Genomic DNA, 62,255 nt, shown 5'->3' with positions numbered 1-62,255 from the left:
TACACCTTGTTATTGTCATTCCGGCGTGAGTATGTATCAACGGTATTTGGAGGTCTTTTGTGTTAATGATGGTGATACCAGCGTTCATGACCAAGATGTCGTCTCGTGCCATTCTACCATCGTTTATCTTGCTTATATTAATATCACATCTTTTCTTTTATATAAATGTTATGTAATCTCGATGTATGGCTTTGTAGTGCTAGATCTTGTTAAGTGTCTGGTGCTATCTAGTCGAATAGCTTACTCTGTATTGTTTACAATAATGTAAGTTATTCAACCTTCTGTCAAAAAAAAAAAAAAAAAAAGTTAATAACATTTTCGTTTAGCCGACTAGATTGTGAATGGTAACATTTATATTCCTTTTGAGTCAGCAGATTATTTTCATTTGATTAAAATTCTCCTCACAATTCACAAAAGAATAAAAGTGTAAATAAATTACTTAATGGGAGGAAGCAAATACTAATATGAAGGTTGCCCATGACAAAGTAAACAGTGGCGGGCGCGGGATTTTAGTATAAGGGGGCAAAAAACTATTATTTTTTAATAAATTGTCTCATATTGCCGGAATTCGAAAATCGGGTCAATTTACAGAGAAGGGGTGGTGGTGGTGGTGGTGGTGGTTGTGGTAAGACCTTAATTTTCTTAACTTAATTTCAGCTCTGCTTTATTCAGTTCAGCTTCATAGAGTTAAGTTCATCCCTTTATAAATTAACTCTTATTTAAGTTTCATTCAGTTCAGATCAGCTCCATTCAGTTCAGTTCAGACTAAAAAAACAGCATCTTACCTCAATTTCATTCAATTCAATTCAGTTCAACTCAGCTCCATTTAATTTAGTTATTCTCAACCGAAAAACAACAAAATTTTATTACACGTAAAACGTCAGACGGTAAATCCACCCAAACCCAAACGTTTTGGGACACTCTGCTAGTTCCTCGGAATGAGAATTCTAATACTAACTATCAAGTGTCATGCGACGCCGTGAATACGTGAAGACGGCTACGTAGAATAAAAGTCCAGTACGGAGTATAATTTATCTGACATCCTTCCCACCAACATATAAACATCCACATTTCCTGAGCTTAACCTTAAAACCCCCAATTTCACGATCATCTTCCACCATTTTCAAATTTCTCAACCTTCAATCAATCTTAAAATTACTGTAACATTCGTTGACATTCATCAATTTTCGTCATTTTCTACATTGTCAATTCTAAGAACCACGAAGAATTGAAGACAGACAAAAACCCTAGAATTGAAACTCAACAATGGCGTATAGAGCAGATGATGATTATGATTATTTTAACACAAGTAACTCAAAGATTCAATCTTTGAGAGCAACCAACAATGGAAAACAAAGAAAAGATGAACAAGAGAGAGAATAACATCAATTAAACAATAAGAAGTAGTATTCAAACATAAACAATTAAACAAAACTTAAAAGAAGGCAAATGTAAACAATTGAAATTAAAGAGTGAAATAAGAGTAAAGAATTATACCAATAACATGGAAACTTGAATTGATCGAATGAAGACCTTGGATAAACAAGAGAACAATTGTATTAATTTTTGAGTAAAGATTACAATTTGGGTAAGAGGAAAATAAATTTAGGGTTCTACAATATTGAGAGAGAATAATAATCTAGTCTAATTTCTAAGTTATACCCGCCCGGGTATAACTTCACCCGACCGGGCATCATTATGCAACTCGGCTGCAATATTAATTTCATCCATGGTTTCGTTGACTCCCCTGCTTGCTTCTTGCTTCTTGCTTCCTTCTTCCTTAAAAGACATCGACACCATGAAAACTATGATGGGTCGGGTTTTAGTGCCGAGTTTGAATCGTTGTGATGCTGCTTGGTTGATGTGGTGGTTAGCGGTGTTGCAGGTGGGTGCTCGACTGACTGTGGTGGCAGAGCACGGTGGGTCATAGTGGTTGATTCCGCACTCGGTTTCGATTCCGAGTCAAGGTGAGCAATTAAATTGAACTGGGTATGGTGTGGTGGTGGATGTATGGTGATGGCGGATTGATGATGTATAATTGTAAAAGACGGGTGAACAAATGCGTGGCAATTATTTTGATGAATTAATCTTGGCAATTTGGTATTGAATTCAACGCAGTAGCAGTAAGGGAAATTTTCAAGATGCACTTTGAGTACAACTTTTGAGGATGAACAAAAATGCTAGGAACTTGCCACTTCAATTAATTGGGAATACCACGAAAGACTTAGATCAACCGTGAGGGTTGTTTTGTTTAACTGCAGGAAGTCCGTGTTCGTTCTTAACGCAGGAGCATGTTAAAACTCATGAGGGAGAGCTTTACCGCCCTAGTGGTCCTACCCGGCTCGAATCCGGATTAAACCGGATGGTTTACACCAAAAAAAAATTAATTGGGAATGGGAATGGTCAACTGTTTGACCTCAATCTTCTTTTACTATCGTTTGACACCGTCTTATTCACCCCGTTCTCACTTGTTCGGTACCAAGGGTCTTCTCCGATGATTCATGTGTTGCCTATCAAAATGGTTAGGACAAATGCAATATATATAATATAAATAATGCAATATTTTTGAAATTTTTGAAATTTTTCAATTTTTAGGCATTTTTGTGATTTTCTCAAATTAACAAGCAAATATATACAAATATAAACAATATGCACAAAGTGGATATTTCCCTCCCCACACTTGAAATTTACATTGTCCTCAATGGAACAAAGTATAGGGAGAGAATGGAAAATTAAAGAACATATTTTTGTTGGTTTTTGAATTTTCCAAAATTAAAGAACATGTTTTTGGGTTTTAGAAAATTTTATCAAAAAGAAAAAAAATGCATAAAAAGCTTGGGTTGCCTCCCAAGAAGCGCGGTTTTAAGGAAACCGCCAAACCTACAAGTGACCCCAACAACTAACCGGGATCCCACAATCTATGAGCAAGGCCACTCATTGCCTTCACTTTATCAAAAGAGTTTAAATCTTTAAGAATCTTCCATTTTTCTCCAATTTGATCATTCTCCTCATCAAGCTCAAATTCAACAATATAAAACATTCCCTCCTTTATAGGAGGAGGATGATCAAAAGGGACAATCATGGGACAATTAACAATATAGGAGACTTGGTAAGCCTCCTTGCACTCCACTTCATCTTTCCACCCTTCTATTTCAAAAACAAATTTCTCAAAAATGGAAGGAAGGAAGACATCACAATCATCAAATTTATCAAGGAGGGGGGTTTCAACCGACTCACTCATGCAAGCATAATCAAATAAAGGAGCATTATACTCCTCATCAACATATATGATTTCAAGTAAGGGAGCATAAGAAATGAGGTCAAGATCATCGGTGGGCATAATGAACTCATCTCCGCCGCAAAAAAGTGCCTCAAATTTCTCATAGATAGGCTCATCAAGTAGATGCACCTCACAATCCCTCTCACTATCAAAGCTTACACTCTCCTCCTCAACATACATCACCTCCAATAAGGGGTCAAGAGAAATCAAGTCTATGAAATCAATGGGTTTAAGGTGTTCATCAATAACAAGAATGGGAGCATCAAATCTCTTAAAGATAGGGTCCTCAATCAAATCAACCTCAAAATCCCCTCCTTCCAATAAGACTTCTTCACCAAGAGGCTCATCATCCCATTTAACCTCCAATTCTTCAAACATGATGCTCTCTTCATCACTCTTACTCTCATAATCCTCAAAGAGAGCATCCTCATTATCGGCGGATGTGGCTAAGGGAGTCGGGGAGGTAGTGTGTATATCCTCGAAAATGGTATAGGGCTCATCCTCAAAAAAGGGGGTCTCAACCTCAACTTGCTCAAAAGGTCTCTTCACCTCAATCCCAAGCCTCTCCTCCAAGATATCCTCACATTCCTCTATCTCCACAACACCCTCACTAACACCCACAAACTCCTCACCAACATCCTCAATAGTATTCTCCTCAATACTCGACAAAGAAAAATTAGGCTTTCGGCTTTCACGGTTCAACCAATCAAAAAGATTATATGCTTCATCATCCGATTTGGAAGATAAATCACCATCACATAAGGAATCAAGAAAAGATTTAACTTGACTGTTCATGCCCTTCTCAATTGTAAGACGCAATTCTTCCTCACTAAAATCATGATCATCTAGTGAGTCAAGAAATTGCACAAGTCTATCAATATAAGCCCAAAACTCTTCATTTTCATATTGTGGAAAACCAAGATAGAACAACATTTTCAAAAATAACAACAAAAAACGTAGTCTAACAAATCTAAAACTAAAGTAATATCAATCCGTTGATCTCCCCGGCAACGGCGCCATCCATCTCGGATTGCATGGCTTCGAGCCATAGCTTTGAGTCGGAACAGGCCATAGCACCTTTATAGGTAGCCGGTTCATTACTCTCTAGGAGCAAAACGTCATTCTCCTCGACCATACCAATGTATCTGTCCGAAGGATTAGAGACTCTACCCGACCTCCTAGGTTCCTCAGAAATATTAACCGTATCATCAGTTGGAGGAACAACTTCCTCCATCCGTTCCTCGGTTGTTGGTTCTGGAATCTCCGATAGCTCGAAGGTTCTATTACTTGTCTTATTCTCGAGAAATTCTTTCTCTAAGAACGTCGCACTAGCCGCAACAAAAACTCGATGTTCGGTAGGCGAATAGAAGTAATGACCAAATGTTCCTTTTGGATAACCTATAAAGTATGTCTTGACCGATCGCGGGCCGAGCTTATCCTCGTGTCTCCACTTGACATAAGCCTCGCAGCCCCAAACCCGAATAAAGGACAAGTTAGGGACCGTTCCCTTCCACATTTCATATGGAGTCTTGTCGACAGCTTTAGTCGGACTTCGGTTAAGTATAAGAGCAGCTGACAAAAGAGCAAAACCCCATAATGAATCAGGCACTACCGTGTGACTCATCATGGATCGAACCATATCAAGTAAGGTTCGATTTCTCCGTTCGGACACACCATTTAATTGAGGTGTTCCGGTGGAGTTAATCGCAAAACGATTCCACAGTCTTTAAGGTGTTGATCAAACTCATTTGAAAGATATTCGCCACCCCGATCCGAACGGAGTGCTTTAACCTTTCTACCCAGTTGGTTCTCAACCCTTCGGTATTCCTTGAATTTCTCAAAGGACTCACTTTTATGCTTCATTAAGTAGACATATCCGTATCTACTCAAATCGTCCGTGAAAGTGATAAAATATCTATAGCCATCTCTAGCGGTAATTGACATAGGTCCACAAATATCAGTATGTATGAGTCCTAATAGGTCACCGGCGCATTCCAACACCTTTGAAGGAAATTCGAGTCATTTTGCCAATGAGACATGATTCACACGTGCCATATGTAGAAAATTCGAATGCGGGAATAGTCCCATTATCGACGAGTTTCTTTACGCGTTTCTCATTTATGTGTCCCATTCGACAATGCCATAGATAGGTTTGATCTTTGTCACCAACCTTTAATTTCTTATTATTCACGTGTCATACTTCCGTGGTTTGATCTAAGATGTAAATTCCATTCATGGAAACTGCTTTGCCATAAATCATTTCATTGAAGGAGAAAATACAGCTATTATCCTTTATTAAAAATGAAAATCCGTCTTTATCAAGTACGGAAACTGAAATAATGTTCTTAGACAAACTGGGTACATAGTAACAGTTATTTAAAAATAACTCAAAACCACTAGGGAGTTGGATTACATATGTTCCCTTCGAGACAGCAGCAACTCTGGCTTCATTCCCGACTCGCAGGTCCACATCACCCTTTCCGAGAGGTGTGATGTTTCTTAGGCCCTACAAATGATTACACAGATAAGAACCACAACCAGTATCAAGTACCCAAGTTCCGAAACTTGCATGGTTAATCTCAATCATATGAATATAAGATGACATACCAACAGGAACGACGCGGCCTGCTTTGATGTCCTCACGGTAGACGGGACAGTTCCTCCTCCAATGTCCAGTCTTGTGACAATGGTGGCACTCAATGTCACCGCCCTTGCTCTTTGCCTTGCCTTGTAAGCCACTAGTCTCACCAGGCCCACTCTTACCGTTTCCTGACTTCTTGAATTTTGGCTTACCTACAGTTAGGTCGCCTGGAGCTTTGCCCTTACCTTTACCCTTGTTGGAAATCGTGAGAACATCCTGCTTCGTGCTCCCACTCAATTTCATATCCTTCTCGGTCTGTACGAGAAGGGAGTGTAGCTCATGAGGACTCTTTTTCAAGTCATTCATGTAGTAGTTCGCCCTGAAAAGGGCAAAACCATCATGAAGAGAATGAAGCATTCGGTCAATGACAATGCTCTCACTGATTTTGCAATCAAGTGCCTCCAATTTCTCGACATTCTCAATCATGTTAAGAATGTGTGGGCTAACCGGTTGGCCCTTTTGGAGTTTCGCATCAAAGAAGCGACATGTATGCTCATAAGTAACGATCCTCGGTGCTTTTGAGAACTCGTTAGTGAGCGTGGTGAAAATCTTGTTCGCACCTTGGGCAATCAAGCGTCTCTGCAAATTGGTTTCCATTGCAAAGATGAGTACGTTCTTTATCGCTTTTTGCTTCCATAACGAAATCACTATAAGCAAGTGACTCGTTAACTCCCGCATTGGGGCCTGGGTTTACCGGTATTGGCTCGGTTAAGTACTTGAGCTTACCGTCGCAATGGCAAGCATTCCGTAGTGTCGCCTCTCGATCCGCAAAGTTGGACCCATCATTCTTGATCGCGTGTCTTGATTCATGTTGTCCATAAAAACTTTCAACCAGGACTCGCGTCCAAGTGTGGCACTTGGCATTGGGATTTCGTTATTTCCAGCCATTTGTTGTAACAGTAAAATAAACGTGTTCTACACTGCGAAAAGAAGAATAAATAATAAGCATGTGCATCGATTTTAATTTAAGTCTAATGCAATCTTTGTTATAACGCGAAGACTCATGCATTTATACAATTGACCTTCCTCAAGAATTATATAAATGATCCCAAGACTCAATTATCTGTAAATTGATAAGCCAACCTTTTAGCTAATTCTACCGTTAGAATTCTTGGTCGATAAATTTCTGTAAATTCTATCTTTAGTCCATCATAATCACGAGAAACTCTTCGGACTATGATGTTGAGGTAAACTAAGTCAACACAAACTACTTACCCAACGTAGAAGGGGTCATATTATGCCTACCGACGAAGAAGGGATTCATAGTTGTTTGCCCTTATAAAAACTAGTCTCAATTTCCGTTTTAGAGGAAGATCCCATCAACTTTATTTTAATTCATTTTAAGTGAACTAATATCTAGCATGCGAGAATGAATAAACTAAGGTGATGGCTTAATAAGTATGTGACATCTGTATGTCCATGAAAACTAACATACAATCTATATGAGTCAATTTTCATACATTTTAGTAGTAGGTGGTTTGGTTCTAGGCGGAAAATGATGCATAAACTATCATGTGAATGAAAAGCAATAGGAATGAAAAACGTAAAAACAATAATAAAGTCCTAGTGTGGCCTATCCTATCAAAATGAACATTAAATACAAATTTGGAATCCATCCTTGGACCCGAGAAGCTTGTCTCGATGTTCCATCTTGATCCATGTAGCGGGAGTGAGCTCCAATCTCCATCTTTAGTCTTCTTTGAAATTACAATAAATAAATTACAAAATAAACATATTTACATTCTAATTTCAAAACCCAAAAACTAAAGAAAAATAAAGGAGATTCGAGATCTCATAATTACATAAAAATTATGTTTCCTTCATTACGAAAACATAATTAACTAAGGCCACACTAAGTATTACAAATTACAACCGATTGCAAAAATACGTAAATAAATTCATTCAACGATTCATTCAACAAAAGAAAAGCATCAACTAAAAAAAATTAAACATGCAAGACATAATTCTTTAATTATGTTGATTAATTTTATCCAAACCACCTATTTAAATTATCAAATTAAGTGACAATTCCTCAATTAATCACATTAATTTCAACTTAATTCATATTAAACTTGTAATATGAATTTAATCCATCAATATTTTAAACTGCTTTAAAATAATTAGGTATCTTAAAATTTGTGAACCGTTTCACAACAATTAATCATACATTGTAAATGTAATGTATAATTAATATTGGCCAAAACAAACAAAAAACAACCCCCTTTTTTTAATAGTCTCGGCATATTGAAAAAAAAAAACAGTTTTTTTTTTCTTGTTGCTCACGGTTTTAGCCCCGAAAAAAAACAGAATATTTTTTTTCTTTTTGGCTCGGCAAACCCTAAAAAAAACAGCAAATCGTTTTTTTTTTCTTTTTCGGCTGGAACAAAAAAAACAGTAGCAGCCTTTTTTTTTTCTCTTTCACGGCATTCTTAAAAAAAACAGAAACCTATTTCCTTTTTGATGCATACGGCCTAAAAAATTTGAAAACAGCCCTAAAACAAAAATCCGATGAAGAAAATCGTTTATAGTTGCTATTAGAACATGATTAGCATATGAATTAATGAAATATGATTAACGTATATGCCAAAAACTATATAGCAAAACAATTTTTATATCATCAACATGACGATTCCATTTACATTTTAACTTAATCTGCATTAAATCAAACATCTACCAATTCTTCATATAATCATTCTAACTGATTAAAACAACAATATGAAAAATCAAAATGGAAATCAAAGCAACAAAAACGAAAACAACTCGGCTGAAAAAAATTTCAAATCGGCAAAAATTTTTTTTAACCGAAACCCTAATTTTTTTTTCGAAACCCTTATATCGTTTACATCCAATTTTTATGAAAATCATCAAAATAAATTCGTGGTCTTGGCTCTGATACCACTTGTGGGATTTATCTGTATGCATCCCTTTAATTTTAAGGATTATAACGAATTATAATGATGAATGCTAGTTATAAAATAAAATACATAAACGAAAAGGGAGAGAATTGAGAAACAACCTTCGGTCCTAGCTTTTATGGCCTATGAACAATATCGCAATGATATTCTCCTATCAGTTGCACCTAAGACGATATGAGATATGCCCTTGCTTCTTGCTAGAATCGATCCCCAAATTTTCTGTAAAATTAATTAGGGTTTTTGTGTTTTTGTGTTTTGATGAGAGAGGCAAGAATGAGTTAGAAAAATTAGGTTAGAAAAATTACTCCTCTAAACTCCCTATAAACCGTGTATGTGGAGATTAGGGTAGATTTTTCTTTTTTTAATTTTCCGGCCCATATCCGAAAATAAGAGAATTATTTCTCTTTTTTTCGGTTTTTTTCTACCTACCCAAAATAAGGAGATTAAATCTTCTTATTTTGGTAGTATGCAAAATGTATAAAATGTATTAAATATAAATTGTCATTTATATTATTCCGCATTAACAAGTCTACACACAACAGCTTGCGGTTGATTTATTAATATGGGTTAACAATAATATATTATGACAATATCGTATAATTATCATTTGCTGATTAAATATAACCGATTACATTTAATTATGAATTAACATATTAATTCGTCCAAGCTAACATTATATACATTAATTAAATATAACTTATTATATTCAATTTACGAATTGACAGTTAATTCGTTTCAACTAATATTATTTAATCGACATTAAATAATTGTCTCATCAACACATTGACTAACTGTTTAGTCATATAAGGCATCAATGTGATTATATTTTCATACAATCACATCTCTCAAACACATCCTTTAGGTGTGACTTTTAGGGACCAGTTGATCATCGCCATCTGTATGATAATAACGTCAAACTTTCTAGCAAGCTAACCGTCATTAGGTAATCGTTAATCAACTGATAAAATACGAAGTATACCCTTGTGAACTTATAAGAGATTTATAAATGTTATCACACTAATTTGTGGAGGACACAAGCTCCAACAATTATAATATGCTAGTCAAACCTTCTGTTACAATCTACCATTTATAATCTGTCGTTACAATCTGCTTATTCCGAAATTAATCCGCTGTTTACCAAACAGGGCCATAATTCTAGCAAGAAAATAAATTTAGAAGAGGATGACATGTACACTACTAATGCTGTAATGCACGATAGGAAATGAGTTCTAATATAGAAAGTATTTCCTCGAAAGTATGTCCGCGGGTCTGGTTAATTAGTCTTTGTGCTTTGTAAGGCAACATAGATATAAATTGGCCTAAGTAAAGAAAACATTGAATGTTTGCTATTTTTCCTTATTATATTTAGAAAAAAGACTCGTAAATTTTTGTCCCGACCGTAAATATGACTAGACCTCACTAGGGGTGTTCGTTCAGTGGTCCGACCAAAGACCGGATCGGATCGGACCATTTGGTCCGGACCGAATTTTATTTGGTCCGGTCCACAGTCCACCTATTTACTCTACTTTGGTCTTCGGTCCGGTCCTGAACCAAACCGAATGGACCGCGGATCGAACCATGGACCGAACGTATATAAGAAAAGACTCTTTAAAATTGCAATATTATTGATTTTATTTTCTTATTTGTTTACACGTATTATAAGATGTGTAATTATGTAGTTAAATCCAGTAAGAAGATAATGTTGCTTATTTTGATCTTTACGAACTTCTCGAGTTCTAATTTTATATGCTAAACCATGTCAATGACAATCATATTTGGTCCACTTTGGTCCATTTGGTCCGGTCCGGTCCATGCATTTTTATGGTCCAGACCAAACCGGACCAATATTAATATGGTTCGGTCCTCGGTCCACCTTTTAGCCCTTATTTGGTCTTCGGTCCAGAGAGTTTGGTCTGGTCCGGTCCAGTCCCGGACCAATGAACACCCCTAGACCTCACTCACTTTTTCAGGGTCAACTACCGGTCAAGGCAAGTAAATCGAAACCTAAAATAATATGTTAATTTGGTCGAAATCCAGCTCTATAAGCAGTGGTAGAGCTAGGATTCCCCGTAAGAGAGGGGGGTGGGGGGGGGGATTACAACACGTACGAATTGGTAATATTATAAAGTAAATCTCGAAAAAAATCAAAAATTTTGACTAAAATATTCAAAATTCCCAATTGTCAGCGAAGACGAGCGCCCCTACTAACCCCCTAAATCCATCACTATCCATAAGTGTGAGGAGTATCCAACCCGGCCGACTATTTAACAAGTTTACTCCCAAGCAACTAAAATTAAACGTGATCAATAATCTAAAAATAGAGGGACTGAACAAACCAATCACAAACAAGCAACAATAGATGAATAGGATATAATTTTGGACACTTTCTCTTCTTCTAACAACAAACATACATAATTCGATACTACTCTAACTTCACAATTCACACTTGGCACTCATCCTCATTCCTCACTACTATCCCCACGAGTTTGGGCATATACCCTTTACTCATTTTATCCTTCCCGCATCTTCTTCTTTACACTCCCTCGTCCCTATTTTATCCCCCACTCCCCTCCTTCACTCCCTCCACAATTCCCACCTTAATTCCCGACTTTAAACCATTGATCGAGTCTCAACCATCACCCGCATTCTAATATTCCCGACTCTCCGCATTGAATTAGTAAAATGGCGCCAAGCGCGCCCACATTACAACACCACAATCACCGCATAACCTTCCTACCTTCCCAAATTAGTAATTCATTCACCTCCCTCACCTTCCCTACCCTCCTCCGACCTTCCAAATATGGAAACTTCCACCGCACCTCACATTTACCACAATCTCTCTCCTCCGCCACCTCCGCCGCTCTCACGTCAGCGCCGTCGAAGTCTCCGTCGTCTCCGCCGCCCTCGCTCGATTTCCCGGCGGAAATCTCGCGGCTCCGGAGCCTAATTTCGAGGCTCTCCGCCGCCGCGAGCTTGGAGCAGAAACACCGAGTCATCGACGGCGACGAGCGAGTCCGACGATTCTTCAATTCGACTCGGAGTGAATTCGCTAGGGTTTTGGAATCGCTCCGGTTGGACTCGTTCGAGTTGTACCTGGTGAAATGTGTGGTGGCCGCGGGGCAGGAGCACGTAATTGATAGCTACAGCGGTGGTGCTGACGTGGAGGAGAGAGAATATGAGTCCTCGTCGGCGAGGGGGTCGTTGAAGAGTGCGTTGTATGCGTTGGTGGAGATGATTGAGAGTTGGGATATGGTGGGAGAGGTGAATTTGGGGGTGAGCAAAGGTTTGGTTGATCATGAGATTGTTGCTTTTGAAAAGTTGTTGAGGATTTTGAAGGATTTGGAGAGTTTTTATGATTGCATTGGTGGTATTCTTGGGTGAGTTCTTTTCCATTGTTTTTTCGGTTTTTCTAACGTGTGTCTTTTAGGCACACGTTAGAAAAACCGTTGGTATTTTTCTTTTGTAATTCTTGTTTTTGTTAATGCTAGTTAGTTTTTGTCTACTGTAGCCGTGCAGGTGTAGTTAATTAGCTTTATTATACCCGCTCCATCGAAGTTTATTGTTAATTTATTCGGCATGAATGGTATTTTAATAAAAAAAATAAACAAATGATTGGATGGGACGAGGAGGGAGTAAGATGTTTGGACCAGTATATTTGACCAATTATGTGAGGCGGAATTTGAAAGATATTGTTTTCATTAGATGATGAGGTATAGAAGCTATCACACAAAGGAATTAGCTAACTACTTCCCACTTAGTAATTTAATGTTAATGTGTGTGCTCAGTTCAGAAGAATTTGGATGACAGAAGTTATCGCAATGTAAATTCAGTTTTTAGTGGAATTTTCAATTATATCAAGTTATCAATTAATCGAATGATTAAAATTGCTAGATTTAGCTAATGTTGCAATATTGACAAGCTTGGGTCTTGACGGAATAATGCATAGAAGCTCAAGTTGTGGTCATGGAGTTGTAAGAACAATGTAGTCGTTGTGGTACTAGCTAGCTTAACCAGTAGGACAGGCCGACGGGATCAATGGGGGAAGGGTGGCTCTGGTAATTTGGTACCCATTTTTCATTATTCTTCGTGGCTTCTTTGAGCCAGTAGGACAGTATATTTCAGTGACTTGTGTGTTTCGAGACTTGTTTACTTGTGATTGTCCTTTGTCATTGAATGAGAAACGGATCGCAATACCTATATCATAGATGAGCCAATGAATGGTGATTTAGACATTGATTTGTGGAATTGTGGTCTGGTCTGTTCTCTGTTATGTTATTGGACATGTATAGACCTCGTAGTGTGTGAGTCTAGCACGGTGAAGTTTATTTCCAGGGTCCTTTGCTGACAAAATTGAAGGATAAATATGGACATAACTGGATTATGTGACGCAATTACATAGGCCACTGCACTAGTTTATGTAATCTAAATATATGAACGGCTTAATAGCGATTGACTAGTTAAAGGGCTGTCATGTCTTTATCCCTTACCCCTAGTTTGCATGGAGGGATTTGGATGAAGGAAGGGGATGAAAATGGAGGAGTGTAACTTCAATTGCTGGTCAGTAAATTGGATTGGAGGGAAACTGAAAGATGCCACAAGCCAAATTAAAAACCTTCTAACCTAGAAAAGGCTTGTAAGTAAACAACATAGCTCCATATTTCGTACCCCTTCTTCACCTTCCCTCTTTCGATTGTATCCAAACAAATCCTTATGATTCACTACACAAATCCATGTTCTAACGTCATTCTAGTTTATCACAATGCATTTTTCCCATAGGTAGTGGAACACTGAAGAAAGGATTTGTTAGCAATGCTTGGGTAACATTGACGTGATAGACATACAGAAACTGTGCCCAGATACTATTTCCCAAAACTTTGAATAACTGACTCTATAGTTTGTTGTTTTCCTGTATTTATGGCATGTAACTAATAATTGGATTACAGTGTGGTGATGTCACCTGTTCTCTGAACTACTGTAATGTCTGTTAATGAAACAGTAGTACCCACAAATGTATATAAAAAACAAAGTTCAGAACTAAATACTTTGGTGACTGCTTAATGCTGATTACGTTATATAATGCTCAGAGGTAACTAAGTTAAAAAAGCGTCATCAAACTTGAAATGGTGAAACTTACATCAGAAATTGCGGTTCGTTCCTGGTACTCTTAATAGATCTGTGAACACACCAGTTTTCACAATATAGTGGAAACATACCATATAACTTGCTTCTCGTTGGTCGACTAGCTGTACATCTTTTTATCTTTCTGATCATTTACCGCATTCGTTTGAACAGAATAACTTTATGTCTTAGTGGTCGAAATAAGAAAATAGATTTTACCTCTTCAGAAGTTTTTGCCATTTTTCTGCTGAATCTCTGGAGTAATATCAAGCACACCTGGCTGACAGATATCAGATAACCGTGCTAGAGCTTTTAGCCGAGACAGCATATGGGCAGACTAGAGATAGGTCCCAGCACATGAAGGACTCATTGAAATGCCAATTTGTGGAAGTACATTCTCCCAAAGGCCTTGAGCTCTCTAAAAATATAGAGTATGCATCACAAGCAGCTTTGTGGGGAATTGAGGTCTGTATTGTAGTATAAATTGCATTTTCTTTGAAATTTTGAAATTTGTTTTGGGGTATTTATGGTGCAACTATATCAGGGTTTACCGCTCCTAGGTGAAATATATCCATTGGGTGGCTCTGCAGACAGGCTTGGTTTGGTTGATCCTGATACTGGTGAATGTCTTCCTGCCGCTATGCTTCCTTACTGTGGGCGGACTTTGTTGGAAGGTCTTATCAGGGATCTTCAGGTTTACAGTTTACACTACTTCTGCTAGGACTTCATAAATTCTCTTTATCTCTCATTTTTCTTTCTTTCTTTCTTTTTTTTTTTCCCCGCTCAGTTTACCTTCAAGCGACTTCTTAGTTATCTCTTTGCATTTTAACTTATGGTTATGTCTCTTCTTTTTCAATGATTCAAGGCAAGAGAATATTTATACTTCAAGCTGTATGGGAAACAATGCATCACTCCTGTTGGAATAATGACAAGTGCTGCAAAAAACAACCATGATCGCATCAGTACACTCTTAGACAAGCTTAAATGGTTTGGAAGAGGTCGATCAAAATTTAATCTTTTTGAACAGGTTTAATTTGCAAGCATATTCCACTTTGACATTTTTTTTAGTCGTTCTTATTATGTCGATTGATTGTAACTGTACAAGGATATTGCTGGTATTGCTTGCAGCCTCTTGTTCCAGCAATCAGTGCCCAAGATGGTGAATGGCTGATTTCTGAACCATTTACACCAGTTTGCAAACCTGGTGGTCATGGGGTCATTTGGAAACTTGCATATGACAAGGGTGTCTTCCAGTGGTTTTACAATCATGGAAGGAAAGGTGCAACCATGCGTCAAGTCAGGTAGGCTCAAACTCTCAACTTTTTTATCTGAATTTGTTTTCCCGTTTTCTCTTATTTTTCTCTCTGCATATCTCATTGAGCACCAATTGATGTCAATGACCTTGCAGTAATGTTGTGGCTGCCACAGATTTAACTCTGTTAGCGTTGGCAGGAATTGGCTTACACCATGGAAAGGTTTGTTTGGATTCTCTCTTATAATTCATCCATCAAAATACTGGTAAAGCCATCAATATTTGGCTGTGGATAGGATAATTCCTCGTCTTTCCCTTGGTCCATGATCTCTTTAGCACTTGAGTATATTACTGTTTGCTCTCCATTTGTGTCAGTATTACCAAGGAGTTTTCGTATGAGTGATGGACTTGCGTCTTCCGACTCCGATTGTTTAAAATGATCTATATTATCCTAATGGCTTCTGTGTTTTTTTAAAAATTATCTTATAATATATGATATATTCGACCTGCGGGTATTTAGGTGCTAAACATATAGCATTTTAGGGTTGCAAATGGAGACATACATATGCATTCATATGTCAGTGCTGTCCAACTTCAATGGCTCTGCTTCTTGCTTTTGCAGAAACTAGGATTTGCATCATGCAAGAGGAACCCCGAGGCTACGGAAGGGATTAATGTTTTGATTGAAAAGAAGGAAAAAAGCGGGAAGTGGGCTTATGGCCTTTCATGCATCGAGTACACCGAGTTTGATAAGTTTGGGATCCCTAATGCATTTTCACATAAGAGGTATTGTCATCTATGAAACCTATCTAAGGCTTCTCGTTCACTTTGAAGAAGAAAAAAACGCCACGTGACCTTTATTTATTGTACATGGGAGGCAAAATCAATTAGTGTACTAAGCACTGAGGCCTCTCAGCCTGGTGATCTGCATTTACCGAATACTTATGCTACATTGCTACTTAGTGTGCAATTCTGTATTTTGATTAAACCAAATGCTTGTTTGCATTTCTGATTTTATTTTGCCTCTGCATTGATAAATAAATGTTAATGATTCCCCAGCTTGCTATCTGAGTTTCCAGCCAACACAAACATTTTATATGTTGATTTACATTCCGCCGAGCAAGTTGCATCACGAAATGATGACACCAGTTTACCTGGATTGGTTCTAAATATTAAGAAGCAAATTGAATTTATCGATCAGTATGGCATCACGCGCAGGTAAAACTACAGCTTTCGACTTTTGTGCATCCCCTTTCCTTGTCTTTGGGGCAAAAAACATTAAGGAATGCCGGAAGTTCCCCTCATGCATAGTTGCTTACTTGTATATCAATGAAAAAGTGAATTCTGTAGTATATGGACGGATATAAAAGCTTTTTTTGGAAGGACTTTTAACATTAGTCTGGCTTGTTGCAGAGTGTCTGGTGGCAGGTTGGAATGCACAATGCAAAATATTGCAGATAATTTTTGCAACACCTATGGATCTCGATATTATGGAGTAAAAGAAGGTTTGAACTTCTGCACGATTCAGACACTGTATTTTATTTTATTTTTTTATTTTTTTGTTTTTTTCTCCCGAGACTCTGTATTTTATTTAGTTTGCGACTTGCCTTATTATATCTATGCTGATTTATTCATCTTCCTGATTTGACAATAATAGCAGATCATCTTGATACGTATATGGTATATAATGAGCGAAGAAGGGTCACATCATCCGCCAAGAAGAAAAGAAAGCATGGCAACAACTCTCTTCACCAGGTATTCAACTGTGACTTCCAACCTTGTTTTTGAGCACATCACCTTTGGAATTCCTACTCGTAGTAGCGTGCCACCTTAACTTTATATGGGTATGATAGCCGTTTACCTCGTTGCTGGCTTTTCTCATATATGCTTATTTATGTGTGGTAAATTTAAATGCAAAACCTATTAGTGTTATCTTGTGTGAGACTTGGCATGATAATCTGGAGGTTGTTCTCTTGATTTATATCATAAAGAGTGCAGAGAAAGTGCGTTTAGCTAAATGTCAGTCATTGAGGATTTGAGGTTCAACATTTTAGTTTCATTGACATCAAAAGGATGTAGTATAAGTGCGATTTTACGCTAGAGTACTGCATAAATCTATCGTTTCGTAAAGGAAGTGTGGCTTACTGACTATACTATATGAAGGCTGGCATGTGATTAGAGTCTTAGAGAAGCTAGTGAACGATTGTGTTCTTTGCTATTTGCAGACTCCAGATGGAGCATTGTTGGACATCACGAGGAATGCTTATGATCTCCTTTCCAATTGCAGTATAAAGCTTCCAGAAGTATGCAATTTCTTATCACATAAAACTTCTATCTTCTTTAGACATTTTATAATCTATTGTGCCTTCATGGCAATCTATCATCCCAAATAATTAGTATTCATGGGAAAGATGCTCTAATTAGAAGGCAGATGGCCACTTTCTCATGAATGCTCTAATTTAATAGCCTTTGAGGCGAGTCCCTGGTAACAGTTATTGGGCATGGTTACTATGCTAGAAAGAGATGGTGCATTAATCTACTTTTGGTATGGAAGAAGCTGGTGGAAATAATAATTTTGAGGCAAGCTAAACATGATATGTGTCGAGCAATTGATATTCCAACTTTATATTCTGCAGGTTGGAGGTAATGAGAACTACATTGAGTCTGGTCCTCCATACCTCATATTTCTACATCCTGCTTTAGGTCCCTTATGGGAGGTTTCGAGACAAAAGGTGAGCTTAATACCTTTCATAACTTTTGCTAGTCAGATCCTCTGATCTCAACCTCCCTTCTCTTTTAGAAGTGGGGAGAGGTTTTTATTTTATCCTATCTGGTAAAGGAAGCCATTAGCCCGTTTTCTACGTTAATGGGTTTGAGCTCAAGTCATGAGTACCACTTATTAATGACTTCAGCTGGCAGTAGCAGAGAGAATGTCTATTTTAATGTAAAAGCATGTAAGCTTTTGATTTCTTTGGGATTGTTGGTCCTACCATCCTCCCAAAAGTAAAGAAAAAGGGGCTTGAGAGTTTTTTGCAATCTTGTACTCTTTGGTTTCTACTACTGAACTATTTATTGTTTGCCTTTCTAGTTTCATGGAGGTTCCATATCCAAGGGCTCAGAGTTGCAAATTGAGGTTGCTGAGTTCTTCTGGAAGGATGTTGAGGTGGTAGCTGTTTGAACTAGTATATATTGAAGTTGAGGGAATTGAAATTCTGTAGCTGACTTGGTTCTGTTTCAGCTTGTTGGCAGCATGGTCATTTTGGCAGAAAATGTGATGGGCTCTATAAGGCCTGAGGCAACTGGGGAACCTTTACTAGAATATGGTCACAGGTAATTTCTGCAACCATCTTCCCCTTCCCTGTGGTATGAAACGCAGGAGAAGAGAACTCATAAAATTTGGTGGTTTGTGTAGGTGTGCTAGGTGTAGGCTGCAGAACGTCAAGGTGTTGAACAAAGGGATTGACTGGGACTGTGGAAGCAACATATACTGGAAGCATGAGGTGCATCGGGTTGAGGGTTTGAAGATTATACTGCATGGAAATGCTGAATTTGATGCGACTGATGTCACTTTTGAGGTAAAATTTTGTGATATAGTATTTGATTATTTGGCATGAGATGGTCTTGCTAGATTGTTATGAGAAGAAGTGCTGAATTGTTCTATGTACAACAACAATATTACGTAAGTGTCTACAGAGCTCCCACAGCCTTACAACACTACGAGGGACTAAAAATTGGGTCGGTATTGCATCAAATGATTGGTGCTTCACAATAAAATGAAAAACAATCAACTTAGTGAGCAGTTTTGCTTTATTCCATTGTAATGAATTATTTTAAGGAGTCTTCTGTCCTTTTCAGCCATCAATATGTTTGCTGAAAGATATATGCATGTAGCAAAATTCGGATCCGGTATTTCAGGTTGTAAGCTATATATACTATATAGTCAATGTGGACTCGATCTCGGAGTAGGTCATCCTGACTTGATCTCAGTCATTGCACTATAAATTTGGTCGAGGCTACCTCAAAATGTTATAGTAACCTTTAAAGTCTTGATAGCTCGGCTGTGATGCAGTGTTTATCAAGATTTAAGGTCACCCTCCATTTGTAGATGAATGACTGCAAAGAGTATTTTGCTGAAGGGTATTTAGTCACTTGTACGTCTAATTTATACTCCGTATTAAACAATCAAGAGTTTATAGAAGCCAGAATCTGTAGTTCCATGGACCATAATGTACAACCACTGATGTTGATATACTGACGCATAATTTTATCCTCAGTGAAGCATTTAACAAATTGTTTGCAATGCAGGGGAATCATGTATTTGAGGTTCCTGATGGTCACAAGTTGAAAATTACATCTGCTAATCCAGGTTTGTGACTAGAATTTTAATCATTGATTGTTGCGCCTTCATCTGTATTGCCACTAATTTCCTGTCAAAGAAGAGAATCTAAATATAAATGGACATATGTTTAGGGCGAAGGGTGGAAAAAATCGATCTGTTACCTGTTTCACCCAGTCTTTCACCCATTTATTCTTGGTTGTGTCGAAATTTCAGCAGGTGAAATTGACAGGCATACAACACAAGACACTGTTAATTTTTACTAAGGACATATTTGCCTGAAAAATGTTTAAATCTAGACTGCTGGGCCTGCAACCTATGTTAATATTGGAATATAAAAGGCCTTGTATGAATAATAGATTTTTCTTCACTTTATTCAAACAGAGAACTAATTTCTGCAACACCATGAAAACACAGAATTCTTATGAGGATCTAAACAAGTAGAGAAACCAGTTAACAAGGTTACTTGTTAAATTTCAGGTTTGTCACTGCAATTAGATCCCATTGAAGGTTCAAAGAAAGATAATGGAAGCTGGTTTTGGAAGTACAAAATAGATGGAACCCACATAAAGCTGGAGATGGTAGAGACCTAGAATACTAATTGCATTTTTTCCGTTCCATTGCTGTGAATCATGGTTCACAATGGAGCTCTCGGTGAATGGCGCACTTCCTCTGATTGGTTGAACACAAGTTGAACCTATACAAGCTATTCTTTAGGTACGAGTCTTGTTGTAGTTCCTTTCCCGGAATGTAACTTCAGTTTGTAAATGTTATGTAACACCATGAGTACATGAACAGTACCCATACCTGATGCCGCCTTCATATTACTAGGTTGGGTTAAGTGTCTTAATTTCATTATTTCACATAGGCTATTTCATTTTATATCATTCATTTAGAGTATATAATGTATAATTGTGTAGAGAATATTGTAATTACTCAGTTGCGAAAAATATGTGATGTAAATTGTAAACAGTTGAAGTTTGCACTTTCTGTTGTTCTATATCCAGTCTTATTTATGCAAGTCATAATATTAACTCGTAACCATACAAAGATTCAAGTATTGAGAGTTGCAACGGCTATGGCAATGTCGATGACTATTACAATCCGGTTAATTTCGTAACAGTCTAGATTAAATTACAATGATCTAACAGACCAAATTTTTCATTACAAAAAGCAATGTACTGATAAATGAAAAGGAGAAAATATATTAAATTAATCTTTTGAGAAAAGAAATGCACCTCTGGGATGATGAGGTCACAAAGGCAGTTTTGTTTTATTATTGATAGGTTTTGACCGGCTACCACCAGTCAAATGACTAAAAATAAACTAGGGGACGTTTGTTGACCAATTGTACTACTATGCTTCTTTACAGAGTGTAGATCAACTTCAATATCCAAGCCAACTAACATCTAATGTACCATGTTTCAATGACTTGATCACTTAGATCTCGGTCCTTTGCCTAGAATAGAAACATTCAAAAAACTTCCACAAAACTTGGAAGTCGGAAGAAGCTCATCCTAGTACCTTAACAAATTGACTCTTGAATGTCATTGACAGTAAATTATACATAAGTCATCAACAAAGTTGCCAAAAAATGAAGATAGGTGGAAAACGGTCTCGTATAACTTGCAAGGGCTTAAGTTTGCTGTGCAGTTTCCTTTCTGTAAGCCTGTAGTGTCTCTTTCAGTTTTTTGCTCTCTTCAAAGTTAATCTTCCGCTTTACAGCTTTCTGAGAATTAACGACATTTCTCACTACTAATGATTTATGTACAGAAAAGTTAAAAGAATTACATACATACATACATAAATAGAAGTCGACATCAAAAGGAACCAATAATTACCTCCTGCCTAAAGCAACGGTCAAGTTTAATCTTAAGTTGTGTACAGTTGCCAAAAAACTTGCCATAAGGGTGTTCCGCATGACATTTCTGGAATTCCTCGATTATCTGTACAATATATCAGTTAGTATGACGGCTATCACTGCTATAATAACACAAGGAGTCAAGGATCGCAAAAGCGGCATGCAAAAAGTACAAATCGAGGTAAAACAGAAACCGTTTATAATATCTCATTGATAGTTACAGCAATCTATTTGCAAAAGAAAAAGGTATTGTAAGATAAAATACTTTTAAACGTGAACTTTTGCTCAACTTACTTCAGCGCACATTGGATGTCGGTGTAATGTCAGTGGAGGATGCATCTTCTATAAAGCTAGCAAAAATTCGTTAAGGAAAATTTTTAGAGTTGGATAAAGATATAAAGTAAATTAATCATAGTTTCCTGTCTGGATGAATTAAGGAAACAAAGAACATAGCAGAAGAAATGAACACACCCGATATTAGGCGGGTTTAATCAACAGATAAGTGAGACTGTATATGTCCTCTTTCTAGGAAACTTGACAACCTGGAAAAACAAAAAGGAAGTCACAAAAGCATCATATGAAAGAGTCATATTAGTATAACACTAATCTTCTTACACTTGACCTTAATTGCCACCTGCTTCATTACCTAAACCTAAGCTCTAAATATTGCTATGAGTTTATCTGACAACCTCAATCCATTTTGACAGTCGTCTATGATCGTCTCAAAAAGCCAAACTTCAAATTTATAATACACGCTCTGACATCTTCACCAGTTCTGATTCTAAAATTAACTGAAAACTATTGGGAAGGATTCTATAGGTAAACATTAATGTGTTATATGGGAGGTGGCGCTAAACACCGCTAAATAGTAACTGGGACATTCATGTGGCACAAAAATGACACTGGTGCCTATGAGTTGATTTTGGGCAACATCAATTCATTTTGACATATTGTCCGAAACGATCTCAAAGCATCAATACTGAAGGTTACAATACACGCTAGAGACGACTTCAAAAGCATGGGCTCAATATTGATTCAAAAAATTGAAATGTATCCAAGCAATTCATAATTGCTCACATCAATAGTTCCAATATCAATTTTTTTGAATGTTCTACATATCAAAGTGTTCTACATCCATCTTCAACATGCTCCTTAGTAGAGACGGGGCAGGTGCAAACGCTATGCCACTAATCAGGTCACTCCTTTCGCACAAAAGTGATCCTAGAGTGTGACTGTGAATAACACATTTTCATGAAGTCCTGTGGGAGAGTATAGGAAGGTTGGATTTCAAGGTTACCATACAAACTCCCATATCAGAATATTTTAAAAACTACTGGGAAACATCCTACAAGTGCACACTAGTTGTGGTAATGATATATTGTCTAATATCATACGATAAAGGGTGTAAAGCCATTACAAGATACATGCACGGTAGGGTTTAACAAAGCTCAGCGGCTAAACCCGATTCATATGTAAGCATAAAAGTGGTCTTGGGCGGTAATATGAAAATGAGACAACTTCAACTTGTTTGAACAAAGTCGCTTGGGAATTGGGATGGCCTCGAAATGCAGAATTCAAAAGTTACAAAATACAACTAGGAAGAAATGCCAGTACAGGATAAATTACATTCGAAAATTGGCAAAGAGCTTCCTAGGGGTATACAATTAATTATACGTAATTGTACTAATATCAATTTAACTAATCTGAAATAGTAAAGTTGTATACCAAATTCTTTTTAACATCACTCTAGACAGGAAAATAACATCCAAACAACTAAACCATACACACATGTGGAACAAAAGTGGACCTATGGTTTATGCACTTTGACGCTCACAAATTGCTTAATGTGCATTAAAAGGCAACCTAGTGATACCTATTGACCATGGTAATACCAGTTAATTAACTATCAAACTTATATTGGTGTATCATCATCCTCGCGAATGAAAAGAGTCAACATAAAATACTACTCTGTACTAAGCAGCTAAGAAGGACACAACGTTGCACAAACGTGGCTCCTAAATACTTCTGAGTTAGACTTGCCAACCTTAACTCATGTCATAGAAGTTACCAAGATAGCTCCAAAGGCTCAATTAGAAGGTTATAATGCATGCAGCATGCCCTTGATGACATTTTCCTCTTTATTGTGGAAATCCCCCGTTAACCGGCTCTAGAGCCTGTTTTTCTTAAGCTAGAGCCTGCTTTGATTAAGAAAGTTTGCCCCATGAGGTACTGTTGTGAACATTGACCAAAAAAAACACATCCTACGGAGTGCATGAACTCGGACTTCGGATATAGATTGATCTGACAAAATAATAAAGTACCATATCACATTATCACACGAGCTCTAGTGACACCAATTGTCCCAATACCAGTTTTTTTTTTTTTTTTTTTTTTTTAAACAGAAGTCTTTCATCAAGCCATTATTGATATTACATGTGGTGGCCATACAATAGATAAATATGCTAGGCGGCCAAACTGGACTCCCACAAGAAATCACTTTGACAACGTTAGCCGACATATCAGAAGGCTAAATTAGAAGGTAACAATACAAATTGCTACATATATAATTATATATTACTGTGATAAGAACTTGTTGAACAAGAATTCGTCCAATATATCCAATAATAAAGAGGACTGACAACCATTTTCAAGATATGTCCAATTCCACCTCATTAAACATGTTCCTTTAGTGAACCTCTCTTAATTACTACTCCCTTCATCCAAATTATCACAAAGACTTCTAGAAAACCCTTTTACACAAGTCTATGTGAAACCCACATTACTCACACTCTGAGGGCCTAGAGTCTTAGTTAACATTTTTTGATAGCTCATGGCCATTTTATTAGCAATTAGTTATCGTTGCTTTCTAATAACCCGTTTTCTGCCATTGCCGATCACTTTATCACGTCAAGTTAACCCTTTATCTGTAATCATCCCGAGGCTTCACAATAAGTAATAGTGAACCCATTTCCCAGGAGATTGACTTCCAATTTATATGGCCCTCCTTTGATGTTGTTGGTATAACAACAACAAATGACAGCAAAATCGACTTTGTATAGAAAATATAATGGTACACTGTTACTCCCAAACAATTGTTGTTCACACTGTCGTGCTAAAAAACTCTGTAGAAAATTTTAACGGCAAATGAAGTTGTTCTACCAAGTACCAACATCAATTTTGCCATTATAATCTCTAAACGTTTTTTAGCACGACCGTGAGAAAACGATTGTTTAATGAATCAAACTAGACAAGCTACACAATATCCCGGCATAATATTCCAATAAATCAATGATCAGAATTGATTACATTGACGATGTAAAGGATATATTGTACATTTGTACATAGTATAAAATGATCAAATTACATCCCACACAAGCGAGTCAATCCTGCATCTCTAACTCAAATTCGAAACCCTAATTCAACTAAGATTTGTAATTGGGAACAATTCGAAACCATAAAATACAGAACCTAAGAGTATAAATGGCTGGTAATAATCACAAGTTTCGCATCCAAATTTGGGGAAAATATATCGAAAATCAATTGAAACATTGAAGATCAACAGAAACCCTAATTCGATTATAGAGAGAAAGAGAATTCATGATATAGTAAGAAAACAAGAGCGAGAGAGTAGCTTACCAGAGAAGCGGTTAACGGTGGCGGGGAATTCTGGACAGGAGAATTGAGCGTGTGACGAGCCTCCGGTTTAATTTAACGAGACTAATTTGCGTAACCGAGTGTCTAACCACTCAAAGACGGTGTGGAATGTGGAAGGCCGAGGAAACGTGATTAGGTGAGATTATCATACACTAAAGTTAGATTCTGTTTTTCACTAATTTTTATTATTTTTATATTATTTAAACTTATCTCAAACTCATCTAAGAATGTCTTAGTCAGATTCACAACTCTACTTATTCATTTCACTTAGGCTGGCTGTTCACTCAGTGGTCCAGACCAAAGACCAGACTGGACCGGACCATTTGGTCCGGACTAGACCGGACCGAATTTTGTTTGGTCCGGTCCACGGTCCACCTATTTACTCTACTTTGGTCTTTGGTCCGGTCCTGGACCAATCCGAATGGACCGCGGACCGGACCATGGACCGAAGTTATGTAATAAAATAATTTTTAAATTTGTAATATTATTGATTTTATTTTCTACTTTGTTTACACGTATTATAGGATGTGTAATTATGTAATTAAATCTCGTAAGAAAATAATGTTGTTTATTTTGATCATTACGAACTTCTCGAGTGCTAGTTTTATATGGTAAAACATGTCAATGACAATAATATTTGGTCCACTTTGGTCCATTTGGTCCGGTCCGGTCCACGTGTTTTTGTGGTCCAGACCGGACTGGACCAATATTAATAAGGTCCGGTCCTCGGTCCACCTCTTAACCCTTATTTGGTCTTCGGTCCAGAGAGTTTGGTCCGGTCCGGTCTGGTCCCGGACCAATAAACACCCAAAGTCTTAAGTTAAGTTTTACAAACTTATTCTTTTTACAAACTTAAAAAAAAACAAACAAAAAAATGACACATGATCCTCTCATTGAATAATTTTCTTTGAAAGTGGGGTCGAGACTTACCCAAAGTCTTAAGTTAAGTTTTGTATTTCCAAGACTCAACTTAAGACTTTGTTAAAACTTATCAAAACATTGTCTCAAAACTACCAATAATCTTACCCTTAGTTCATTTCAAAAATAAGTTAGCTTAGCTGGTAATGATGTAGGGGGTGATCACAAGCCTATTTCAACACGAGTTTGATTTTGTTCTGCTTGTATTTAGGAAGCAAAATGCGAGCCGATCTCAAGATAACTCGAATTTGAAAAAATGTGCTCATTATCAAGTTTGCGTGTATTAATCCGAGCCAAACTTGAGCTCAGGTCGAGCATGTATATAATTATTAAATAAATTTTCGTTGTTTTCTTTCATTATTTTCAATAATAGGTTTCGAAAGTTATATACTCCGTGTAAAAATATTTGCCAAATCAATAAAACATTTTATATGTGTAATATAAAATATATAATTAAGAAAAATTATAAAAAAACACCACGTATTTACGTACTTTTACAAATAAACACATGTATTTGCACTTTTACAAATAACTCCCAAACTTTCATCTAAACTCCTAGACACGGCTGTCGCAACCCTATCAAAAATAAAACCAGCCGATCTCTATAAAATGTAGTAGAGGCAGACGGGTATCGAATCCACAGGGAGATGGGAATTCTGTATGCTGACTAAGTCTGTCTAAGTAACCGTTTCTCGTGGGTTTAATTGTTTTGATTCTAAACTACGGAGACAAAGAGAAAGAGAGCAAAAAGAGAACAACAACTAAACTTTAAAGAGATTAACAGATAGAGAGAAACAGTTAGGACAATCGGTTCACCATGATTTCCTAGGAATTCAATCTAGGGTCAAAGGTCAGCATAAACTCGGTCTGTAGGGTAGTGAAAAGGTCCTTCCGCTCCGCTATTCGCCCTAGAACGTTACTAACTTAGCTTCCGCCCTCATTAGAATGCCCTAATGTTCACTGCAGGTCTTACCCCTTCCAATCTTCCGATCTAGGTCAAGATGTACCGAATCAGCTAGCTGAATGCGTCGACTCAAGTAACTAATCGCTATTAAATGCAGTGATTAACAACACAAACATAATCTTAACCAAGCCTAATCACTTAATCATTTCTACCTAATTGCCATGGCTCCCCTTATATCCTATCAAAGAAAAATTAGCTATTCATAATAGAATTTAAGGAAAACATAATAACAACCAAAACAAGTAAATTGAACATGATGATAGATTTCTAAGCAAAATGAGAGAAAGAGCAATAGAGAGAAGATGAATAAAACAAGAATAATAATTGCAATAATAATTAATCAAAATTAAAGATAAGAAATACCGAATACAAAGGGTTCCAAGCAATGAAGGATTTAGGTTTTAGGAGTAAAAGTTCCAAGAGAAGAGATAGATGTGCCGTCATTCCCCCCCCCCCCCCTCCTTATTTATTCTAAAGTACAAAATAAAATATCCGAAAGATAACTAAAAGATTGCGTAATTGTCAAAAGCTCTCGATCGAGTAGATTCAAACCGCTCGATCGAGTAAAATAATGGGAAAACATCTCGATCGAGGACAATAAGTACTCGATCGAGGAACACAGAAAACACCTATCTCGATCGAGCTAAACAAATGCTCGATCGAAGGTCTTCAGCAGCAAAGTTACTCGATCGACCAATTTAAGCTACCAATTCTAGTCGATCGAGCATAATGGCAATGTATCATCGTGGGTGAACTCAAAACGCCTTCCTAAACCACTTCACGCATCCTTCGGTGACGATTTCCAGGCTCGATTCTTCCATTTTCAAAACGCATGCAAATAGGACAGGTTCATGCTTGATTATGCTCCGTTCCAGTTCACTCCTGCAATTAATACAAGACAAACCAAAATAGACTATTCGAGGGCATTTGTAGCTAGTCACCACATAAATAACACAGAAATGCGTGTAAATATAGGATAAAAACCATATATAAACTGCATGCATCAACTCCCCAATCACCGTCGTATATCTGCTCAACACGACCACACTTTTTTTTCTTATTCCCGACTTATTAAGTAACATTTTACGTAAAGTACCCATAATATCCTTCTCTCTATTACTCCCAAACAATTCCAATGTCATTCGCTACTTTGTAAAAATCATTAACAATACTCCCAAACTTATAAAACCCTAAATCCCCAAATTGTTAATCCATCAATCAATTCAAGCTAAGTTACCCAATACTCAGAAAAATAACGGACCTAATAAAGCATATCAAAGCATGATGATGACTAAAGTAAATGAAACTAAAGTTTTTCCCTATGTCTTCGTCATGTAATTATTTTTGCTTTTGACACAACGACCTAGGAGAGAGTAGGAGGACTGTGGCTCTAGTTAATGGATGGTTTTTAACAATAATGCAATTGGATTATCAAGCTAAGTTATCCAATACTCGTAAAAACTTTACCAATATAGAAAAATAAACAAATAAATGTGTCACCTATAATAAAATAACTAAATAAATGATCGAAATGATCTAAATGAAGACATGTTTTGGTATTTTTGTACCGAATTAGACTAAATTAGGTCAAAGTGCTCTTATGCGTTACATGAAGATTTAGTTATGATTGAATGATTATTATTTAGGTGAATTGTGGCATAAATAAAGATTAACACGAGATCTTTGGTGACACGGAAAACTCAATGTGGGAAACGACCGCGGGAAGGGGCGGTACTCTTCCAATGATTGCACTAGCTTTCAATATGGGGATGAATACAAAGGAGGTGGCGTGACAATCTAGCTAGTACAATGTGTTATGTCTAAGTGTAGGTTTCTGAATGAATCTTTCTCCTCCTTCTCTTTGTCTATATATAGGACATAAACCCTAATTGGATTTAGGTTGCTTGCCTGGCAAGTAAAGCCGTGTCCGAATCTTATTGGACTTCTTCCCATGATTTACTACCTGAAACCCTATTCTCCCTATTCTCCCCGAGATCTCCCTGAAATCTCCCTGGCCGCTTTTAGCTCGCGGGCTCCTCATGGCCATTAGTTTGCTTGGCCAGTTCATTATACAAGTCTTGATGGACCTGTCTCTCTATTGGCCCGATGCGCAGAATTTGGCCCAAATAACACTAGAGAGCAGTTTCAAATGATTTTTCTCCTTGTAAAATGCGGTAAGATTTATTCATCAAAATGTTATGATCAAATACACTCCAATCACAATCAATAATCATCTGCCTCTGTTCCAATCATTTTTGTCTTTTTTATTTTGAAGTATCTCAGTCAATTATCATCTATTCTATTTTAAGAATGAATTTGATGAGTAATTTAATAATTCACACTCAATCTGGTTCACTTGTTATTTATTAATTGATCTTCTCGTCTTTAGTTGGTTTTATGCCAAAAACAAAAAAACAACAATTGATTGGAGTAATTAGGAAGCCTACACCCCGTAAGTAAGAAAGATTGCTTTAACAATTCAATCTAAATAATCAAAGCAAATAAAAAGGTCAACGAATTTAGCACTTTATTTTAACGTAGCCTCAATTCAATGTTCATCTTAAACACAAATCAACGAGTTAAAGGAAATTGATCGATGCTTTGTATTGATTATGCTCAAAGCTTAAATATAATTTACAAAGGCTAGAATATAGGAACTGAATACTGTAAGCTAGGTAACAAATTACACTAAACTAGGAAATACAATATTCTAATTAGGTAAATGAATAATATCTAAATAATTACAATATTATACATTGACTAATTCTATCACACCCCCGCAGTTGAAACGGGAGGTAAACGAATGTGTAAACTGTCACGAAAATCATCAAAGAGGACGAAGGGAAGACCTTTTGTGAAGATATCCGCAACTTGATAACGAGAAGAGATATGACGGACGCGAAATTCACCCTTTTCAACTTTCTCACGGACAAAGTGGATGTCCATTTCAATATGCTTAGTACGTTGGTGTTGAACTGGGTTACTTGCAAGATAAATAGCACTTACGTTATCACAGTAGACGAGTGTAGCTTTAGGCATTGAAACATGAAGCTCAACTAGTAAGTTACGGAGCCAGCACGACTCAGCGACAACATTAGCCACCCCACGATATTCGGATTCAGCACTTGACCGAGAGAGAGTAGGTTGGCGTTTGGAAGCCCACGAAATCAAGTTAGTACCCAAAAATACACAATACCCAGACGTGGAGCGCCTCGTATCCGGACACCCTCCCCAATCGGCATCCGTGTATGCCCGTAACAGAGTTGGGGCCGAGGGATATAGCCATAGGCCACGGTCCTTAGTACCATGAATATAACGCAAAATACGTTTGAGAGCGGCCATGTGTTCAGTCATCGGGTTGTGCATAAATAGACATACTTGTTGAACCGCGTAAGAAATGTCGGGTCTAGTAAATGTGAGATATTGTAGAGCACCGGCAAGACTACGATAGAGAGTGGGGTTGTCATATGGGACGGATGTAGCAGCACTAAGCTTAGGCTTAGTATCAATGGGTAGTAAGCGGCTTTACAGGAAGACATTCCTGCGCGCTCGAGAATGCTAGCTGCGTATTTGGTTTGAGACAAAAACATACCTTTGGATGTTTGCTTGACGGATATACCCAAGAAATAATGCAATGGTCCGAGATCCTTCATAGCGAATTCGGTTTGGAGTTTACTCATGATATGGGAGCGTAGAGCGTCGGTCGAACAAGTTAAAATAATATCATCGACATAAAGTAATAAATATGCGAGATTAGTACCTTGTCGAAAGATAAATAAAGAATGGTCGACTTTGCTATCTTTGAAAACCGAGTGAGTAAGATAATCCGCAAAAACGCTTATACCAAGCACGGGGTGCTTGTTTAAGGCCATATAAAGACTTCTTGAGTAGACAAACATGGTCGGGCTGTGATTTGTCTCGATACCCGAGTGGTTGATACATATAGACCGTCTCATTTAGAGTGCCATGAAGAAAGGCATTCTTGACATCAAGCTGATTAATGGACCAAGACCGAGAGAGCGCAAGGCAGAGGACGGTCCGAATGGTGGATGGTTTAACCACCGGGCTAAAGGTTTCACCACAATCGACGCCAACTTGTTGAGTCTTTCCATCACCTACAAGACGAGCCTTATACCTTTCAAAAGAACCGTCAGAATTAAATTTATGACGAAAAATCCACATAGACCGAATGACATTGACATCCTTAGGACGAGGAACCAAGACCCACGTCTTATTATTAATAAGAGCCGTATATTCGTCATCCATAGCCAGTTTCCAATTCGGGTCACGAATAGCAGACACGGGATTCCTAGGAATCGGGGATATAGCTAGAGTGTGAGATAAATTGTGATGGGCAGGAGGTTTTGTATACTTGGGGTTGGGTTTATAAATGCCATGGTCGGCACGGGTCGTGGGTTTAGTAGCTGGTATAGGGACACGGGGATGGGGATTGGGGTGAGCCGTAGAGGTAGGTGAGGGCTGCGGACCAGAGGACGGACCAGTGGGCTGGGCAGAATCAGGCGTGGCAGTGGGGTCAGGGGGCTGCACATGTATTTGGGTAGGCTTAGAAGGAGATGCTGTCATGTGTCGAAGGACATAAGGCGAGACTCCGTCATCCAAAAAATCATAGGTGTGAGTGTCGGGTTTATGTAAGTTAGCAAAAGGAAAAGTTTGCTCATCAAATAAAACATGTCGACATATAAGAATTTTATTTGTAGACATATCTAGACACTTATATCCGCGATGGTCTTTTGGGTAGCCAAGGAAAACACATGGGGAGGAACGGGGTTGTAATTTATGTATCGTTGTAGATGGTATTAACGGAAAACATAAACAACCGAAAATACGGAGATGATTATAAATCGGTGTACGATTATATAATATGCTAAGAGGGATGTTATAGGCAATTGGTTTACTAGGAATAATGTTCAAAATATAAGTGGCCAAAGCAAGTGCATGATGCCAAAATTTAGGAGGCAATGAGGCGTGAAAAAGTAATGGTCGAACAATGTTGTTAATCGAGCGAATTTTACGTTCAGCTTTCCCGTTTTGTGAAGAAGTGTGAGGACAAGACAATCGAAAGACTAGTCCTTGATTTGCACAAAAGTCACGGAATAGGTTATTGATAAATTCCATTCCATTATCACATTGTATGGATTTAATTTTTCGCTCAAATTGAGTTTGGACGAAAGCATGAAATTTTAACAAAATAGAACTTACTTGGCTTTTCTTATCAATTGGAAATGTCCATAAATAATTGGAAAAATCGTCTAATATTACCAAATAATATTTGTGACCTAACGAACTTAATACGGGAGAAGTCCATAAATCACAATGAAGAATATCAAAAGGTAAAACAGTACGAGAAGTAGACATAGCAAAAGGTAAGCGAACATGTTTTCCTAGAGGACATGATTGACAAAACGAGTTACTGGAATTCGAATTACAATCAATGAGTTTATTTTGCCTAAGAATAGAAAAGACAGGATCACCCGGATGACCTAGGCGATTATGCCATACTGACGGTGCTAAAGCAGCGAAGGAGGATGGTATGGTTGACGGCGAAGTGGTGGAAATAGGATAAAGAGCACCCCGACTGTTACATCTCATTAGACGAGTCCCCGTCCGCAAATCCTTCACACAAAAACCAAAAGGGTCAAATTCAATGGAGACCATGTTGTCAGTAGTGAATTTTCTAACAGAGATTAGGTTCTTGACTAATTTCGGAGCAAATAGGACATTTTTTAAGACTAATGGAGGATGGGGTGTGGGAAGGGTAGCATGTCCGTGACCATGAATTGGAACCGACTCACCATTTCCGACAATTATACCATTGTTAAAGCGCTTATTAATAAAAGACGAGAGCATACCTTGATTCACTGTCATGTGAGATGTAGCACCCGTGTCCATTACCCACGGCTCGGGAGGAGTAAGCCCAAGTGTATACATTGCCGCCTCAATGTCAGTTGGAGACGGGGCTGACCCATCTGTTGCCGTATACGCCTGTTGAGGCCGAGGTCCCAAAACACCTTGCTGCTGCCGTGGAATCATAGGTCTCATCATCCATGGGTTGGATGGGTAAGGGCATGGTGGGTAACCCCATGGAGAGGGAGGCCATTGCCACTGCCCATAACTACCTGGCCATGACATAGGTGTTGGTGGTGTAGTGGCAGTTGGAGCAGCGGGAGTAGAAGAGTTACTCTGCCCTTTGCCGTTGCCCTGATGTCCCTTGCCACCTTTATTCCCCTTTTTCTTTCCACCAGAGCCGCTGCCACGCCCTCCTTTACCGTTGTTGGAGCCAGTGGATTTGGAAGAGTTTCCACCACTGTCGCTATCCAAATTGCCACGGGTATAGAGAGCCTCAGAGTTACTGGTAGCGGCCTGCTTAGCGATGCTAGCTTCTTCGAGCGTCAACATCGATCGTGCTCGATAGAAGGGAGTAAGAGGATTACTTTGACGAATAATCGTCCCAACACCATGATAAGCCGGAGATAAACCTGAGACCAATTGAAGAACCAAGCGATTGTCGGAAACTGGAGAACCGACATTTTTCAATTGGTCTGCCAACGATTTGAGTCTTTGGCAATATGCGGAGACGGAGGAGAAATCCGCCATCTCGACATGAGAGAACTCCTGTTCAAGCGTCACCGCGAGAGTTCTCGTTATCTTGGAAAATATTAGCAAGACGGTCCCATGCTTCTTTCGCGGTGGATTCGGCTTCAATAATTGTTTCCAAGAGTTCGGTAGTGACGGTGGAATAGATCCACTGAAGTACCGTGGCGTCGAGCGTGTCCCATAATTCCTGTTCATCAGCGGTTGACGGCGGCTTGGGAGCGACCTTCGGAGTGATGATATGGTGGAGAACCCGATTCGACTTAGCATGGTTGGTGAACAAAGCGACCCACAAGGGGTACTGATCATTATCCATGCCGAGTTTGACAGGGATATGATTAGTAACGTTGTTCACAGCCAACGCCGGATGAAACGCTGATTTCGCATCACCAGGCATGATTTGGACGTGAGGTCTGAAAGAGAAGAGAGAAAAAGATAGAGCGGAAGCGAGAATGATACGACCTAAAAACCTGATACCATAAAGGAAATTGATCGATGCTTTGTATTGATTATGCTCAAAGCTTAAATATAATTTACAAAGGCTAGAATATAGGAACTGAATACTGTAAGCTAGGTAACAAATTACACTAAACTAGGAAATACAATATTCTAATTAGGTAAATGAATAATATCTAAATAATTACAATATTATACATTGACTAATTCTATCACGAGTATTAACAACTTGCTTCCGAAATGAGTATATTTTTCCTTTACTATTATTCCCACCGAAACGGAAATTAAACACAATTATCTCATCCAACGAGTACTTGACCGACCTGGTCCGTTCATTGTTAGCTTACTTTTCAGCTATGTACGTCTGTTCGTTCGTGTGTGGCCCATGCACGTCTAACTTTGATCTTGGGATCAATGTACAAATAATTAGTCTTACTGAAGACGGGTCGGAGCAAGTGACGGATAATACCACTCACAAAACGGATAGGAGGAACAAGGTGGGGCACCCCCATGTCCTTCCCTCTCTCCTCTATTTGAGTCATTTATGAGTGAAAATGGTATTCGTCACTCCAAAGTGACGGATACGTGCCGTCACAAATGAGATTTTGTGATGTACAAATAGTGGAAGTTTCGTCTCAATTATTTATTTACTTTTTGTTAAAATATTCCTGAGAACGAATTATAAAATGTAAGCAAACAATTGGAACGAAAGGATGGAGTAATCAATATATACTAGTTTTAAACCCGTGCAAAATTGCACGGGTATGCATTTGGGCCGGTATTAATGTTTTTGGATGTATATATATATATTTTTTTTTGCATTTCTATTGTACCTATCTAGTTGGTCTAAATCCACGTAATGTTTAAATTTGTTACAAATACGTGTTCACATGCACTGATTTATGAGGAAATAACGTAATCTACTCTTGTAAAAAAAATTTGCATACATAAAAAACTTTACATCCGAATAAAAGAAATATAATTTAATAATCAACTTTAACATATGCAACTTATTCTAAAAATTGAAAAATTTCATGATACACTACATTAATAGTCGTAATAAAAGTACACATATCTGAGTCACAAATTATGCATGTAATTTATTCGCATTATATGTAATTCAATCCCGCAATTAAATGTAATTCCTTCTCGTAAATATGTAATTTTATTATTATTTAATTTTTTTTAAAAGTTACGTAATTCGTTTATTTGTAATTAGTTTTATTTAATTCGATTTGTAATTCATTTCGCTTATATCCATTAATTTCATTTATTCCGAATGTATAATATTTTTTCATAATATTTGTTCTGAGACAAATTTGTCGTATGTTTGTATAGCCAGAATTCTGAAGAAATAAAAACATTGCACACTAACGGGTCCCACCATATCATGAATTTCCAAAAAAAAATAGGCTGAATTAATGACATGGCACGCCATGGGTTGAGTATTGTCTTATCTATATATATATATATAAAAGAGAGTTTTTTCGAGCGATCTGAGAGCGTCCACATCATCAAAAATCAATTTAGGAAAGTATAATTTTTGATGTAAAAAATAAAGTAGAGAATCTTTTAATTATTATAATATGTATATTTCCTAAATTATATTCAAGTGATATTTCTAATTTTTATATCAAACTTTTACATTTCATTTGCCAAAAAAATATCGTTAAAAAAATTATGAAAATAATATAATTAGCTTTGTGGTAAAAAATGCTATCATTAGAGTATAAATTTCATATTATTTGCACATATTAAAGATGGTGTACTTCTTAATATGTAAAATTGTGTACTTTTTAGTATGTTTTGTCCCACATTGGAAAATAAGTATGTGTGGTGAATATACTACATATAAATAGTAGAATTGTCCCACATCGAAAGATTAGTATAAGGTAGTGTGATTCCATGATTATAAATAGGAGACATATTTGGAACTTATATATCAACCCAAAAATTTTTGAGTCTCATAAATATTGTTTTAAAGAGCTCTCTTAAGATTTTCTATTATTATCTCTACGATATGATATAAAAAATAAAGTGGAGATTACTTAATGTTGGTGTCACATAGGCAACCTATAATGAACAATATTACAACATACACAAAGTTAAAGCACAATACAAAACCAAGAGTTTTACTAATGGTTGTCTTCTAAGACAGTACAAAACTAAAGATTTTACTAATGGTTGTCTTCTGAATGCACTAATAGAGCGTTAATGTGTCGTTATATGTACGATATAGAGATCCCTATCTAATAATCGTCGATCGAGACTAAGTGGTTTTACCTTCAAAGAAAAATAATACGTATACAATAATGGTTTTTTAAGAATAAACATTTACTTCTTGGTATATTATATGTTTCACATTGAAAAATAATGTAGGCATGATGAACATAGTACGTCTAAATAATTAAATTATGTATCTCACATCGAAAGAATAGTATATAAAAGATATGTACTTTTTAGTAGGGTGAAATTTAAATAGGAGGCATCCTAAAAGATATGTACTTTTTAATATATTATATGTCCCACATTGAAAAATAATGTAGGTGTGGTGAATATATTATGTATAAATAATAGAATTGTCTCATATATATACATTTTCTATATTATATTAAAGTGATGTTATAATTTTGATATAAAAACTTTATATTTCATTTGACAAAAAAATATCGTATGAAAATTATATAATTAGATGGTGACAAAAAAATGCTATCATTAGAGTGTAGATTCTATTATAATTGAAAAATAATGTGGGTGTGATAAATATATACTACGTATAAATAGTTGAATTGTCCCACATCAGAAGATTGTCATAAGGTGAGGTGATCCCATGTTTATAAATAGGATTTATCCTTGGAACTTAGGTATCACCCCAAATATATTGAATCTCTCAAAGTATACTTATTATATAAGAGACTTTAAACATAATCTTGAATTAAATGTTAAATTTTTAAAGTTGTAACATTTTTTTAGGTGGGAGGAAGAGCGATAAAATGGTAAATATTATAACGAAAATTTTTCATTGTACCCTCGAATTTTGGTAGATTACACATAATACCCCTAATTTTAAGTTTCTACATATAATACCCTTGTGTTTAATTTTTTCATAATGTCGTTACTCCTATGAGTAACTGAGCATGTCATACTATTCGTGTTTTATTATTTAGGTATTAAATGTTAGTTTATTAAATAAAATATGGAATTATGAATTAGATGATGAACTGTTTGTGTAATAGATAACAAAAGAAAAAGGAGTCACAAGTCATAGGAGTAATGACGAAAGTTGTCAAATGATATTCTGGGAAAGAAAAAGGTGAACACATGGGTATTATTTGTAGAAACTTAAAATTAGGGGTACCATGTGTAATCTATCAAAGTTCAAGGTTACCATGAGAAATTTCCAATATTATAATGATATAGTTAATTAAATTTTCATTTAAAAGAGAGAGATATCCGTACCAATAAAACAAGAAAAGGGATATTATTCTGTAATTGTTATTTTATTAACATGCCATCAAACTTAACGTCCATTTAACAGCCTGTACATTAGGGGATACCATAGGCAAAAAAGTAGAACCTTAAGGGTACCATAGGCAGATTCTTAAAAGTAGGGTAACATGGAAAATCTGACAAAATGAAGAAAAACAACGTACAAATATTAATGGAGAGTACTTGATCATATTACTAAATTTAAATATAACTATTATATATAATGAGTAGCAATTGTCCGTATTCGGTATTCGGGATCTGGTTGGATGTCGAACTAAGTGCAAAAAAAGATGGTCTAATTCTGAGTATGTTATTTGTCCCATATTGAAAAACAATGGAGTTTTGATGAATATATACTACGTATAAATAGTAGAATTGTCCCACATCAGAAACATAATCCAAGTTTGGTGAATATATTACTTATAAATAGTAGAATTGTCCCACATCGAAAGATTAGTATAAGGTGTAGTGATTATATGATTATAAATAAGAGTTAACCCACTTATATATTAATCTTTTATTTTTTTTGAAAGAGATATTTTAATAATATGTAAACAAATCATTAGACATAGAATGTAAACATTAAACTCTTATAACATTTTTTTTCATTATAAATAAGTTAATTACCCCGTTGCAACGCACGGGCATTCAAACTAGTAAATTAATAAAGATAAGATGTGTAAATGGCGTTTAAATGTTCATTTTAGTTTTTTTTTATGAATGAAGTGTTACACGTCGATAAAATTGACTTGACTAGAACAATTTTATACAGTATAAGTTTAGTATTAGTCTCTTTTTATTGTCAATTAATTTTAAGATTGAACTTGATGGACTTCTAGCAGACATGAGCTGGCACACCTTCATGGCAATTCCCTGTCATAAAATTACAAATTTAATTTTAAACGTGAAAGTGGCTTACATTATTTTTCGTTGAACAATTAAATTAGGTGGTATTTTCAGCTCTAAAGCTCTAAGTTTACATTGGACTACACGTATAAAGTAGCGGAGTCAGAATTTTAAGTTAGCGGGGGCGAAAATTTCCAACAGGAATGTAAGGGTAATATTATAAAGGGACCTCGAAAAAATTCGTAAATCTAAACTAAAAAATTCAAAATTTTCCAATGCCAGCGGGGGGTATATAGGTAGTCATAGCTTAGGTATATAGGTAGTCACATTGTAACAATATTTTTAAGGTGGATAAAACCTGTCAATCAATGTGGTTTAATGTGAAAAAGGCATATAGGCAAAAAAAAAGATCTGAAATTGGTGAACATTATTAGCCACATACTTGATATAAATAGACTATATAGGTAGGATAAGATGGTAGTAGTATAAACTAAATGCTAGACACACACGCACACACACGCTCGGCAGCCGGCATTCAGTAGTAACCATGAAGACAAAGGGGTACGAGTCCCGGTCCAGTTCCTCTTGTGCAGCCTGTAAGCTACTCAAGCGACGTTGCACGCCTAACTGCATATTCGCCCCTCACTTTCGGGCTGACGAGCCTAAGAAGTTTGCTAAGGTTCATAAGGTGTTTGGTGCTAGCAATGTGAGCAAGATTCTCAATGAAGTCCCTGAAGAGCACCGTGAGGATACCGTGAATTCACTCACTTATGAGGCTGAGGCTCGGCTTTGTGATCCTGTGTACGGGTGCATTGGTGCTATCGCGTTGCTTCAGAGGAGAATGGTGGAATTACAACATGATTTAGCCCTGGCTCGGGCAAGGTTGGCCCGGTACACGACTTTTCCAAATAATAATGTTGTTTCGACTCCGCCTTTTGGAGTGCACCATAATAATAATAGTGGTTTTAGTGGGAGTAGTGTAATTAATGGGAGTGTTATTGATGGGATATTAAGTAGTGATCATGTTCATAATGTGTCGATTTGTAATAGGTTAGGGTCAGGAGCGAACCAAAACATAAGTATAAGCTCGCAATTTAGCCAAGTTAATAATAATGATGGCTATGATTGTGACTTTGGCCAAGTTCCTCTCCTTCCTCTATGATTTTTACTTCTTTATTTTAATTAGACAATTTTATTTCTATTTATATATATATGTATGTACTAGCATTATAGTATGTTTCAAGATTCTTACTAAGAATTGTCATGTAAATAAATCAATGTTCATTTATACTATCAAATTTATCAATATTTATCAGCTGGTCTTGCTTGAGACCGACCGTCTTGGCATATGACCTGCTTTCACAATTTCTTTTTATTTTCATCTCTATTTTAATCGATGTGAAAACTGTTTTAAGTTAAAATGGTTGTAAATAAGAATGGGTGAAAATTTATTACGGAGTATTACACAATTTAAACTCTGCTCTTCCACTGTAAGATAAAGACGTTCATCAGCACTCATGCACAGTACTTACGCTGTGTACCTAGATTTGCAACCAGTAGTAGTACCTGAAGAATATGACATTAGATCGAGCTCAACTATCAAGAATAATATCCTAAGAAAATTATATAAAGATGATATTTTGATAAAAAAAATGTAGGAAAAAAAAAATATAAAAAGAAAAAAAAAAAAGAAAAAAGAGAGGAAAAAAAAAAGAAGAAAGGAGAGAGTAGTAGTGGTCAGTGGACAAGGCATTAATGTTGGTGTGGCCTAAAAATGTAGGTAACCACAGAATTTGGGTCACCACAATTTGTACTGGGTTGGCCATTTCTCCAAAATTTGATTAGACATTTGTGTTTTATAAGCATGCCCTTCATTTCCAAAAGTCACTCATTTATCTTTCCCTTTCACTACATAATTCTTCTTCTACCTTTCTCTTTTCAAAACAATTTTGTAGTCGTCGAGAAAATTACATCTAAAGCGATTTTACAAGACTACCATATATTTTTGTAAGACCTGGCATGAGCTAGTTAGGTTTTAAAATTAACCCGAGTCGGAGCTAGTTAGATTTTAAGGTTTTGAAATTAACCTGGGTCTGAGCGATTTTACAAGACTATCATGCATATACTTGTGTAAGACCTTTGCCTGAGCTGGTTTAGTTTTAAGGTTTTAAAGCTAACCTGGGCGTAAGCTGATTAGGTTTTAAGGTTTTGAAGGTAACCGAGACATTTAAGTTGTGATCGATTGTGTCTTAGGGTGGTAACTTATTGTTGGCAATCATATATAGGCAGAATATTGGCATTGAACAAAGATCACTGTCCAGAAAATGGACTGTCTACCAAAGGTATAAGGGGTAAACCAACTGGACCACTTTACATGTGACAACTAAAGGGAGATAATTTGATGTTTGAAGAGGGCCAGTGAGTGTGGGGTTGTGGAAAAGTTACAAGTTAATATTTGTACACCAATAATAACTAGTACTACTATGTATATACCCCTTTCATCCAAACTAAAGTTAATACTTGTTTTTTGATACTATTTATGATCATAGAGAATTTTTGATATTATTCTTAATCTATAAGATAAAGTATTGTCATGTGAGATCTTGTTTGATTTATCGTCATGAATGCTATAAGAATATCAAATTTTTATAATTTTTAATAATGTGTAACTAAAGATAATCACGTTAGAAAACGTACCTCGGCAAGTGTGATAAAACAACTGTTACCTTTGGTTTGGATGAGGGGGAGTATATCTCGAGATAGTTAGTGAACTTTTATACTCCCTCCTAGTCTCTATTTTCTTCCCTTTGTTTGTGGTCACGGGTATTAAGGTGATGAATAAAATAAGAATAAAGGAGTTGGGTGGGTTTGGTGATAGGAGAGATGGATGAATAATTATGAGTTAAATAAGGAATTGTGGGCCACAAACATTAATGGAAGGAATAAAGTAAGAGTAAAAGAGTTGAGTGAGGTTTGGTGATATGAGAGGAAAGATAATACTCATACACGAGGTGTATGAGTTTTTTCATACACGACCAATGAAAATGCGCCACATTGGCAAACTAGAGTTAACTTGTAGAGGTTAGAGTAATGTTAGATTAGTAATTTAACATATTGGGTTAATAAGTTAACTATAGTAGTTAACAGTTTTTATGGAAGTTTTTTAATTTGTTTTGACTTTCTTTAATTTCTTTTAATTACCTAAATTTATGTTATTATTTATATTTTTTTTGTTATTTAGCTTTTATAATTAGGAAAATCGGTTTTTTTAAAAACAATAAAATAAAATAGATAAAAATTGAATTAAATTAATCAAACCCTAATTTAATTTAGTAATCAAATTGATGAATACCCTAATTCCCAATTTCGATTTCAATACTCAAATCGAATTCAAAATTTCGATTTCAATTATCATATTGTTGAAAACCCTAATTGTAAATTTTGATTTCATATAATTGATGAACCCTAATTGTAATCGTCAAAATTCAATTAATCAACTTTAATTGAAAATTTCCAATTCATATAATTGATGAACCCTAATGCAATAAACCCAAATTGATTAATCGATTCCGTAATGAAATTGTAGATAAATATTTTGCCTGAATCAAAATCAAAATGAAAATGTTTATGAAATGATTAATCGAAAAAATTGAAAAAAAAAATCCAAATCGAAATGAACGAACCCTAACTTGAGAAACCGAAAAAAAAAACAAAAAAATTTGCTGGTAAGGAGATTCGAGCACGGGTTGTTGTTAGTAGAGGGCTATTGTTTTTAAAGAGTATAGTAACCATCTAACCTAGGGGTATCAGTACTTCAAAGTATCCATTTCAATTCATTATATTGTTAAAAGTAAACCCTAATTCGGTTTTTAACCGTCTAATCAAAATTATTGTTTCCACGATTTTTAAAACTTCCTTATTTAAAAAACTACCTCATTTACAAATTGCCTTATTTTAAATTTTGAATTTCACATTTCCTTATTAGAAAAGATTTTTGATTGATTTGTGGAATATTTTTTTAAATATTTTATCTTATTGTTGAGAGATTTTAGAAAAGATCTTTCAATATTTTATCTTATTGTTGAGAAATTTTAGAAAAGATCTTCAATATTTTTTTGTGGTAGCAATAACAGTAGAATATTAAAAAAAAAAAAATCAATCAGTTTATAAGAAATTTCACGTTTTGATGATCAAATTGCTATAATTTGATCGAAAAAAAACATAACTTAAACTAAAATGGATTTTGATTTGAATGTTCCTTGGGAAGAACAAAACAATGAATCAAGTAGTGATGTCGTTATTATCGATGATGATGTTAGTAACGATGTTGCCAACGCAGACGATATTGACGATGGTCCTGCAATTGTTGAAGGAGGATGGGTTGAAAAGGTAAGAAATATGTTAAACACGGGCGGTTGCGTACCTATATGCGTATAAAAACGCCTTCAACTTTTTTGTAGGTGTACTGAACTAGTGAAGATGTACCAGGAAAGAGGTGTCAAGCGCAATGGTATGGGGAAGAAGCAACCTCGTTTCTATATGATGAAGCGAATAAGATTATGTTGCACAATGGGGGCCAATCCGAACAAACAAAACGGGTTTAAAGACATTGCAAATTTTGAGAAATGCAAATTTGCAATAGAAGCATCGTTACAAAACGATTTTATTGTCATCGGTGCGTGTTCGTTGGAACACAATCACGTTTTAAAACGTGAAAATACTCGTCACATGGTAAGTTACCGGATGTTTGACGAATATTTCAAAAGACGGGCCTTATTGAACGACGCTGCCGGTATTTATATTGCCAATAACTTCCAAATTCTCGTTAGAGAAGCGGGTGGGCATGAAAATTTAAAAATCAACAAGCGTGACATACGGAATTTTCTTAATCAAGAACGAAGACGTAGTAGAATTAACGGGGATGCAGCGGCTTTGGAGGCTAGATTTATTAAACTTAAGGAAGTCGATCCAGATTTTTACTACGCCATTCAGACGGATTTTGAAGGCAAGCTACTAAATGTGTTTTGGGCTGACGGACGTTGTAGAGGAATGGCAAAGGCATTTGGTGATGCAATTTCTTACGATGCTACATTTTGTGTTAACAGGTGACCAAATTTACGTAATTTACTTAAGACCTTATTATTTTTTAATTAATGTTGATAGTAGCTTTATTAATTTTCGAAATCAGTAGGGTTTAGAAATTGGGCAATTCATTCTATTTTGAAATCAATAGCCTTAGAAATTAATCAATTAGCTAGGGTTTTCTTCTTTAGAAATTATTGTTGTGCTTTTGAATAATTAGGGCATTTTAGTAATTCGAAATAATTAGCTTAACTAATTCGAAATCAATAGCTTTACTAATTTTCGAAATCAATAGCTATATTAATTTTCGAAATCAGTAGGGTTTAGAAATTGGGCAATTCATTATATTTTGAAATCAATAGCTTTAGAAATTAATCAATTAGCTAGGGTTTGCTTCTTTAGAAATAAGTAGGGCATTTTCGAAACAATTTGTGCAAAACATTGACGGCATTCTCGAAATAATTAAGGCAATTTACGAAATCAGTAGCTTAAATAATTAGAAATAAGTAGGGCATTTTTCGAACAATTTGTGCAAAACATTGACGGCATTCTCGAAATAATTAAGGCATTTCCGAAACAGAATTTATTTTTATTATACTTATCTTATGTTTTAATTATAGGTACAAAATGCCCTTTACTCCATTTGTTGGCGTAAATCATCCCGGCAGTACTGTTGTGCTTGCTGCCGCTTTGATTTCACATGAAGATGCGGAAAGCTTCACTTGGGTGTTTAAGAGATGGTTAGATTGTATGGGTAGAGCTCCATCGGTTATACTCACGGATCAATGCAAGAGAATTGGTAAGGCTGTGAAGGACGTATTTACTAATACTCATCACCGTTTGTGTCTGTGGCACATAATGGTTAACGCAACAAAGAACTTGGGAAGTTTTGTCAGGTATCAAGAAATTATTGTTGACCTTTGGAAAATTATTGACGATAGTGCAGATAGCGATGACTTTGAGGAGGCATGGCATCATTTTGTAGCTAAGTATGGTATTCACGAAAATGGTTGGATCATAGACTCTTTTGAAAACCGACATTCGTGGGTGCCATTGTATTGGAGGGACATCTTTTGTGCAGGTATGTCATCTACGCAAAGAAGTGAACAGACGAACCGATTTTTTAAGAATTACGTCAATGTTGAAACTACTTTGTTCAAATTCTTTGATAGTTATCAAAATGCACTAAGATCCAAGGTCGAGGAAGAATTAATGTTGAACTTTGCTTGTCACGAAAGACCGTCTCCTTATAATAAGACAATCATAGCTGAGGAAGTTTTCCAAAGGGCTTACACATCTAACATATTTAGTTTGGTGAAGGATGAGGTAAACGGTCTTATACACACCAACGCTGAGTCTCATTTGAACATTGAGAATTTCTCTTCGTTTAATGTAACGGATGAGGTGACAACACCGTTTTTGAAGCGTCGGGAGAAAAAGTACAATGTTACGGCCAACTTGGACTTCGGTGAGTTTAATTGTACTTGTAAACTTTTCGAGTTTAAAGGTATATTGTGCAGGCATATTATTCGTGTACTACAGCTGAAGAAAGTGCAGTTTATTCCCGACAAGTACATTTTGAATCGATGGCGAAAGGACTTGGTTCGGGGTTATGAGCACCTTCCTGTTGGGTACTACAATCCTGGTGAGTCTGAACGACTCAAGCGATCTCTTGCGGTCACGATGAAGAACGACTACATGTATAGGCTGGCATTACATGATGATGAGACGTATGCCTTATATGAGGCCGAATCAGCCAAGGTGATTAAGGCATTAGAGGCGCATGTCGGCATTGAGGTACTCAACGAATTGGGAGCAGGCTCCGATGTAACAAAGGTGTGGGGTCGTAGAAGATTACAACCGAAGGAGAACAACCTACGCCACATGGTACAGAACGCACCTCCTCCTACGGAAGGCGCCTTGAGAGACCCCGTTGATAAAAGAGGTGCAGGAAGAGGTTCTAGGCCTAGGCAAAAGAAAGTAAGGAGGGTTGTAAACTTCGACGAAGCAGGTCCATCGTCGCAACCAACGCCGCGGCGAAGAAGGGTCAGTACGACCACACCTCGTAACACGCAATAGAAATTAGCTCGTTTTCTTTTTTGTTTGGCTACATTTGGATACAATTTTATTACTGTTTGTTTTAGACAATTATGTGTTTTAGTTTTTACATTTTGATATTGCCATTTGCCTTGATTAGACATTTTGTTTTAGAAATTGAAACGATTTGCAAGAAATTGGGACTGGAACCTCGTAACACGCAGTAGAAATATGTCGATATTAAGCGATAATCGGAACTAGTAAATGCCAAATTTACTTAATATGTCGATAGTAAGCTATAATCGGAACTAGTAAGTAAGTATTTACATAAAATGTCGATATTAAGCGATAATTGGAACTAGTAAATAAGTATTTACGTAATATGTCGATAGTAACCTATAATCGGAACTAGTAAGTAAGTATTTACATAAAATGTCGATATTAAGCGATAATTGGAACTAGTAAATAAGTATTTCCGTAATATGTCGATAGTAACCTATAATCGGAACTAGTAAGTAAGTATTTACATAAAATGTCGATATTAAGCGATAATTGGAACTAGTAAATAAGTATTTACGTAATATGTCGATAGTAACCTATAATCGGAACTAGGTATAATTACACAAAATTAAAGTTGGAAGCTATAATCGGAACTAGGAAGTACCTAATTACATAATATCAAACTTAGAAACCCTAAACCCTATATTATAAACCCTAAACCCTATATTCTAAACCCTAAACCCAATATTCTAAACCATAAACCCTATATTCTAAACCCTAAATCCTATATTCTAAAACTCTAAACCCTATATTCAGTTTTGCGCCAATTGTGTGAAATTCAAAATTTCTAACTTAGTTTAAATTTCAATTATTCATTTTGCGCCAATTAAATTAAATTTTGATGAAAAAAAATTGCTTGTATGGGGAATCGAACACGGGTGACCTATGCAATACATGACTATTAGAAACCAATTGAGCAAGGGGTATCAGCACGAGTACTAAACAATTAATTTTCAATATATACTAAACGAATTTAAGGTTATTGAAATAGTAACATATATTTTCCTTTTTAATTTCTAATTCACGCAATATTCTATCTCCCTTTTAACTTGATTCACGCAATATTATATTATCTTATATATAATTATTAAAATCTAATTATTTCTGATGCGTGTCTTTTACATGATGTTTTACATCCCATTTTACACGCATTTCAGAGCTCATTCATGTAGTTTATGCTACATTTCTCCCTATTTCCGTCTACTTCCGTATTTTTGTACATTATTGCAGAAATGTGAAGAATCCAGCGGAAATCGAGCTAAATCCGTCCCCGACTATCCTGCATTGCAATTGACGTGAAGTATTCACCCGAGGAACGAGCTTGGTGCGCATTTCAAGGCCCAAAAGACAAATCCACGAGATTTTAGAAGTTAAGTAGCAGCTCCAGCAGTCGATCGACCGCTACCATTAGTCGATCGACCAACATGCGGGTTCGAAGCTATCAGACATCGAGGATCAGTCGATCGACCACTACCATCAGTCGATCGACCAATCTGCTATCCCAGACGAGAATTAAAAGATCGAGGAAGCGCAAGCCCATTATGTTTAGGTTTTGATAATAAGTTGTTACGTATGATGGTTATATAATGTAACCTAGAACATCAGAATAAGTATTAAGTTTGAATCCCAATTTTTACTTAAGTTTTTACACTGTAATATTTAGTTTTATAATTAGGGTTTGGAATATTGTTTAGCATTGGAATTTTCGTTCTTATTCTCAATCGTTCCTCTGCAATCTCGGTATTCTTCTGCCTTATTTCGATTTATTCTTATTTCATTGTTAGTATAGAATTGCTAGTTAGTATCCAAAGCCAATTATCGTTTATCACTATTTGTTATTTGAATACTTCAAGCATGAATTCATTAGTTCATATTGTTATTGTTGTTTTTATCAGTACCATGAGTAGCTAGATTAATTGTGCTAGGATGTAGGCGAATTATAGCGTAGGCGGCGTAGTATTGTTTTGGATCGATTCGCGTGTCGATCGATCGATCGCCGTGCACTGGTCGATCGACTGACCACGTGAGGTTACCTTTCGTTTTAATTGATTTTAATGTTGTATTTAATGAATCGAATGCATGCGACCAGTTAGATGCTTAATTTATAACTGACCCATTAGATCGAAAGATAGGGACAGTTGTTAGACCACCAATTAAAATGACTAAACTGTGCTGAGATCGAAAGATAGGTATAGTTTAGACCGTTAGTCACTTTTCAGGACGAGAGTCAGTATTAGTGATATTAGGGACTTATAGCGAGATCGAAAGATGCTATCTGTTAAGAGTGGACCGAGAGGACCTCATGTTCTCACATGTGTTTGATTCAGACCAACTTAGTATGCTGCCGCCGAAGCTATAATGAACCGACCATCCTAGTACCCCTTCTTTATCTGTTTAATCCGTCTTTTTAGTTTATTATCTTTATTTACTCTTAGCTTTAAACCAATTCAACTCAACCCCTACACTCGTTACCTTAGACTAGAATTAGACAGCTAGAAATTACGTCTGCCTCCTTGTGGTTCGACCCTGTTACCACTAGCCTAGGTTAGTCTTAATAGGAAATTATAAATCTTATTTTTGGTACTCACAACGACGGGTATCAAATTTTGGCGCCGTTGCCGGGGAGGCAATTGTTCTAATTTTTAGCTGTTTTAATTTAGTCTTTCTTTAGTTTAAGGGACTTCCGTTCCTTAAACTTTTCTCATATTCTTTTTGTAGTTTCTTCTTATGCGCAGGCCACAGAGTGGTGAACTAGTACCATTTAACCCTGAGATCGAGAAATCCTTGCGCGAGTTGAGACGGTCACAAAGGGTATTACCGACAGAGGAAGAGCTGAGTACTCTGTCAAGCTACTACGAGAACGCTCTGTTCGAAGGAGATCCACCTACATCTCCTGCCTCTACTTCTTCAGCTGAGACAGTTACTTCTCCAGAAATCTCAGTCATGGCTGAAGAAGCAACCATTGCTAGTCACTCAGAGCCTACAGCTGCGAATCTCTACAAAGGATTCGAACTACCTAGGGAGGCGAGAAAATTCGAGCCAAAGCCTTCCTATATTAACCTGGTTGAGAGAAACCAGTTCGGGGGAGCTGCAAATGAAGATGCAGCCAAGCACATGGAGATTTTTATTGATTATTGCTGCTCTATACCCCCGCCGGCCGGTGTGACCCAAGATCAGATCAAGGAGACCATGTTCATTTTCTCTCTTCGTGATGCTGCAAGAGAGTGGTATAGAGATCCGGGACCGAGCCGCTCATGGGATCACCAATCGGAATTCCTTAGCCCTGGCATTCTACAAAAAGTACTTCTCTGCCTCGAAGACGAATGCCGTTAGAGCTCAGATCACGAGCTTTAAACAAGGGCCAGATGAGAACTTCCATGAAGCATGGGTCCGTTTCAAGAAACTGGTGCGAACCATACCGCACCATGGGTTCGAAAAATGGAGCTTGTGCAATCGTTCTATAATGGATCAGTATGACGATCGAGGGCCATATTGGATCTGCGATCAATGGCCGATTTCTTTGAGAACATGGGAGAGACCAAGGGGTGGAAGATCATCGATGATTTGGCCACTCATAAGGCCGAATATGGGAATTCGAGAGGAAACCAGAGGAGAGTCTTTGAATCTTCCTCTGTTCTTCGCACTAGAAGCCCTCACCGCAAGGTTTGACAAATATGAATTAGGAGGAGCTTCTAAAGGTGGGATGTACCAAGTAAATGCTGTTTCAGATGGTCCTTTCGTCTGTAGAAGATGTGGAGCTGAGGGACATGTCTCAGAGAATTGTCCCAGTCCTTTCGAGTCTTGTGCTGCCTTTCAACACTATAGGCAGACAAACACGTACTATGAGCCGAATGTCCACCCCAACTTGAGGTGGAGTAGCCAGAATGTCCTGAATCCGACTCAACCTCCACAACAGCAGCAGCAGCAAGCTTATGTGCCCCCTCATCATAAGCAACAACAATACCAAAAGCCTCTCTATGTGCCGCAACAGCAACAACAATCCCATGGTTCGATTTTTTGAGTTTAAGAACTTGTTCTTTGAAGGAGTCCCAAGCTAGAGAGGCCAGGATGAAGCTACTAGAGAGCCAAATTGCTCAATTGGCTAGTAAGAGTACCACTCTAGCTCCCGGACACTTACCCACTCAAACTGACCAGAAAGAGACCCTAAATGCCATTACTTTGAGGAGTGGGTCTACCCTGGAGGGGCCTGCTATGGTTGAGGATGCCCCTGAAAAGAATGAGGCGGAACCGAGTCAAAACAAAGTCAGAACGAATAATTCAAAGAAAAAGGCGTCTACGGGTATATCGGTCGATCGATCGATATACCCTTGGTCGATCGACCGATATGCGGGTTGAAGCTTCGAATCGTACATCTCGGCCGATCGACCGAGCAAGGTGGTCGATCGACTGAGACCCCTGCTGATATTGAGAAATTTCGTCCTTCAATGCCCGATAATTTGAGAGACCATTTGTTCCGGGGTTCGACAACTCCGAAAGTGTTGGGGAAAGACCCGAGTGCTGATGGGTCCATCCCGATTCCGAAGTTCGATCCAATGACGGTCAATGGCTCACATTTGAGACGATCTGAGGAGGGTTCAAGCTTCAATAAGGAGAAGGAGGTGGACTTTCAGCCTAAATCCACGGATGTCGGCATGCGAGACTTAGAAGAGAGGGCTAAGGTACTTCTATCAGCCCCATATCCAGAGCGACTAGTGCCGACAAAGGAACGGGTATCTTTCAATAAATTTGAAAAGGTTATTCGTAGTTTGAATGTACAAATTCCTTTCCTTGAGTTGGTCAATCAGGTGCATGCCTACACTAAATTCATGAAACAACTCTTGTCTAAGAAAAAGTCACTTGAAAATGTGCACACTGTCGCATTAACCAAAGAGTCATGCTCTTATTTGTCTCATACTGCACCCCATAAGCTAGAGGACCCGGGTAGCTTTTCTGTTCCTTGCAATATAGGTACCTTCTCTATTGAGAAGGCATTATGTGACTTAGGAGCTAGTATAAGCGTCATGCCTTTGAGTCTAGCTAGGAAGCTCAAATTGACTAGGTTCGCAGTGTGATGATATGACAAAGTCTGAGATGGTCGACCGATCTGCGTTCCGCCCAAGAGGAGTCTTGGAGGACATCCCCTGTCCAAATAGGGAAGTTTTTCTTCCCCGTCGACTTCGTGGTACTTGACATGCCCGAGGATGCCCATATTCCCATTATTTTGGGTAGGCCATTTCGCACTTCTTTGGTGCAGTCATAGATGTCGGTCTAGGAACCCTGACTTTTAAAGTGGGCAAGCATTCTATTGTTTTTGCTCAACCTACTAAGAAAAAGGACCCCATGTGGCCTGTGACTTGTAATACGGTTTCTGACAAGAAATCGTACTTTGTGCTTCCTGATTTACCTATCTCTATTCCCGTTGTAACCCCTCCGCCCCAGATTGGGAGCAAATTGGAGGAAGATTTGTCTATCTCTGACATTGCAGGAGCTGGTTTGGGGAAGGAAGAAATGCAAGTCACTCCAGCTGCAAAGAAGCCAATCGTTTCACGAGGAGGTCTTGGTTGCCTTAGCTATGCCACTGATGAGGAAGTTGATGACGAGCCGGTCAAGGCAAGGGAGTCCGACTTGGACTTTGATGAGTCTGAAGAGATCATTGACTGGGGAGATGATGATAGTGTTGATCCGTTGAGCCATACGAACATGGAAGCTAAGAAGGGTGCAGCTGATAAGATAAGCACCGTTGAGGCTACCTCTAGTAGCCAGAAGCCGACGAAGTGGGCCATTCAGTGGCCGTTCTTGATCAACTACTAGTTGATCACATGTTTTCCAAACTTTTTATTTGCTTTTGTTGGACACTTTTTATTGCTTTTGTGCGCGCGAAACTTCGCATTTTATTTTGCTTGCTTAAGATTTTATACGTTTGAGACTTTGCTTTGGGTTTTTGTGAAATTTTGGGCGCGTATTATTGTGCATTTGCAGGTTTTTAGACCTCTTTAGCTCAAGTAATTGAGCAAATACGAAGAAATAAGGAGTACAACAGTATTTTCAGTCGATCGACTGGCTACATTGGTCGATCGACTGAGTTGCACTTTCCAGGAGCTATGTTTCGACACATTGGTCGATCGATGCCGTTCTTAGTCGATCGACCAAGGACGACGTGCCAGTACTGTTCACGACCTCTCCCCTGCTGTGTTTGGTCGATATGCGGACTTAAGGGAGTTTTCTACTCCACTTTACTTTCCGTCAATTTATTTATTTCTTCTAATTTTCTCATTTGTGCACATATTTACCGCTTCAAAATTGTCTTCTCGATTTTATGCGTGGGTTTTATTTGTCTTTTCAGGTACTTATTGGTAGCACTGCTGGCTACTGAAACCTCCTAGCTCACGCTGGTTTGGGGAGGTTTCCTTTGCTGCGCTCAAAGTTTTGTGAGTTCCCGAGTTCCAATTCACGTCATTTTTATTTGTTTACTTTCTCGCAAATTCCCATTTCTCTTTTCTTCATTACATGATTTTGCACAATGGGGACATTGTGCGATTTGGTTTGGGGAAGGGTTTTGCGTCGCATATCATTTGCTTGCATTCACGTTTACATTTTGTTTTGCATTGCTTTTTCATTTCATATATATATACGAAAAAATTCAAAAACATTGAAAAATTTCAAACAAATTCAATAAAATGCACGTTTATTTTAGCATATAGGTCGAGTCGGAACGGTAGTATTTCAAGGATGATATTGCATTTGCACCTGTTTTGCCTAAGCCTTGCTTGATTAACATGTTATTAGTAGAATCGTAAATGCATTCCTACGAGTTTTCGTTAATTATTTGCTGGACTTGAGACTTGACTTTGAAAATTGGCAATCTACATCATATTTCTGAGATTTAGAGCCTATAACTAGTGACATCTATGACCAGTCTATTTAGGAATGTGAGTAGTACTCCTTATAAGACATGTCATATCAATGTGCATAAATATGAACTTAATCTGCTTAATACCTGTATGCATTCGGTCTGTGGTTAGTTGACACATGTGGTAGAGGTTTCCCTTTTCTCGTTTCACCCATAAGCTCCACACTGCCAAAAATATCTTTTTTGTCCTATTTACTACATCCTACACTTAACCTGCCTTGGTCAAGCTAGTAGTTTAGTTTTTGGGATTGTTACTTAGTTTTTGGTAGTAAATGCTCTTATTGAGATTTAGTTGGGAAAATGAAATGAAGGAAGGAAAGAAAAGAAAAGAAAAAGAAGAAAAGAAAAAAAAAATGATTCGAGAGAAAAGAAAAAGAGTTCTGTACTGTTCGTGCAGTCGATCGACTGCCCCTTTTGGTCGATCGACTGAGGTTCGAGAGAAAGAGAAAGAATCGATTCGCATAATTCAAAATCCTTATCTTTTGGCGATTTTTGCTCCCATGTATTATTCATATTTTATGGGGAGTTAGTTGATTACCTTTATACCTGGAGATTGTGAGATTTGTGCTTGCTATATCACCGTTTCATTTGTTTTTGAGCAAGAAGTTGGATGTTGCCATATGTTTCCGTTTTGGTACTAGCTTGATCACCTGTACCTCCACTTTTCCATAAATGTTTTGCCTCTTCTTACCCATACCTCACATATCCACATATATACCTCGGCATGTGTCATGGTCTCTTGTTGGTTGGAATGCGTATGTACGGTTGTAGAGATTGCTTTCATATTAGACTGCAGGCATGTTCTTTTAGGTCGTAGTTAGGTGAGGGTCTTTACAAAATGAATTCTTTCTATCTCTACATTATTCACCTGTGCTTATTTGAGTGATTTGAGCGACCCGTGAGAGTCCAATTAGATAAGTCTCTACAGTTGACGGTTCAGTAGTTTTAACGACTCCATAACTCGTTTGCATGATTCATTTGCTAATTGATTGTTGGTTGTGCATTAAATTGGTTTAGGCTTTACATGTTGCATTTCGCTCTGAGATTGAACTCGTTCCATTAGGTCATTAGATCGAGTCTAGTTCTTGCTTGGGGACAAGCAAGGGTTCGGTTTGGGGAAGTTTGATGCGTGTCTTTTATATGATGTTTTACATCCCATTTTACACGCATTTCAGAGCTCATTCATGTAGTTTATGCTACATTTCTCCCTATTTCCGTCTACTTCCGTATTTTTGTACATTATTGCATAAATGTGAAGAATCCAATGAAATCGAGCTAAATCCGTCCCCGACTATCCTGCATTGCAATTGACGTGAAGTATTCACCCGAGGAACGAGCTTGGTGCGCATTTCAAGGCCCAAAAGACAAATCCACGAGATTTTAGAAGTTAAGTAGCAGCTCCAGCAGTCGATCGACCGCTACCATCAGTCGATCGACCAACATGCGGGTTCCGAAGCTCAGACATCGAGAATCGATCGATCGACCACTACCATCGGTCGATCGACCAATCTGCTATCCCAGACGAGAATTAAAAGATCGAGGAAGCGCAAGCCCATTATGTTTAGGTTTTGATAATAAGTTGTTACGTATGATGGCTATATAACGTAACCTAGAACATCAGAATAAGTATTAAGTTTGAATCCCAATTTTTACTTAAGTTTTTACACAGTAATATTTAGTTTTATAATTAGGGTTTGGAATATTGTTTAGCATTGGAATTTTCGTTCTTATTCTCAATCGTTCCTCTGCAATCTCGGTATTCTTCTGCCTTATTTCGATTTATTCTTATTTCATTGTTAGTATAGAATTGCTAGTTAGTATCCAAAGCCAATTATCGTTTATCACTATTTGTTATTTGAATACTTCAAGCATGAATTCATTAGTTCATATTGTTATTGTTGTTTTTATCAGGACCATGAGTAGCTAGATTAATTGTGCTAGGATGTAGGCGAATTATAGCGTAGGCGGCGTAGTATTGTTTTGGACTGAATTCGCGTGTCAGTCGATCGACTGCCGTACCTGGTCGATCGACTGACCACGTGAGGTTACCTTTCGTTTTAATTGATTTTAATGTTGTATTTAATGAATCGAATGCATGCGACCAGTTAGATGCTTAATTTATAACTGACCCATTAGATCGAAAGATAGGGACAGTTGTTAGACCACCAATTAAAATGACTAAACTGTGCTGAGATCGAAAGATAGGTATAGTTTAGACCGTTAGTCACTTTTCAGGACGAGAGTCAGTATTAGTGATATTAGGGACTTATAGCGAGATCGAAAGATGCTATCTGTTAAGAGTGGACCGAGAGGACCTCATGTTCTCACATGTGTTTGATTCAGACCAACTTAGTATGCTGCTGCCGAAGCTATAATGAACCGACCATCCTAGTACCCCTTCTTTATCTGTTTAATCCGTCTTTTTAGTTTATTGTCTTTATTTACTCTTAGCTTTAAACCAATTCAACTCAACCCCTACACTCGTTACCTTAGACTAGAATTAGACAACTAGAAATTACGTCTGCCTCCTTGTGGTTCGACCCTGTTACCACTAGCCTAGGTTAGTCTTAATAGGAAATTATAAATCTTATTTTTGGTACTCACAACGACGGGTATCAATTTCTATCATATCTACTTTTAATATTTTTTTTAATAATATTCAATTTCAATATCCTAAATAATAGGATCAACGTGATTTGGTGGGAAATAATGGCGGGAAAAAAAAGGAGGGAAAATTTTGGAGGGAAACATTTCAATTGGACCCTATATAAATAACCCTAATTGCTAGATGTTACCTCCATTCCCAAATCAAATTCATAAAAACATAAAACTCGTTCAATTAAATCTAAACTTTTTAACCTACTGTCATGGCTAATCATATTCAATATGCAATGTTAAATAGAGAGATTGCGATGGAAAGGAAAGCTCATGCTAGGGATTTGTTGGAGACAAGGATGTTTGTAAGGGAAATGTTAGACGTTGTCAAAGACAAAAGTAAAATTGAGGATGCTATAGCCCGTGCTCGGTGTAAAACCATAGAATACATATATGAAGAAGAGTTCAATGCCAAATATTCGACATTCCTACCCGATGAACACCTGAAATGACGCCAAGTGGGGCAACGTGAGTACCTACCAATGCCGGTTCCCGATTATGTACTCGTTCGGGTTGAAGGAGGGGACGATAATTTTGATGCCCCTACTACTCCCCCTCCAACGAATCCTCAATGGAGGTCGAGAGGAAGATATGGTTTGGTTGGAAACAGCATAAGGCGCCTACAATTCTAGTGCTTAGTTAATTTTTAGCATTTTGTTTTATAATTTTCAAGTCTGATTACCACGGTTTTTAGTTTCAATTTACATTTCGTGTAATCGTTTCATTTTATTCCAATAAATTATATCTTATTTAGTTATATTCTTTTACATTATTGGTTTTTTTTTTGTTTACAAACCCTAATGACCAGTTCTAAATTAGAGTAACTCATAATTTACAATTACAAAATCAATTAGCCAAATTTGAAGAAAAACTAGCCTACTAAACTTGTGTCAATCAAATGTATGAACCCTAGTTGAGGTATTTTAGCAGTTAATCGAAATAATTAGGGGATTAAGAAAAAAAAAAAAACAAAGTTGTGGCTATAAGGATTCGAACACGGGTTTTCTTGACTTAGCCTAAATCTAATCCTAAAAAATAAATAATCCCAAAATCTCTCAAAAAAAAATAATATTCCTAAAATCAAGTTAACAATATTTTTTTTTTAAAACAAAAGATATTTTATGAAATAAAAACGAAATTTTATAAATAAGGCAATTTTTAAATTTAGGAAATTCGTTGCCTAAAATCAAGCTAAGAATATTTTAAAAAGAAAAGATAAAATATCAAATGAAACCAAAATCTTTAAAAAAGGCAATTTATATATTTAAGAAATTTATTGCCTAAAATCAAGCTTAAGAATATTTTAAAAAATAAAGATATTTTATCAAATGAAACCGAAATTGTTTAAATAAGGCAATTTTTAAATTTAAGAAATTTATTGCCTAAAATCAAGCTACGAATATTTTAAAAATAAGGAAAGTATCTATAAATATTATTAAAAGGCTAGACATTAAACGCCACGTAGACAAATGTGACATGGCAATAATTAATTGTGACGTGACAAAATATAGTCCACGTGGAAATACTAGCATAGTAGTACACACATGAAAAAAAAAATTATCAATTCCACATGTAAAAGTTACTCTCATAATTAATAGTAAAAAACTAAATTTAGATAATTTTAATTTCATAGGATAATTTTTAAATCACTCTCATGTAAAGTGGATTTAATAATAATAATAATAATAATCTATAAATATAATTAAAAAGTAAGCTAAACTATCAACCATCAACTATATGTCTTATTTTAATTTCATAAGATAATTTTTAAACCACTCTCATGCAAACCTTTTACATTACATTTCTCCTTGCTCCATATTTATGTATGTAAAATCAATAACTCTATAATCTAAATACAAAATCTATATATCTAACTTAAAGACATGCTAAATTACCTATCATAATCTACATGTCATATCTATACAATAATATAAATAGGCTACCTTGAGCATATGTATAAGACATGCGATAGCGTAGAATCACTAAGAAAAATTCATTTGATAATGTGTGACTAATTAATAATATTCATTCATAAAATTAAGATAGAATACTTATTATCACGTTTATGACCCCTTATTCATCTCTAACTCTTCATTTTCTCTTTAGCTCTTCCTTTTCCTTTTTGATGATTCTTTTCTCCCCCTAAAATTTAACTCCTTATTTGATGCTAAGTTAATATAAGTAAAGTCTTTAAAATAAGCACTTTTATTTTTTACCCTCTTTTTCTATGCTTTTGGCATATTCATATGTTATTGAAACTTTCCATTACATATAATTTTTATTAATCATTTATATTTCTGAAAAAAATAAAGTTATATCATACATAAGATTTGTGTTTTATTTGGTATTGTTTAAATAACTTTTATTGATATCAATTTGTATTTCTGACCTTGATTTATTTTTGCAGATGGAATGGTACAATTTTCTTATTATTGCAAAGTTGGATTGTGCAGTTAATTACGTTATACATAAGGTATGTTCTACGAGTTTTGTTTGTGTAATTTATATAAGCTTATTGTAGAATGCACAGTTTTTTTGTAATTTATCCACTAATATCGTTTTGTGGTAGATTTATTTTATACTATCTTTATGTAAACCCTCTTACAAGATTAATTGAATTATCGTTAAATGTATGTTTGTTTCTTATTCCATTTTTGTAGGTGATGCTTCCTTTGTCTTCTCATAATATTAACATAGTGTGTTAAAAAAAACTACATGGGAAATGTGTAGACAACAAAAGGATTTAGTTGAACAAAAACTTGATATCCGTCCTTGAACCATGTTCTAATGATATTAAAACTTATTTGGTACGTAATTGTCTCACTTGATATAAAACCAAACATTTTTTGTTTTTAATTCGAATTTAGAGAATCTTAGTAAATTGTTTTTTTTTTATAACTCTGTTTTTGTAAAAAAAAAAATACAATATAGTTAAAAGGCTACTTAAAACATCTAATTTTAATTCACATGTCATTTTTATAGTATTGGTTAATATTAACGCTACATCAGACTTATTTATTAAAATTCTTCATAAGATTACTAATATTTTTTGATGGAAATCATAATACCGATCATGATTTAAATTATAAAAATGAATTAACAATTTACTCTCATCATTTAAATCGTACAATTTATCCATCTAACTCTTCATTAACCATAGAGATAGTAGTTAAAAGGTCTTATATGTAGTAAATAAAAAGTCTAATAATTTGGATTATAAAGTTACTAATAATATTTTTTAGTGGAAACCATAAGATCATAGACTAAATTACAAAAATAAATTAAGAATTTACTCTCATTATTAAAATTTAAATCGTAAAATTTATCCATATAATTCCTCATTAGTAATAAAGATAGTAGCTAAAAGGTCTTATATGTGGTAAATGAAAAATCCAATATATCTTGGATTATAAAGCTTCACAATTTCTCATATTGTTACTTTTGATTTATTTCAAAACCATCTTAAATATTGTAATTAGCACACTTAAGAAAAAGTGAAAAATAAGGTGTATATGTGCATGTGATTCAAATGTTCATAGTCTTCTTAAAGTACTCCATATTTCTATCTTTTAAGATTTTAAAATTTTAAACGTTAAATAAGTTGTATAGTTAGTTTTGTAATTAAGATGATGCTTATTTAATTTTAATTTTAATTTTAATTTTAATTTAACTATCTCAATTTGCAGATTATTGATTGTTAGGAGGCTATTAAAAAGTGGAGATTACATGTTTGGATCTAAATGTGAAAAACGAAAAAATATTTTTTACTCTTTTAGTTGGCTTACAAAGTATCACCATTCATCATCGGCGAGATTCTCTATTTTACATGTACATTTTTGATAAAAAAGTATAAATTTTGAGGAAAAATTAAATTAATAGTATCCATTTTACTTTCTTAAAAAAACCTATTAGATATGTAACCGCGATCTTGGAGTTCTTTCGCAACCGTTTTTAGCTTAATTATTTATGACGTACATCATAAATATATAAAAATAACAAATTTGTAAAAAATTTAAACAAACATTTATAGTTATAAAATTAGTTACATTAAATTGTTGACTACAAAATATTCATGAATAATATTAACATGTATTAAAATATATGGAAATTAAATTCAAATTAAAACTTCTATCTATATTACTATGATCATGAAAAATAATGTAAAAGAAGTAAATATTTACAAATGTTTGGTTTATAGCTTATTCGCGATTAAAAATATATTTTATATTTTAGTTAAAGATGGACGTCAACAAAAGCAAATAAATGGAACAAATAGAACAAGTCCGCGACTTTCGCGGGTACAAAACTAGTATAATATAAAAAGTCAAGCCTAAATATTAGCTTTCAACATTCACCTTTAAGACTATTAGAGCATGACACATCATCATTATTATTTAAAAAAATTGAAAAAATCATCACATTAAACACTAATTAAATCACAATAAATATTAGTATTTGTTTTTTATTTGTTAAGAAAAATTAAACTTAAAATTAAAGCCATCATATCTCATATTAAACACAAATATAATTCTCACCATAATGATTCAATATAATGCTAACCATTCTATCTACCTTGAATTATTGTTCACAAATAAAAATATAAAAAAATCTATTTTGAATTTTTTTAGGTTGAATTAATTACATAGCTAAACAAAATTGAAGACAATAACAATAATAACAATAATCGTGAGAAAACACAAACAAACGTAACAATATTCGTGGCAAAATATTAATAATCCACGACAAACGTTTAGTAAATTGTAGAAAATATATATTGATAATATATTGACAATATATTATGGTAGTATAAGTATAGATTGATAAAAAAAATTCTTAGGAGCTCTTTTTGTCAATAGGGCTCAGTGCTACCACAAATCCGGGATTGTATAACATCACCAACGTGACAATACAGCTAATCTCGTGAATTTCACGGGTAATAGAACTAGTTAAGAGTTTAAAAACGGAATTTTAAATAAGGCAATTATTCGAATTAGAGTTCATTAAGGTTTAATGAATTAAAGAAATAGATTCATAATATAATGAATTGTAATCAGTGAATGTATGTCCTGATACCCCTAGCTTAGTTGGTTACTAGTCTCTTTACAAAAATCTAATTGCTACTAATGCCAACCCGTGTTCGATCCTTCACAGGTTCATCAAAAAATTTCCCCTTCTTCCCCAATTCGATTTTAAATGATTAATAATTACTCCAATGCTAGGGTTAATTCGATTTTTATTGATAAGGATTACCATTTGATTAATAAAATTTGATTTTGATCATATGAATTAGGATTCTTCAACTGAATCAGGGTTCATCAAAAAATTTCCCTTTCTTCCCCAATTCGATTTTAAATGATTAATAATTACTCCAATGCTAGGGTTAATTCGATTTTTATTGATAAGGATTACCATTTGATTAATAAAATTTGATTTTCATCATATGAATTAGGGCTCTTCAACTGAATTAGGGTTCATCAAAAAATTTCCCCCTTTTTCCCATAAATCGATTTTAAATGGTTAAGAATAAGGCTATTCGATTCAAAGAATTAAATTCATCAATTTGATACGATTTTGATTACTTGATAGAATTGAATTAGGTTATGATTAATGTTATGAAATTAGGGTTCATTTGATTTCGATTATGAATTTTTATTGCTTACGAATACGATTTGAAAAAAAAATTAATTGATTAAGAGGTCAAAAATAAATAATAATAATAATAATAATACATAAAAACGTTAAAAATAATAATAATAATAATAATAATAATAATAATAATAATAATAATAATAATAATAATAATAATAATAATAATAATAATAATAATAATAATAATAATAAATCAAAATATGTAAAACAAAGGAAATTATAAATTACCCTAAATATAGTTAACTACATGTGGTTAGCAAGTTAACTACATATGTGTAATTACTAATATAACCCTAAATTAACTACATATGATTCACTCTAGTTAGCCACATGGCGCAATTTAATTGGTCGTGTATGAGATTTTCATACACCTCGTGTATGAGTAGCCTTTTCCATAGAAGAGAGTGATAAATAAAATAAGAGTCAAAGTTTTCAAAATAAGAAAGGGGAAGAAAACACGAATAATCCATTTAAGGAAATAGGGAAGAAAATAGTGAATAGGAGGGAGTACTAAGGGTAAAATTTTTGGTAGTCTTGAGACAAGACTTTGGCAAGTCTTAAGACAAGACTCACTCAAGACTACCAATAATCTACCCTAGTCTTGGCAAAGTCTTTCCAAGACTTAACTTAAGACTTTAGGTGAGTATTGACTTTACCGTAAAGGGAAATTAACCAATGAGTGAATCCCATGTGTCATTTCTTTTTTTGTGAAAAAAAAAGAGTAAAGTGGAAAAGTAGAGTCTGAAGTGAGTCTGACGGATAATGTATAAAGTTTGAGGTAAGTTTGAGGTGGGTCTGAATAATAAATAAATAATAAAAATTAGTGGAAAACTGATGTGGCAGAGTCTTAAGACTTGGGAGAGTCTTACTGATAATCTCACCCTAAGGTCACTTGTATAGTTGTATGTATCAATGTACGTAATGTACTCAGGCGACTGTGCAGGTAATATTGTATACCCAGTAATTAGTGATCGCTTGCATCATGTTCGAGAGTTCAAATGCTGAGAAACTCGCGTAAGAACTCTAGGGTAAAGAATTATACGTCTAGTGATTATACATATACTTGTACATCGTAATACTAACAAAATTTGTAGAACCTATTATAATGAAACGGGGATGATACATTATAGCACATACTGATATATTTCTAGAAACATGTTGCAGAGTATTTAGTTAGTAAAGTTATTATTAACTGTTGCTTCTCAATAGTCAATTTTAAATTTTATTGCATTAGAATCTCTTATATAATTCCTTGATCCTAAAGATAACAGGATTAGTAAACAAAGTTGTGAATTTCTTAATCATGACATTAAACTTCGAGTAGGGCTGATAATCATTGATTGATTCCAACAAAAAACACGACATAAATTTATCATGAAGTCAGCAGATACGGATTAAGAGATTAAAACCTATCTAAATAATTGTGTTGACAACTTATCATGAACGAACACTATACAAAATCTATTTGGTCGGGTTATGGTTAAGAGGTTTATCGTCCGAATTCAAAATGAATAACCGAT

At 35.9% G+C, this 62,255-nt stretch overlaps 5 protein-coding genes and 1 non-coding gene across 8 annotated transcripts; 3 read left to right on the top strand and 3 right to left on the bottom strand.

The window, feature by feature from the left end:
* Positions 1–11,233: 11,233 nt before the first annotated feature.
* On the top strand, positions 11,234–20,542 carry LOC141612341 (UTP--glucose-1-phosphate uridylyltransferase 3, chloroplastic). 2 transcript variants are annotated; one of them, XM_074431096.1, is made up of 17 exons: positions 11,234–12,213; positions 14,242–14,419; positions 14,499–14,648; positions 14,820–14,981; positions 15,083–15,255; positions 15,363–15,429; positions 15,829–15,992; positions 16,266–16,424; positions 16,620–16,711; positions 16,867–16,961; positions 17,432–17,509; positions 17,843–17,938; positions 18,295–18,369; positions 18,445–18,536; positions 18,619–18,781; positions 19,512–19,572; positions 20,023–20,542. In XM_074431096.1, the coding sequence occupies exons 1-17, from the start codon at positions 11,519–11,521 to the stop codon at positions 20,133–20,135; spliced, it is 2,613 nt and encodes an 870-aa protein (XP_074287197.1). In that variant the 5' UTR covers positions 11,234–11,518; the 3' UTR covers positions 20,136–20,542. The 2 variants fall into 2 exon arrangements, with proteins under 2 accessions (XP_074287197.1, XP_074287195.1); XM_074431094.1 differs by having other exon boundaries at positions 11,258–12,213; positions 16,864–16,961.
* Positions 20,543–20,727: 185 nt separating this feature from the next.
* On the bottom strand, positions 20,728–25,178 carry LOC141612342 (COX assembly mitochondrial protein 1). 2 transcript variants are annotated; one of them, XM_074431097.1, is made up of 5 exons: positions 25,040–25,178; positions 21,875–21,945; positions 21,698–21,753; positions 21,384–21,488; positions 20,728–21,271 (listed from the first exon to the last, which is right to left on the bottom strand). In XM_074431097.1, exons 3-5 carry the CDS (start codon positions 21,740–21,742, stop codon positions 21,179–21,181), a joined length of 243 nt encoding a protein of 80 aa, XP_074287198.1. In that variant the 5' UTR covers positions 21,743–21,753; positions 21,875–21,945; positions 25,040–25,178; the 3' UTR covers positions 20,728–21,178. The 2 variants fall into 2 exon arrangements, with proteins under 2 accessions (XP_074287198.1, XP_074287199.1); XM_074431098.1 differs by having other exon boundaries at positions 21,698–21,745.
* An 8,398-nt stretch (positions 25,179–33,576) lies between these two features.
* Positions 33,577–33,948, bottom strand: LOC141614693 (uncharacterized). The gene has a single exon (XM_074433436.1). The coding sequence runs from the start codon at positions 33,946–33,948 to the stop codon at positions 33,577–33,579; it is 372 nt and encodes a 123-aa protein (XP_074289537.1).
* A 4,734-nt stretch (positions 33,949–38,682) lies between these two features.
* Positions 38,683–39,555, top strand: LOC141615334 (LOB domain-containing protein 21-like). Its single transcript, XM_074433733.1, has one exon. It carries the CDS (start codon positions 38,890–38,892, stop codon positions 39,502–39,504), a length of 615 nt encoding a protein of 204 aa, XP_074289834.1. The 5' UTR covers positions 38,683–38,889; the 3' UTR covers positions 39,505–39,555.
* A 3,023-nt stretch (positions 39,556–42,578) lies between these two features.
* On the top strand, positions 42,579–45,503 carry LOC141614692 (protein FAR-RED IMPAIRED RESPONSE 1-like). Its single transcript, XM_074433435.1, has 3 exons — positions 42,579–42,731; positions 42,831–43,447; positions 44,045–45,503. The coding sequence occupies exons 1-3, from the start codon at positions 42,579–42,581 to the stop codon at positions 45,501–45,503; spliced, it is 2,229 nt and encodes a 742-aa protein (XP_074289536.1).
* Positions 45,504–48,846: 3,343 nt separating this feature from the next.
* On the bottom strand, positions 48,847–48,953 carry LOC141616091 (small nucleolar RNA R71). The gene has a single exon (XR_012530464.1). It is a non-coding gene; the product is annotated as a small nucleolar RNA R71 (small nucleolar RNA).
* Positions 48,954–62,255: the final 13,302 nt, after the last annotated feature.

Source organism: Silene latifolia, chromosome 11, assembly GCF_048544455.1.
Source record: "Silene latifolia isolate original U9 population chromosome 11, ASM4854445v1, whole genome shotgun sequence".
Taxonomy (NCBI): Eukaryota; Viridiplantae; Streptophyta; class Magnoliopsida; order Caryophyllales; family Caryophyllaceae; genus Silene; species Silene latifolia.
This window is presented reverse-complemented; position numbering and strand designations above follow the sequence as displayed.

Excerpts from the sequence above, each read along its gene's own strand:
- LOC141615334 (XM_074433733.1), top strand. The coding sequence starts at position 38,890 with ATGAAGACAAAGGGGTACGAGTCCCGGTCCAGTTCCTCTTGTGCAGCC.
- LOC141614692 (XM_074433435.1), top strand. The coding sequence starts at position 42,579 with ATGGATTTTGATTTGAATGTTCCTTGGGAAGAACAAAACAATGAATCA. Across the intron at positions 42,732-42,830 it reads AAGGAGGATGGGTTGAAAAG|GAAAGAGGTGTCAAGCGCAA; the intron begins GTAAGAAATATG and ends AAGATGTACCAG. Across the intron at positions 43,448-44,044 it reads GCTACATTTTGTGTTAACAG|GTACAAAATGCCCTTTACTC; the intron begins GTGACCAAATTT and ends TTTTAATTATAG.
- LOC141614693 (XM_074433436.1), bottom strand. The coding sequence starts at position 33,948 with ATGCCTGGTGATGCGAAATCAGCGTTTCATCCGGCGTTGGCTGTGAAC.
- LOC141612341 (XM_074431094.1), top strand. The coding sequence starts at position 11,519 with ATGGCGCCAAGCGCGCCCACATTACAACACCACAATCACCGCATAACC. Across the intron at positions 16,962-17,431 it reads GCAACAACTCTCTTCACCAG|ACTCCAGATGGAGCATTGTT; the intron begins GTATTCAACTGT and ends TGCTATTTGCAG. Across the intron at positions 18,537-18,618 it reads TTACTAGAATATGGTCACAG|GTGTGCTAGGTGTAGGCTGC; the intron begins GTAATTTCTGCA and ends TGGTTTGTGTAG.
- LOC141612342 (XM_074431097.1), bottom strand. The coding sequence starts at position 21,742 with ATGCATCCTCCACTGACATTACACCGACATCCAATGTGCGCTGAA. Across the intron at positions 21,489-21,697 it reads GACATCCAATGTGCGCTGAA|ATAATCGAGGAATTCCAGAA; the intron begins GTAAGTTGAGCA and ends TATATTGTACAG. Across the intron at positions 21,272-21,383 it reads ACCGTTGCTTTAGGCAGGAG|AAAGCTGTAAAGCGGAAGAT; the intron begins GTAATTATTGGT and ends GTTAATTCTCAG.